At 43.4% G+C, this 72,089-nt stretch overlaps 3 protein-coding genes across 3 annotated transcripts; 2 read left to right on the plus strand and 1 right to left on the minus strand.

The window, feature by feature from the left end:
* The first annotated feature begins 44,897 nt into the window (after positions 1-44,897).
* Positions 44,898-49,274, plus strand: LOC124653712 (U3 small nucleolar ribonucleoprotein protein MPP10-like). The gene is made up of 12 exons (XM_047192778.1): positions 44,898-45,618; positions 45,918-45,985; positions 46,768-46,915; positions 46,994-47,134; positions 47,246-47,383; positions 47,539-47,607; positions 47,694-47,735; positions 47,838-47,906; positions 48,562-48,633; positions 48,716-48,769; positions 48,846-48,987; positions 49,190-49,274. Exons 1-12 carry the CDS (start codon positions 44,920-44,922, stop codon positions 49,237-49,239), a joined length of 1,692 nt encoding a protein of 563 aa, XP_047048734.1. The 5' UTR covers positions 44,898-44,919; the 3' UTR covers positions 49,240-49,274.
* A 1,087-nt stretch (positions 49,275-50,361) lies between these two features.
* On the plus strand, positions 50,362-53,815 carry LOC124653850 (dual specificity protein phosphatase 12-like). Its single transcript, XM_047192915.1, has 6 exons — positions 50,362-50,774; positions 52,235-52,287; positions 52,416-52,480; positions 52,560-52,638; positions 52,890-53,180; positions 53,291-53,815. Exons 1-6 carry the CDS (start codon positions 50,362-50,364, stop codon positions 53,443-53,445), a joined length of 1,056 nt encoding a protein of 351 aa, XP_047048871.1. The 3' UTR covers positions 53,446-53,815.
* Positions 53,816-57,287: 3,472 nt separating this feature from the next.
* LOC124652359 (calcium-dependent protein kinase 25-like) lies at positions 57,288-59,542 on the minus strand. Its single transcript, XM_047191383.1, has 6 exons — positions 58,543-59,542; positions 58,334-58,449; positions 58,066-58,233; positions 57,859-57,986; positions 57,520-57,619; positions 57,288-57,392 (listed from the first exon to the last, which is right to left on the minus strand). The coding sequence occupies exons 1-6, from the start codon at positions 59,540-59,542 to the stop codon at positions 57,288-57,290; spliced, it is 1,617 nt and encodes a 538-aa protein (XP_047047339.1).
* Between the last annotated feature and the right edge of the window lie 12,547 nt (positions 59,543-72,089).

The raw sequence follows: 72,089 nt of genomic DNA on the forward strand, positions 1-72,089 counted from the left end.
AGTAAACATGCAACGAAACGATAAATAAACGGAGATTCGATGCGTGGAAACAAGGCGTAGGGATCATACTTTCACTAGTGGACACTCTCAACAATGATCACATAATAAAACCACTCTAAACTCTCTTGTTGGATGACAAACACCATTAGTTGTGTAGGGCTACAAGAGCACCTCAATGCCGGAGTTAACAAGCTCCACAACATTCGATGTTCATATTTAAATAACCTTAGAGTGCATGATAGACCAACGCAACTTTACCGAGTACTAACATAGCATGTACACCGTCACCGACAGACTATGAAAGGGGGAATAGATTGCATCAATACCATCATAGTAATAGTTAACTTCATAATCTACAAGAGATCACAATCATAAACTATGCCAAGTACTACATGATGCACACACTGTCACCATTACATCATGGAGGAGGAATAGTCTACTTTAATAACATCACTAGAGTAGCACATAGATGATATTCAACTAGATCACAAAGAGAGAGATGAACCACATAGCTACAGCAGAACCCTCAGCCCCGGGGGTGAATTACTCCCTCCTCATCATAGAGACAGCGATGGCGGTGAAGATGGCGGTGGAGATGGCGGTGGAGATGGCGGTGGAGATGACTCCGGGGGCAATTCCCCGTCCCGGCAGGGTGCCGGAACAGAGACTTCTGTCCCCCGAATTGGAGTTTCGCGATGGCGGCGGCGTCCCTGCAGTCTTTTTGGAGTTTTCGTCAATCTGTGTCGAGTTTTTAGGTCTCGAGGGATAATATAGGCGAAGAGGCGGCGGCGGAAGGGCTGCGGTGGCTCCACACAATAGGGTGGGGTGACCACCCTCCAGGCCGCGCCGGCTTGTGGGGAGGAGGCCCCGGGCCTCCTTTGGCCTGGCCCTTCTGGCTCCGTGAGTCTTCCGGCGAAATAGAATATTCGTGATTTTTCTGGATTTTTCCGAGCACTTTGGTTTTTGGGCCTTTTCTGCAATAAACAGACATAATAAACAGAAACTGGCACTGTGGCATCTTGTTAATAGGTTAGTCCAACAAATGCTATAATATGATATAAAGTGCATATAAAACATGTGAGTATTGTCATAAAAGTAGCATGGAACATAAGAAATTATAGATACGTTTGGGACATATCAAGCATCCCCAAGCTTAGTTCCTACTCGCCCTCGAGTAGGTAAACGATAACAAAGATAATTTCTTAAGTGACATGCTATCATAATCTTGATCAATACTATTGTAAAGCATATGAGATGAATGAAGTGATTCAAAGCAATGGTAAAGACAATGAGTAAAAAATTGAATCATATAGCAAAGACTTTTCATGAATAGTACTTTCAAGACAAGCATCAATAAGACTTGCATAAGAGTTACTCATAAAGCAATAGATTCAAAGTAATGGTATTGAAGCAACACAAAGGAAGATATAAGTTTCAGCGGTTGCTTTCAACTTCAACATGTATATCTCAAAGATAATTGTCAACACAAAGTAATATAACAAGTGCAATAAGTAAACATGTAAGAATCAATGCACACAGTTGACACAAGTGTTTGCTTCCGAGATAGAAAGAATAGGCAAACTGACTCAACAATAAAGTAGAAGAAAGGCCCTTCGTAGAGGGAAGCATTGATTACTATATTTGTGCTAGAGCTTTTCATTTTGAAGACAAGAAACAATTTTGTCAACGGTAGTAATAAAGCATATGTGTTATGTATAAGATATCTTATAAGTTGCAAGCCTCATGCATAGTATACTAATAGTACTCGCACCTTGTCCTAATTAGCTTGGGTTAACACTGATTATCATTGCATAGCATATGTTTCAACCAAGTGTCACAAAGGGGTACCTCTATGCCGCTCGTACAAAGGTCTAAGGAGAAAGCTCGCATTGGATTTCTCACTTTTGATTATTCTCAACTTAGACATCCATACCGGGACAACATAGACAACAGATAATTGACTCCTCTTTAATGCATAAGCATTCAACAACAGTTAATATTCTCATAAGAGATTGAGGATTAGCTGTCCACACTGAAACTTCCACCATGAATCATGGCTTTAGTTAGCGGCCCAATGTTCTTCTCTAACAGTATGCATACTCAAACCATTTGATCGTGAGAACCGCCCTTACTCCAGAAAAGACGAACATGCATAGCAACTCACATGATATTCAACAAAGGTAAAAGAGTTGATGGCGTCCCCAGAAACATGGTTACCGCTCAACAAGCAACTTATTAAGAAATAAGACACATAAGTACATATTCTTCACCACAATAGTTTTTAAGCTATTTTTTCCCATGAGCTATATATTGCAAAGACAAAGAATAGAAATTTTAAAGGTAGCACTCAAGTAATTTACTTTGGAATGGCGGAGAAATACCATGTAGTAGGTAGGTATGGTGGACACAAATGGCATAGTTATTGGCTCAAGGATTTGGATGCACGAGAAGAATTCCTCTCAATACAAGGCTAGGCTAGCAAGGTTGTTTGAAGCAAACTCAAGTATAAAACGGTGCAGCAAGACTCACATATGAACATATTGTAAGCATTATAAGACTTTACATCGTCTCCTTGTTGTTCAAACACCTCAACCAGAAAATATCTAGACTCTAGAGAAACTAATCACGCAAACCAAATTTTAACAAGCTCTATGTAGTTCTTCATTAATAGGTGCAAAGTACATGATGCAAGAGCTTAAACATGATCTATATGAGCACAACAATTGCCAAGTATAAAATTATTCAAAACATTATACCAATTACCACATGCAGCATTTTCTGTTTCCAACCATATAACAATGAACGAAGCAGTTTCAACCTTCGCCATGAACATTAAAAGTAAAGCTAAGAACACATGTGTTCATATGAACGAGCGGAGCGTGTCCCTCTCCCACACAAGCATGAATTTATTCAGAGAATGAAAATAACAAAATGAAAATAAAAGCACACAGACGATCCAAGTAAAGCACATAAGATGTGACCGAATAAAAATATAGTTTCAATAGAAGAAACCTGATAAGTTGATGAAGAAGGGGATGCCTTGGGCATCCCCAAGCTTAGATGCTTGAGTCTTCTTGAAATATGCAGGGATGAACCACGGGCATCCCCAAGCTTAGACTTTTCACTCTTCTTGATCATATATCATCCTCCTCTCTTGACCCTTGAAAACTTCCTCCACACCAAACTCAAAACAAACTCATTAGAGGGTTAGCACATAATGAAAAATTCACATATTCAGAGGTGACACAATCATCCTTAACACTTCTGGACATTTCGCAAAGCTACTGGAAGTTAATGGAACAAAGAAATCCATCCAACACAAGCAAAAGAGGCAATGCGAAATAAAAGGCAGAATCTGTCAAAACAGAACAGTCCAGTAAAGACGAATTTTTAAGAGGCACCAGACTTGCTCAGATGAAAATGCCCAAATTGAATGAAAGTTGCGTACATATCCGAGGATCACTCACGTAAATTGGCAGATTTTTCTGAGTTACCTACGAGAGAACACTGCTCAAATTCGTGACAGACAAGAAATCTGTTTCACGCAAGTAATCCAAATCTAGTATCAACCTTACTATCAAAGACTTCACTTGGCACAACAATGCAATAAAATAAAGATAAGGAGAGGTTGCTACAGTAGTAACAACTTCCAAGACACAAATATAAAACAAAATTGCTGTAGTAAAATAAAAGCATGGGTTATCTCCCAAGAAGTGCTTTCTTTATAGTCATTAAGATGGGCTCAGCAATTTTAATGATGCACTCGCAAGAAACAAGAGTTGAAGTAAAAGAGAGCATCGAAGGCAAGTATGAAACAAATTTAAGCCTAACCCACTTCCTATGGGAAGGAATCCTGTACACAAATAAATTCATGAGGAGCAAAGTGACAAGCATAGGAAGATAAAACACGAGTAACTTCAAGATTCTCAACATAAAGAGGGGAAACTTAATATTATTAAGATGCATATAACCGTGTTCCCCTCTCTCATAATAACTTTCAGTAGCATCATTGATGAAATCCAAAATATACCCATCACTTAAAACATTCTTATCATGGTTCATATGCATAAAAGTATCATTAATTTTGGCATAAGAAGAGTTCTTCTCATTAATAGTAATTGGAGCAAGATTATTATCAAGAATTTGAACATGGTAAACAAGTTGCATACTAAGGGAATTGTTTTTAGCAATCCAATCATAACTATGACAAGTTTCATAAGGATAGTTATAACCTATATCATAGCATTCTTTATAATAATCATCAAAGAATGGAGGCATAGTGTCAGCATAAGAAATAGAATAGTTATCTTTCACAGTATGTTCATCTGTGACCATACCATCGTTGTTACTAGAAGGAGATGTATCAAACATATAATGATCAGTAGCAAAAGGATTTTCAAACACCTCATCCCCAAGCTTAGAGCTTTCTATATCATTATGGGAGGAAGCATGGATAGTACTGATACTATGGCAATTATTAACATCATCATTTTCAGAATTAGTTTCCCAGAGATTTCCAATATCAAAAGTAGTATGCTCTTCTAAATCATAATCACTAATATAGGTAAAGGGCATAGGAAGATCATTGTACTCAGATTCATTATCATAATAATCATTAGGAGCAACATACTTACGGTTACCTATCGTTATCTCATACACGCGGGGATATGTCGTTACCTCTTTCTTTTTATTTCCCTTCTTCTTCTTCTTCTTCGTTCCCTTCTTCTTCTTCTTTTCCTTCTCCTCGTCACCTTCTTTAGCAGGGAGAGGCTTGATGAGGGGCTCCTCCACATAACCTGATTTGTTTCCAGAAACAATAGAAGAAACTTGGGAGGATTCCTCCTTTTCATTAATAAGTTCAAAACACACAGCGGTCCTATCATATTTTGGCAAAGTGTCATATTCTAAAATATTTTGTATGTAAGTATTTGTATGGCCATTATCAATGCAATAAGAAAAACACCCACGCGGGACATCATCAATATCAAGATCACTCATATGTAACAAAGAGATTTTTCTCGATAACTCTTCACACCACAAAAATAGAGTAAGTTCATCATGCTGATTAGGAGTAATTTCATCATCACAATACAAATTTGCAGCACTCACGGGTTCGAATTATCATTGGAGGAGCATTGAAAATTAAAATGACCCACTATATGGCAATGTTCACAAATAAAAGGATAGCGGGCACAAACTTTTTTACCAAGATCATCTAGAGCCCTAGACCACTTTCTAGTTTTTTCATTCATATGGTGGATACAATATTCATCTTCGATTTGATTAATTCCACAGGGTCTATGCATTCCACAAAAATTAACATGCTTATAAGAAACAGAAGTTTGGGCATGTTCATTGCAATCATTAATAACGGTTTCAGCCTTCATGCAAGTGTCTTTAAAAGGTTCATGATACTTATCAAAATTCTTCCTAGGCAATTCAAAATGAGAGGCAAAAGCTTTATAAAGATTTGCAACAACTTGAGAGTCAAGACCATAAGTAGCACTCATACTTCGAATTTTATCAGTATCCATAAAAGTTTTAATGCATTCATAATCATAATTTATACCTGACTCTTTACCTTTGTTGTTCTCCCATCCTTCAGTGTTCTCCTGAATCCGATCAAGAAGGTCCCTTTTAAAATCTTCTTCATTGCGTGTAAATGATCCAGAACAAGTAGTATCCAACAAGGTTTTATCTTGAAAAGAAAGTCTTGCATAGAAATTATCAATGATGATATTACCAGGAAGCTCATGATTGGGGCATTTGAGCATTAAAGACTTCAATCTCCCCCATGCTTGGGCAATACTCTCTCCATCATGAGGCCAGAAATTATATATGCGATTCCGGTCTTTGTGAATTTCACTCGGAGGATAGAATTTAGAGTAAAATAGAGGCACACTATCCTTCCAATCAAGAGAATGCCCATCCTTCAGCAGTTTGTACCAATGCGCCGCTTTACCGGACAGACGACATAGAGAATAGTTTCTTCTTCACTTCATCCATAGAGATACCTGCACACTTGAATAACCCGCATAATTCATGCAAAAACAAGTAAATGATCTCCAGGATGGACAGTTCCATCCCCTTCATAGCGGTTATCCATAACACGTTCAATAATTTTCATAGGTATTTTATACGGAATACTTTCAGTAGGTGGATTTAAAATATCAGAATCATCATTAGAGTTATCGCATATGGGAGATAAAGTATTATCAGAGCAAAATATTTCTTCCAAAGCTGAGGAGCAAAAAAGATTATTTTTATATAAACTAGCTTCCCCAAGCTTAGACTTTTCCATAGCATTAGCAGTAATTGCATTCATACTAATAACATTGCTACTATCATGCAGATAAGGTTCCATAGGTTTTTTAATTTTTGCATCAAACAATTCATATCTTAACTCAAGAAATAGATTAAAAAGCTCATTGTTGTTTTCCATTATGCCTAACTAGTGAAAAATAAAAACAAGAAACAAAAAGATGCAATTGCAGGATCTAAAGGAAATAGCTTCGAGCACTCACACACCGGCAACAGTGCTAGGAAATAGCTTAGTAGTCGGAGGATGTGAATACCTTTTACCTTACCTCCCCGGCAACGGCGCCGTAAAAGTGCTTGATGTCTACGGGTGCTTCTATTCTTGTAGACAGTGTTGGGCCTCCAAGAGCGAGAGGTTTGTAGAACAGCAGCAAGTTTCCCTTAAGTGGATCACCCAAGGTTTATCGAACTCGGGGAGGAAGAGGTCAAAGATATCCCTCTCAAGCAACCCTCGCAATCACGATACAAGAAGTCTCTTGTGTCCCCAACACACCTATTACACTTGTCAGATGTATAGGTGCACTAGTTCGGCGAAGAAATAGTGAAATACAAGTAGTATGGATGTATATGAGTGGCAATAACAATCTGAATAAAATATGGCAGCGAGTAAACATGCAACAGAACAGTAAATAAACGGAGATTCGATGCGTGGAAACAAGGCGTAGGGATCATACTTTCACTAGTGGACACTCTCAACAATGATCACATAATAAAACCACTCTACACTCTCTTGTTGGATGACAAACACCATTAGTTGTGTAGGGCTACAAGAGCACCTCAATGCCGGAGTTAACAAGCTCCACAACATTCGATGTTCATATTTAAATAACCTTAGAGTGCATGATAGACCAACGCAACTTTACCGAGTACTAACATAGCATGCACACCGTCACCGACAGACTATGAAAGGGGGAATAGATTGCATCAATACCATCATAGTAATAGTTAACTTCATAATCTACAAGAGATCACAATCATAAACTACGCCAAGTACTACACGATGCACACACTCGTCACCATTACATCATGGAGGAGGAATAGTCTACTTTAATAACATCACTAGAGTAGCACATAGATGATATTCAACTAGATCACAAAGAGAGAGATGAACCACATAGCTACAGCAGAGCCCTCAGCCCCGGGGTGAATTACTCCCTCCTCATCATGGAGACAGCGATCGCGGTGAAGATGGCGGTGGAGATGGCGGTGGAGATGACTCCGGGGGCAATTCCCCGTCCCGGCAGGGTGCCGGAACAGAGACTTCTGTCCCCCGAATTGGAGTTTCGCGATGGCGGCGGCGTCCCTGGAGTCTTTTTGGAGTTTTCTTCAATCCATGTCGAGTTTTTAGGTCTCGAGGGATAATATAGGCGAAGAGGCGGCGTCGGAAGGTCTGCTGTGGCTCCACACAATAGGGTGGGGTGACCACCCTCCAGGCCGCGCCGGCTTGTGGGGAGGAGGCCCTGGGCCTCCTCCGGCCCGGCCCTTCCGGCTCCGTGAGTCTTCCGGCGAAATAGAATTTTCGTGATTTTTCCGGATTTTTCCGAGCACTTTGGTTTTTGGGCCTTTTCACGCAATAAACAGACATAATAAACAGAAACTGGCACTGTGGCATCTTGTTAATAGGTTAGTCCAATAAATGTCATAATATGATATAAAGTGCATATAAAACATGTGAGTATTGTCATAAAAGTAGCATGGAACATAAGAAATTATGGATACGTTTGGGACGTATCAGCAACGAAGAAATTTTTCTTCCAATATGATACTTTCTCGATAAAGGATAGATCGCAAATACGGTTTTGGGAGGATTCTTGGTTAGGAAATAGACCTCTTAGAGAATAATATCATGCGTTATATAGAATTGTTCGTCGCAAAAGTGATACCATTGTTGTAGTAATGGCGACCTCACCTCCGTCTGTGACGTTTAGACGAGATCAATGGTAAGGAAATCGGTAATCGTTAACTGCTCGGTCGGCTTGGTAGCAGCGATTAATCGGAATTCGGACGATTAACTGATTTAATTGGTCGGCTATTAATCGGGCAACCTACACAAATTAGCACTTAAAAACAGTTGATATAAGAGAAATAGTAGTATATGAGCATCTATATGTCTGGCCCTACTTCTCTAGAGCCTAAAATCCCAGAAAAACATGTACGCTTCTCCTCCGTGACCTAATCTTCAAGGTCATGAGCGAATCAGGATCCACTAGCCAAAGCCTCGTTCCTTCCTTCCACTTCTTCTCCTCTCACCTCTGAAGTTTACCTTGTCCCACCACTTACCTACGGTACGACCCCTCTTACACCTCAACCACCTAACCTATTGAAGGCGTCCTCGAGCTCTTGCACGAGCTCCTCGAGGTGGTCGAACTCCTGTATCTGGGCAACTACGAGTAACTAGTCTCAGAGGACAAAGAACTAGTTGGCGGCAGTGGAAACCGAGCTGCTGGAGGCTGCAATCAAGCGGGAGCTTCGCAAAACCTACTTTATTGGGTGATACGTCTCCAACGTATCTATAATTTCTGATGTTCCATGCTAGTTTTATGACAATACCTACATGTTTTCTCGCACTTTATAATGATTTCATGCATTTTCCGGAACTAACCTATTAACAAGATGCCGAAGTATCAGTTCCTGTTTTCTGTTGTTTTTGGTTCCAGAAAGGCTGTTCGGGCAATATTCTCGGAATTCGATGAAACAAAGACCAAATATCTTATTTTCCCCGGAAGGTTCCAGAACACCGAAGGAGAGTCGGAGGCGGGCAGCAGGGGGGCCACACCATATGGCAGCGCGGGTGGCCCCCTGGCCACGCCAGCCTATGGGGAGGGGGCCCCGTGGCCCCTCCGACTCCGCCTCTTCGCCTATAAAGTCCCTTGCGACCTCAAAACGCGATACGAATTGACGAAACTCCAGAAAGACTCCAGGGGCGCCGCCGCCATCGCGAAACTCCAATTCGGGGGACAGAATCTCTGTTCCGGCACGCCGCCGGGACGGGGAAGTGCCCCCGGAAGCCATCTCCATCAACGCCATCGCCTCCATCATGCTCCGTGAGTAGTTCCCCCATGGACTACGGGTTCTAGCTGTAGCTAGTTGGTACTCTCCCCCCCGTGTACTTCAATACAATGATATCATGAGCTGCCTTACATGATTGAGATTCATCTGATGTAATCGGTGTTGTGTTTGTTGGGATCCGATGAATTGTTACATTATGATTAGTCTATCTATAAAGTTTGTGAAGTTATTGTTGCTGCAATCTTGTTGTGTTTAATGCTTGTCACCAGGGGTCAAGTGGCATGATCTTAGATTTAAGCTCTATACTTATTGCTTAGATTGTATCTACAAGTTGTTTGCACATGTCTATGTCCGAAACCCGAGGCCCTAGAGTGACAGCAATTGGGATAACTGGAGGGGAAGGCTTAGGTATGAGTATACCTGGGCATATCTCGGGCCGGGCCGGGCTTCGGGCTGGGCCAACAAAAGCCCGACACCTAAATGCTAGGCCCGAGCCCGGCCCGGCCCGACGAAGTTCTACGTTTTCTTGGCCCGAGCCCGGCCCGTGTAGCAGCTCGACAGCCCGAGACCCGGCCCGATGGCCCGAAGGTGATGATTACCAAGCAAAATACGGGGAAAACATGCTCCTGCTGTTGCATACGATAGAAGAAATCCAAGCCAGTTTGTACAGATCCGTTTGAGCTCTATAGATACAAATAAGACAAACATCCACCTGACTTGTTCTCTGGAAACAAGGCAACTAACGATGAACTTAAGAAGGTACAGGAGGCAGCGATAAGATCCAGATCTCGCACAGAAAGATACAGATAACTAGTAGAGTAGAATAGACGAGGAGCATTGTAATATTCCAGTATTTGGGGTTACAAAAAAAATAGAGGAAATAGATATGTGCATTGCATTCATGCATAGAAAATCCGGGGAATTTTCGCGCTTTTGTTTAAAACTGTCAAAGTGATCGAGGTTTCTCTTGCACTGGTGGAATTAAGTTAGTCATCGATGTGGGTGCGACAAATTTCGACATGACCCTTGCAAATTCATGTGTTTTTGGGAGAACAAATTTGAATTCAAATCAAATATATGAATTCAAAAAGAAATTGAATTGAATTTGAATTCCAAACTATAATATGAAATACAATATGTAAAAGTTAACACATTTGATAACTCAAAATAGATAGATAATTTAAACCTTATTACAATTATGATAATTCAATCATTTACAAGCTCCAAATGAAATAGAAGATTACAAAAGTAATAAAGAGGAGATTCCTAAACTAAATCTTCATCTTCCAAATCTCTCCCAATCTTCTTATTCTTCATCTCCTGCAAAAGAAACAACAAAGACAAAAGAAGTGGTTTGTGGATATTAAAATGTTTGCCTCCACCATTGGGAGGCAATGTTACTATTGGTAACTAGCTAGAGGGAATCAAGAACTTGTTTTGATTCCCTAATGTTGATTAGAGGGAGTAAATTCAAATTAGGCAACAAGAGGCATTCCGAGCAAGTTGATCACTATTTCATCCGAGGCATCAACGAGGCATTGTTATCGATGGTCACTAATTATATCTTAAGCAACCAGGGACAAGAAGGCAACCACTGATTGATTTAATTCATTTTAAGGCAACAAAGCAACTATTTTAATCTCCCTCTAATCTAGCTAGAATCCTTAAGAAGCCCACATATGTGTTTAAGGTGGACCATCCTTGACATGGAGAAGTCAATATGATCCTAAGACTATTATTTTAAGCCACATATTAATTAAGCGAAGCCTAATTAAATCATGTAGACACTTGGTCTGTTAAGCTCACATGTAGCAGCCCATAAGAATTAACACTTGACAGCACCAAAATAAAGGCCAAGCATGGATAAAGATCAACCAGACATAGCTTGTGGAGGAGGAGAAGAAAGGGAACTTGTTCTCTTCCACTAGATAGGGAAACACACACACAGGTAGCACAGTCACACACACGCAGCTGTGTGTTGTCACTCACACAGCCAACCAACCAGCACTACTTAAACTGTGCATCAGCTGTACCAGTAGCCTAGCCGAACACACCAACTAGCCACACCACATATTTCTCAAAGCAGCCAAGGCAATACCAATATTTCCCTGAATTCACAATCACAGTAGCAGTTCTGTTGTACATCACTTGTACTTGGCAGACCCCACCAAGATAGCAATAGGTGCAAGATCAACAACTAGATCCATATAAAACAAATCTAGAAGCTTGGAGGAGCAGGCATCCACAAGAAGAATCTTCAGACCCAAAAGATAAAATACAAGCTACAGAAGTGCATCAGATAGACAACAATCAATAACTTCTATAGTTCCAGTAGTATCTGTTCTTAGCTTGCATGACCATCTTTGGAGAAATAAAAGGAAACCCCACAATGATCTCATCTAAACACCCTTCGACTAGGTTTTAACCTAGGAGGACTGAGAGATGGATTTTCTCTCAGATCTGCATAGAGATGCTATGCAAGAATCATCACAGAGAATTTTAAAGTCATCAATAGTATCTGTTCTTATTTTAAATTGGTGCCTCAGCCTGTGCATCATTGGCAGGGTTACAGGGTCAAGCCAGATCTGTTCTTATCCGTTTAAAACTATCAACCAAAAAGGACAGCCAGATCCACCAATAAAAACTAACCTTGCATAAATAAATCATTTCTAGTTGCTAATTGCAACTAGATCATATTCAAGAAACAAGCAAAGCACCACTTTGTGCACTCCGAGCACTACTTGTCCAAGATCATGCATACTCATAATAGATCATCACATAATCATTTACTCCAATAGCAAGATCATTTTCAGCCTGCTTATAAGCTCACAGCAACCATCAAGTAAATCATCAATCAACAATACATTTAACTTGTTGCATAAACTTAATCATGAGTTAAATGGAGCATCAAATTATCACAACAAGACAGTATGCCTGGATGAATACCTCGTCCAAACAGGGGCATCACAAATATATAGCAGCAAGTAGAGCAACTAGTTATTCACCCACAAGCTATAGAGAATTACTTAGGGTCCAGGAAATTACCAGAGCCAACCAAGTAGTACCATAGCAGCTAGTAGTTGCAGGTCCCATCTTAAGCATATAATATAACTCACTAGAATCAACACTTGGCTGACAAATTTACAAGTCATATAGCACCTGAATAGTACTCCCAAGCATATGCAATAATCAGGCCAAGCACACACAAGTTCCTGCCCAACAATTCATCGCTATAGAGAATAAAGAGAGAGAGGGAGAGAGGGGAATAGCTCACAGTGGTGCGGACGAATAGAGGAAGAGACCGGCGCCGGGGTTGCGCCCATGGCACCGTCCTGCCGGCGTCGAGGTCGGGGATGCAGTGGGAACAGCGACGACACCCCAGTACACCGACACCGGGGTTGCGTCCGCGGCACCGTCCAACCGATGTCGAGGATGAAGTAGACACAGCAGCAGCAGCACCCTCACCAGCAACACCTCCACATCACCATCACCACACCGTCACAGCAACATCCGACCAAGAGCCGAGGAGGTGGAGCCACAGGTGGTGCAGCAGCCGGAACTTGCCGGCAACCTAGTCACGGCTAGGGTTGTCGTGGGACACGCGTGCGGGACAAGGAAGAGACGAGGCGGCGGGCACTGACTGTGTGGTGGCAAGGCCACGCCGGCAAGCAGCGGTGTTGGGAGCGTCTGGCGGCAAATCAACCCGAGGGGGGCTGGGGTTGTTGTCGAGCACATGTGCGAGGCGCAAAGGAGGCGCAGGTGGGGAGTCACTGGAGGAAATTAGGCGGAGCAGCAGCGGCACGCCACGACGCCGGGGTTGGCCGACGGCTGGCCGGGCGGCGGAGGCGACAACAAGGGTTTCAGGGTGGGGAACGAACGGGAGAAGCCACGAGAATCAAATTGTCGAGGTGGAGTTGTAGATCACCTCAGGGCGAAGCAGAAACCCCTCTCGCCGGCGCCAGAATCGGCCGTCGACGACCGGAATAGGAGGCGACTAGGGTTAGTCTGGGGCACGAACCTCGTTGAAAGGGGCGTCTTGGCGAGGGAGATTCGGTGGAGTAGAAGGGCGGGCTGGTGGCGGAGCTGCGCCAGCAAGCGGCGGCGGTAAATATAGCCGGCAGCGGTCAGGGCGAATGCTGGCGGCGGCGGCATCGCCAAGAGGGGAACGAGGACGACCGTGTCCGTGTGTTCGACGAGAGAGTGAAGGAGAGGGGTTGGGTTGGGTCGAATTTGACCCGAGCCCGACCGATCGAGCTGGCCATTTGGGCCAGGCCAAGCCGGGTCCGGTTGGACCAGTTGGGCTCTAATTATTTAGCCCTTTTGTTTGAACAATTCTTTAAATAAATAAAGTGACATAAAAAGTCAAATAACAATAACTTCTAAATAAGAGGAAAATTGTGAACAAAACAAAACCAACAACAAATACTGTAAAATTTAAGTAATAATAATATGAATCTTTTCTCTAGATTTCAGAAGACCAATTCTAAATCCTAAATTGTTAAGACTTAAATACTAAAAATATAATTTTCTCGTTTCTATTTTTTTCCCATCAATAAATTAATAAATATCACTTTGCATTATAATTTCATATAATACAAACATTGTTGATCATGTTTAATCATATGGAAACCCTAGCTTCCCTATTTTATGTGTGAACCCTACATTGCTTCTAACCTAAACCCTAGGTTAGAACATGTGATCATGGTACCTACTTTCCAAAACATATCACCATAGTAGTAACTAAATACTTGTCTTGGACACATAAAATGTAGAAGACCTATCACTAACATATGGGTACCTCATGTGTTCATCTTCATGAGACCTAAATACTCAAGTGGGGTTAATCAAGTGAAAACCCTAGATCGTATTACCAAAGCCATCATTATTAATTATCCCTATTTAGCATCACACCATTGTGATGAACCCAAATAGCAACCATGCTTATTATCTTGCATTACCTAACCATACTCCACTAAACCCTATTAGTGTAAGATAACTATTTATCATCCTACTTAGGAGTCAACTATTTCTTACTTAGTAAATCCAATAGCAAACCCTAGACAACCTTAAACCTAATTAAGATACTTCTTATTATTTAAGAAGTATGTTCTTCAAAAGTTATTCTTTTGAAGATAACCAAGAGTAGCCAACAATCCTGCCTAATAGGGCCTATAGACAATAGCCATCTATCACCAATAAGATCCAACCAACCCAGATAGCACCCATGTGCAATTAATTGCTTAACTTGCTTATGCTTAAGTAAAACCAATCAAACCTAAATGTTGATGAATCCAACTATGTTGTGATCCATCTAATACTTACTCCAGAAATTAGTTGAAACCATAGTAAACCATAGAACTCCACAACCCTAATTATCATACATGTCCTTTATTAAAGAATATGTTCTTCAAAAGTTATTCTTTTGAATTATATGAAAATTAATCATTAACCATGCCATATAATACTAAAAATGACCACTGTTCTTTACTTGTTAACATTATGCCAATTTTCATTCTTTGTGTGCTCAATTGATTACTGTGCTTTATTATCTACCTGTTCATGATACCAAGTAATCACACCTGAATAAGAACCTTGCTTGTGAATCACTCTAAAAAAGTGCAACACACCCTAAATCAATCATTACCACCCACTAATCCTAAATCATCGGGGTTAGGACACGCTTAGAGCGATTGCATCTCATACTTATGCATTATTGCATCCCTGCCAATCTTTTAAACATCGTCCTTACCGGACGATGATGCTATTTCAGAATTTGGAGTTATCACGCATCGAAGACCTTGTCTGCATAATCTTGCAGCCAAGAAAGGCAAGTTCATCACTTGCTCATGTCATTTGAGTATTTTTATCAAATTACTTGCAAAGTATTATGGTTATCACTATTGCACAAAAATCAAAACCACTACTTTCATAACTATGAATATGACTATGTGGTGGGCAATGGAACCATGGATTGTGTTGATATGGTGGAGGTTCCATTGCACGGGTTTATATCCATCTAGGATTAAACAACAAATGTCGCCCGTGATTCTTGTGCCGTAATACCCGTGTTAACCATAAGATCCGGAGTGGGACGGAGTAGTCAAAAGTGTTTCCACCTCTCGTTCATCAACGGATGCGCTTTACCGTAGACACTTGTATCTGTCGGCGGCAAGCGGTAGGTCGGGGAAGCCTTAAGTCCTCACGGCACGGTCCGTAGACACTTGTCGTTCGAAGAACAAGCGGTAGGTTGGGGAAGCCTTAAGTCCCCACGGTATTGCGGTCTATGATGGGTTGCAGCCACCGGCGTAGGAGTGTATGGTAGAGCCCGAGCACTCGTTGTCGTGGTCGGGGTCCACCCCGAAATTACGGGAATAATGGGACCGACGTGGACCCAGGGTCGGCGCATGCAACAAAGGGTGGGTGTTCGAGGTAGCGGAGGAACATGATTGGCTAGACCTTATACCGGGCCTCACACCAAAGGAAGTGTGGACGGGAACATATGCCCGGTTGGCACCAAGGTTAAGATCTCTTATGGGTAAAGCAACACACCTCTGCGAGTGTAAAGAACCGTGACTCGTCACTCCATGTTCCGGGATATGGAAGCTGCGAACGCGGCCGGAAAGGAGCTCCATGAAGTTCTAGTAAACCGGTGAAGGCTGACGGACATAGTTCTTCCGAATAAAAGCAACCTTTTTAAGAAATGGTTATGAAAACCTGCATGGGTATTAGACTTTCCGGTCTAATGCCGTAGCTAGTGCATTAAACACCTCTTTCCTATAATGAACTTGTTGAGTACGCTCGTACTCATCCCACTCTTAAATCCCCGCTTAGATATGGAGCCATCGAATGAGGATCTACCGTGCAACTCGAAGACCGAGGAGTCTACAAATACTTCAAGGGGACAGGAACCTTCCGAAGAGTCAAACACCACAACTACCATGGAGAAAACCTAGATTAAGTAGTAGAAAGGAAACTAGCTTCCTAAACCTAGCTCCTATTTAGGTAGAATCTAGTCATAGCCTCTTTAGCTAGTCAAATACTCTATAAATAGAGTCCGTGATAAGATTAGATCACGAGTCGTTCTTCTGGAGTTATTTGCAGTTTTACCTCATTGTAAAGTAGGAGGTCGTGATGATCTTATGTAACGAAGTCGGTGTTGTAATTCTATAGACATGCCTTGGACCCGCATATGTTTTCGTTGTACCACTCTGAGCGATATAATACTCGTGGAACGGTGTTTCATTGGTGTTATATCAGACTTGCATACTACACCATGCAGTGGTATGCTGGGTCACCACAGTTGGTATCAGAGCAAATGCTTTGACCTTAGGATTAAAACCCTTTAAAGGAGACCTATAGGTTTGGTAGTGTCTATAGGAAGTTGTCTTAGGTGAACCAAATCTTTTTATGACTTGAGATGGATATTCACTTGAGAATAATCCTGACACACTTGAGTCAACATTTCTTACCTATCTTTCCTAAGTAAAATTAGCTAATCCCAGACATGTAGCACACCATTACATTCTTAAAACAATAGATGAGTAGATCACAGTTGGTATACAATACATGGTAGTCCAAAGAGAGGATACAACCATAAGGAAGATATCCTATTGGAAGATGTGTACCAACATATGTTATGATTAAGTAAGAGTTATCCAGACTGGTAATAGGAGCTATATCAATTGATGAAGATAATTAAGATATCATAATAGAAGATGTAGACCAAGTTAAGTAATGAGTAAGTAAAACTGTCTAGACATGTGAAACAATTGATAGTAAGTGACAACTATGAGTCATATGAGGTAGTATAGACCATGATGAGTCAATCATGGGAGATAAGGAAGAGAGATATGAATAAAATATGATTACTTACATGGTAGAGTTGTTAATCATATATGATTCACCTGAGAATCATTATGTGATGGACTAGAACATCATAAATACTTAGGAGGAGTACAATAATAAGTCAGGTGTTCACCAATAGTGCAAGAGTTGTTATCCAAAACCATGGGAAGTGTGCCAAGCACATCATGACCATAGTTTTATAATAGAATCACTTGGAAGTATAGGAGCTATATTCCAAGAGTTATGTGTTTAGAGTAGCCATGCTAGAACCTAGACATATCATGTGAGATAGTCCTCAACAAAATGGAAGTTAAGTAGTATTTCCAGAGAAAATTAGGTTAACCTTAACTATCCTAGACCACTTTGTGTCAAGTTTATCTCATTGCAAATGTGCAATTAAGGTAAAGGTTGAGACAAATAGTAGAATTCCCTATATTCGTGCTAAGTATCATGATATAAACCTATCTTTTGTGGTGTTATATATTACACATCAAAGCCTGATGTTTAGAGATGTCTTACTCAACTATTATATTCAGGCTTATGATGGTGTGTATTATATGCACAAAGCTGAATCTTCTTGGATTTTATTGGATTTTCATTGTTTGACTAGATCCATACATGAAGTTTGACTTTGGTATGCAAATGCATGTTGCTATATCAAGTTCTTACTTAATGCTATAGATCTAGAGGGTAATGGTATTCGTGTGAGGAAGTGACGAATTCTGAAGATTTCGAAGACAAGATGAAGGTTCATCAGAAAAAGGAAGTAAAGTTGTGGGATGTAACCACAATATTCTGAATGAAGTACAATCAAAAACTCATGCTTACCTCAACAGAGGAGTACTTTTGTACGAAAGAAGCATGAAGGTGAGAAATATAATGATTATGGTGAAGCTGAAGCAGATCCATAGTCAACATAGAAGAGGGAATGCATGGGAAATCACTTAGAATACTATAATCATAGTGTCGCCTAGTGGTTTTCTTGCAAAATAAACCCTGAATGAAGGAAGGTGATATATGAAATCATAGCAGTACATAAGAAGACCATAGTTGATATCGAAGACCACAATTGGTATAATATTTATACTCGCGAGATAAAGTAGAAGATGTCTCGTCCCAGTTGATCAGAACCTATAATAGAATCCATTTTTAGATATCAAATAGCCACAGTTGGTATAATAACCACAACTGGTATCAGTTGGTATTACAAATAGTCCACGATTTAATTATTTGTAACAAAAGTTTGTGAACAAATAAAACCTTATTAGCCAAATAATAATGACCTATAATCATTCAGTCGAAGGATTCTTGTTGGATATCCACAATTGAGTGGATACACCACAAGGATTCTTCACAAGACCTTAGAAGAATATAAACCATACGCTACACCTAGACCAATATTCTAACCATCAATCCAATGGTTGGAATAAAAGGAATTGAAGACCATAAGAAAACTCTAAGGGGTAGAGTAAAGATTGAGTTGGATGTACAATGACTCCATATTTTGAGCAGGATAGATGAAGAAGGTCTGAACTGAGAGGAAGTTTGATCTTATTTTCATAAGATTATTGAACAATACTTTCAGAAGAATGTCGGACCGAAGCCGAGATTTATACCTCGAGGAAGTAAGAAGTGGACTATAACTTGAGAAAGTGAGTAGTATTTACTCAGAAGTACGAAAGCTCAAGTAAGTCAAGCATAAAGAAGTTGGACGAAGAAAACACCATAGACCAAATACAGCTCAAGAAGGCCAAAGACTGAAGTAGATTGACCATACCAAAACTAAAGTGTATCTGAATGATTCCTTTCATGGAACCTAAATAACCCAAAATAGTTAGAGGTATCAACTATAAACCATGATTGGATGGACTAAATGAGTCTAATCCATTCTTAGGAAAATAAACCATCACGACCAATTCCATAGTTAGGATCTCATTAAGTATCATTACTGCAATTTTGGTAGTAAGGGGAGAACAAAGACCTATTTTATCAAATAGGAGATTGTTATCCAATTAGTCCTCAATTAAGACTGTCAGGACAAAAAGAAGTCCCAATCATTGAATATTCAATGAGAAAGGAAACAAGCTTATAATATTGGAGGAAATCATGGAAGTAAAGGAAGTAATAGTTGCTTGATGTCAAACAGTAATGGATTCCAGGAAGAATCTGGACAAGGGATATATTCAATTATATCCAGTGAGATCACTACGGAGTTCTAGAAAAGTTTAAGTCTGCATAAGTCAGAACCACACTTCGGAGACGTGAGAGAGTTCAAACTTCGAGGACGAAGTTTAGTTTAAGGGGTAGAGACTGTAATATCCCAGTATTTGGGGTTACAAAAAAAAAATAGAGGAAATAGATATGTGCATTGCATTCATGCATAGAAAATCCGGGGAATTTTCGCGCTTTTGTTTAAAATTGTCAAAGTGATCGAGGTTTCTCTTGCACTAGTGGAATTAAGTTAGTCATCGATGTGGGTGCGACAAATTTCGACATGACCCTTGCAAATTCATGTGTTTTTGGGAGAACAAATTTGAATTCAAATCAAATATATGAATTCATAAAGAAATTGAATTGAATTTGAATTCCAAACTATAATATGAAATACAATATGTAAAAGTTAACACATTTGATAACTCAAAATAGATAGATAATTTAAACCTTATTACAATTATGATAATTCAATCATTTACAAGCTCCAAATGAAATAGAAGATTACAAAAGTAATAAAGAGGAGATTCCTAAACTAAATCTTCATCTTCCAAATCTCTCCCAATCTTCTTATTCTTCATCTCCCGCAAAAGAAACAACAAAGACAAAAGAAGTGGTTTGTGGATATTAAAATGTTTGCCTCCACCATTGGGAGGCAATGTTACTATTGGTAACTAGCTAGAGGGAATCAAGAACTTGTTTTGATTCCCTAATGTTGATTAGAGGGAGTAAATTCAAATTAGGCAACAAGAGGCATTCCGAGCAAGTTGATCACTATTTCATCCGAGGCATCAACGAGGCATTGTTATCGATGGTCACTAATTATATCTTAAGCAACCAGGGACAAGAAGGCAACCACTGATTGATTTAATTCATTTTAAGGCAACAAAGCAACTATTTTAATCTCCCTCTAATCTAGCTAGAATCCTTAAGAAGCCCACATATGTGTTTAAGGTGGATCATCCTTGACATGGAGAAGTCAATATGATCCTAAGACTATTATTTTAAGCCACATATTAATTAAGCGAAGCCTAATTAAATCATGTAGACACTTGGTCTGTTAAGCTCACATGTAGCAGCCCATAAGAATTAACACTTGACAAGCACCAAAATAAAGGCCAAGCATGGATAAAGATCAACCAGACATAGCTTGTGGAGGAGGAGAAGAAAGGGAACTTGTTCTCTTCCACTAGATAGGGAAACACACACACAGGTAGCACAGTCACACACACGCAGCTGTGTGTTGTCACTCACACAGCCAACCAACCAGCGACTACTTAAACTGTGCATCAGCTGTACCAGTAGCCTAGCCGAACACACCAACTAGCCACACCACATATTTCTCAAAGCAGCCAAGGCAATACCAATATTTCCCTGAATTCACAATCACAGTAGCAGTTCTGTTGTACATCACTTGTACTTGGCAGAACCCACCAAGATAGCAATAGGTGCAAGATCAACAACTAGATCCATATAAAACAAATCTAGAAGCTTGGAGGAGCAGGCATCCACAAGAAGAATCTTCGGGCCCAAAAGATAAAATACAAGCTACAGAAGTGCATCAGGTAGACAACAATCAATAACTTCTATAGTTCCAGTAGTATCTGTTCTTAGCTTGCATGACCATCTTCGGAGAAATAAAAGGAAACCCCACAATGATCTCATCTAAACACCCTTCGACTAGGTTTTAACCTAGGAGGACTGAGAGATGGATTTTCTCTCAGATCTGCATAGAGATGCTATGCAAGAATCATCACAGAGAATTTTAAAGTCATCAATAGTATCTCGTTCTTATTTTAAATTGGTGCCTCAGCCTCGTGCATCATTGGCAGGGTTACGGTGGTCAAGCCATATCTCGTTCTTATCCGTTTAAAACTATCAACCAAAAAGGACAACCAGATCCACCAATAAAAACTAACCTTGCATAAATAAATCATTTCTAGTTGCTAATTGCAACTAGATCATATTCAAGAAACAAGCAAAGCACCACTTTGTGCACTCCAGCACTACTGTCCAAGATCATGCATACTCATAATAGATCATCACATAATCATTTACTCCAATAGCAAGATCATTTTCAGCCTGCTTATAAGCTCACAGCAACCATCAAGTAAATCATCAATCAACAATACATTTAACTTGTTGCATAAACTTAATCATGAGTTAAATGGAGCATCAAATTATCACAGCAAGACAGTATGCCTGGATGAATACCTCGTCCAAACCGGGGCATCACAAATATATAGCAGCAAGTAGAGCAACTAGTTATTCACCCACAAGCTATAGAGAATTACTTAGGGTCCAGGAAATTACCCAGGCCAACCAAGTAGTACCATAGCAGCTAGTAGTTGCGAGGTCCCATCTTAAGCATATAATATAACTCACTAGAATCAACACTTGGCCGACAAATTTACAAGTCATATAGCACCCGAATAGTACTCCCAAGCATATGCAATAATCAGAGCCAAGCACACACAAGTTCCTGCCCAACAATTCATCGCTATAGAGAATAAAGAGAGAGAGGGAGAGAGGGGAATAGCTCACAGTGGTGCGGACGAATAGAGGAAGAGACCGGCGCCGGGGTTGCGCCCATGGCACCGTCTTGCCGGCGTCGAGGTCGGGGATGCAGTGGGAACAGCGACGACACCCCAGTACACCGACACCGGGGTTGCGTCCGCGGCACCGTCCAACCGATGTCGAGGATGAAGTAGACACAGCAGCAGCAGCACCCTCACCAGCAACACCTCCACATCACCATCACCACACCGTCACAGCAACATCCGACCAAGAGCCGAGGAGGTGGAGCCACAGGTGGTGCAGCAGCCGGAACTTGCCAGCAACCTAGTCACGGCTAGGGTTGTCGTGGGACACGCGTGCGGGACAAGGAAGAGACGAGGCGGCGGGCACTGACTGTGTGGTGGCAAGGCCACGCCGGCAAGCAGCGGTGTTGGGAGCGTCCGGCGGCAAATCAACCCGAGGGGGGCTGGGGTTGTTGTCGAGCACATGTGCGAGGCGCAAAGGAGGCGCAGGTGGGGAGTCACTGGAGGAAATTAGGCGGAGCAGCAGCGGCACGCCACGACGCCGGGGTTGGCCGACGGCTGGCCGGGCGGCGGAGGCGACAACAAGGGTTTCAGGGTGGGGAACGAACGGGAGAAGCCACGAGAATCAAATAGTCGAGGTGGAGTTGTAGATCACCTCGGGGCGAGCGAAACCCCTCTCGCCGGCGCCAGAATCGGCCGTCGACGACCGGAATAGGAGGCGACTAGGGTTAGTCTGGGGCACGAACCTCGTTGAAAGGGGCGTCTTGGCGAGGGAGATTCGGTGGAGTAGAAGGGCGGGCTGGTGGCGGAGCTGCGCCAGCAAGCGGCGGCGGTAAATATAGCCGGCAGCGGTCAGGGCGAATGCTGGCGGCGGCGGCATCGCCAAGAGGGGAACGAGGACGACCGTGTCCGTGTGTTCGACGAGAGAGTGAAGGAGAGGGGTTGGGTTGGGTCGAATTTGACCCGAGCCCGACCGATCGAGCTGGCCATTTGGGCTGGGCCAACTCGGGTCCGGTTGGACCAGCTTGGGCTCTAATTATTTAGCCCTTTTGTTTGAACAATTCTTTAAATAAATAAAGTGACATAAAAAGTCAAATAACAATAACTTCTAAATAAGAGGAAAATTGTGAACAAAACAAAACCAGCAACAAATACTGTAAAATTTAAGTAATAATAATATGAATCTTTTCTCTAGATTTCAGAAGACCAATTCTAAATCCTAAATTGTTAAGACTTAAATACTAAAAATATAATTTTCTCGTTTCTATTTTTTTCCCATCAATAAATTAATAAATATCACTTTGCATTATAATTTCATATAATACAAACATTGTTTATCATGTTTAATCATATGGAAACCCTAGCTTCCCTATTTTATGTGTGAACCCTACATTGCTTCTAACCTAAACCCTAGGTTAGAACATGTGATCATGGTACCTACTTTCCAAAACATATCACCATAGTAGTAACTAAATACTTGTCTTGGACACATAAAATGTAGAAGACCTATCACTAACATATGGGTACCTCATGTGTTCATCTTCATGAGACCTAAATACTCAAGTGGGGTTAATCAAGTGAAAACCCTAGATCGTATTACCAAAGCCATCATTATTAATTATCCCTATTTAGCATCACACCATTGTGATGAACCCAAATAGCAACCATGCTTATTATCTTGCATTACCTAACCATACTCCACTAAACCCTATTAGTGTAAGATAACTATTTATCATCCTACTTAGGAGTCAACTATTTCTTACTTAGTAAATCCAATAGCAAACCCTAGACAACCTTAAACCTAATTAAGATACTTCTTATTATTTAAGAAGTATGTTCTTCAAAAGTTATTCTTTTGAAGATAACCAAGAGTAGCCAACAATCCCGCCTAATAGGGCCTATAGACAATAGCCATCTATCACCAATAAGATCCAACCAACCCGAGATAGCACCCATGTGCAATTAATTGCTTAACTTGCTTATGCTTAAGTAAAACCAATCAAACCTAAATGTTGATGAATCCAACTATGTTGTGATCCATCTAATACTTACTCCGTAAATTAGTTGAAACCATAGTAAACCATAGAACTCCACAACCCTAATTATCATACATGTCCTTTATTAAAGAATATGTTCTTCAAAAGTTATTCTTTTGAATTATATGAAAATTAATCATTAACCATGCCATATAATACTAAAACTGACCACTGTTCTTTACTTGTTAACATTATGCCAATTTTCATTCTTTGTGTGCTCAATTGATTATCGTGCTTTATTATCTACCTGTTCATGATACCAAGTAATCACACCTCGAATAAGAACCTTGCTTGTGAATCACTCTAAAAAAGTGCAACACACCCTAAATCAATCATTACCACCCACTAATCCTAAATCATCGGGGTTAGGACACGCTTAGAGCGATTGCATCTCATACTTATGCATTATTGCATCCTCGCTAATCTTTTAAACATCGTCCTTACCGGACGATGATGCTATTTCGGAATTTGGAGTTATCACGCATCGAAGACCTTGTCCGCATAATCTTGCAGCCAAGAAAGGCAAGTTCATCACTTGCTCATGTCATTTGAGTATTTTTATCAAATTACTTGCAAAGTATTATGGTTATCACTATTGCACAAAAATCAAAACCACTACTTTCATAACTATGAATATGACTATGTGGTGGGCAATGGAACCATGGATTGTGTTGATATGGTGGAGGTTCCATTGCACGGGTTTATATCCATCTAGGATTAAACAACAAATGTCGCCGAGTGATTCTTGTGCCGTAATACCCGTGTTAACCATAAGATCCGGAGTGGGACGGAGTAGTCAAAAGTGTTTCCACCTCTCGTTCATCAACGGATGCGCTTTACCAGTAGACACTTGTATCTGTCGGCGGCAAGCGGTAGGCCAGGGAAGCCTTAAGTCCCCACGGCACAGATCCGTAGACACTTGTCGTTCGAAGAACAAGCGGTAGGTTGGGGAAGCCTTAAGTCCCCACGGTATTGCGGTCTATGATGGGTTGCAGCCACCGGCGTAGGAGTGTATGGTAGAGCCCAGCACTCGTTGTCGTGGTCGGGGTCCACCCTGAAATTACGGGAATAATGGGACCGACGTGGACCCAGGGTCGGCGCATGCAACAAAGGGTGGGTGTTCGAGGTAGCGGAGGAACATGATTGGCTAGACCTTATACGGGGCCTCACACCAAAGGAAGTGTGGACGGGAACATATGCCCGGTTGGCACCAAGGTTAAGATCTCTTATGGGTAAAGCAACACACCTCTCGCAGAGTGTAAAGAACCGTGACCTGTCACTCCCTGTTCCGGGATATGGAACTGCGAACGCGGCCGGAAAGGAGCTCCATGAAGTTCTAGTAAACCGGTGAAGGTCGACGGACATAGTTCTTCCGAATAAAAGCAACCTTTTTAAGAAATGGTTATGAAAACCTCGCATGGGTATTAGACTTTCTGGTCTAATGCCGTAGCTAGTGCATTAAACACCTCTTTCCTATAATGAACTTGTTGAGTACGCTCGTACTCATCCCACTCTTAAATCCCCTGCTTAGATATGGAGCCATCGAATGAGGATCTACCGTGCAACTCGAAGACCGAGGAGTCTACAAATACTTCAAGGGGACAGAGAACCTTCCGGAAGAGTCAAACACCACAACTACCATGGAGAAAACCTAGATTAAGTAGTAGAAAGGAAACTAGCTTCCTAAACCTAGCTCCTATTTAGGTAGAATCTAGTCATAGCCTCTTTAGCTAGTCAAATACTCTATAAATAGAGTCCGTGATAAGATTAGATCACGAGTCGTTCTTCTGGAGTTATTTGCGGTTTTACCTCATTGTAAAGTAGGAGGTCTGTGATGATCTTATGTAACAGAGTCGGTGTTGTAATTCTATAGACATGCCTTGGACCCGCATATGTTTCTGTTGTACCACTCTGAGCGATATAATACTCGTGGAACGGTGTTTCATTGGTGTTATATCAGACTTGCATACTACACCATGCAGTGGTATGCTGGGTCACCACAAGCATTTGGATAACGCTTCTTCTACGCAGCCGCACTGGGTGCCTTGACGCTGCTTCAATGGACTTGGAGGAAGAACGCGGAGAAATCTGCACAGCCACGCACGGCCGGACGGCGGCGGCTCTGTATAGGCAGACGACGATAGGCATACACGGGCGGACGAATCCGGCGGCCGACGAGCACACGGGAGGGAGATGTGTCGAGGGGAGGTTGAAGTCTTCCGCGCCGCCGCCTGCTGGGAGAGCTGGGAAAGGGGATTAGTGTGGTTAGGGTTGTAAGGAGGGGTGAACGCAGCGGGGCAGGTTTTCTATGGCGGCTGAGATAGGTGGGATCTGCTGGACAAGGCATCCTAGATCTGCACAAAATGTGGAGCGGTCGGGCCGGGACGGGCTAAATTCGGGCTGTAAATGAGGCCGGAGCCCGGCCCGATTGTTGCTGCGGGCTGCATATTGAGGCCCAGGCCCGGCCCATGGTACAAGCTATACCAAGCCCGACCCAGGATTTTCGGGCCGGGCCCGGGCCGGGCCGTCGGGCCGGGCTGCCCATGGCCAGATATGGGTATGAGGATCACATGTTTTCACGGAGTGTTAATGCTTTGCTCCGGTGCTCTATTAAAAGGAGTACCTTAATTTCCAGTAGATTCCCTAGAGGCCCGGCTGCCACCGGCTGGTAGGACAAAAGATGTTATGCAGGTTTCTCATTGCGAGCACGTATGACTATATATGGAAAACATGCCTACATGATTAATAATCTTGATGTTACTGTCTTAATGCTATTTCAATCCTATCAATTGCCCAAGCTGTAATTTGTTCACCCAACACTTGTTATTGGAGAGTTACCACTAGTGTAGATAGCTGGGAACCCCGGTCCATCTCTCATCATCATATACTCGTTCTACATGTCATTGGAAGTAGTATCAACTATTTTCTGGTGCCATTGCATTTGTGTTACTATTACTGTTGCTGTGTTACTGTTACTACTGCTCTCATATTACTGCTGCTTTCACATCACCCCTGTTACTAGTGCTTTTCCAGGTGCAGCTGAATTGACAACTCAGTTGTTAAGGCTTATAAGTATTCTTTACCTCCCCTTGTGTCGAATCAATAAATTTGGGTTTTACTTCCCTCGAAGACCTGTTGCGATCCCCTATACTTGTGGTTTATCAAGACTATTTTACGGCGCCGTTACCGGGGAGGCATAGCTCTACTCATAAGTTCACCCAGGGAGTACACTCTACCTCTCTCTCTGTTTTATTTTATTTTGTTTTGCTTAGTTTACTTTTGTCTAGTTTATTTGTGCTTAGTTTATTTCTGTCTAGTATTATTTTGCTTAGTTTACTTTTGTCTAGTTTGTTTTTGTTTTGTTTTACTTTTCTCATATACCCAAAAATCCATAAAAATTTGAAAAACCGAAAAATTAAAAACTGCTATTATGGGAGATCCTACAACCTATTTGGAGCTTATAGTATTATATAATAATTATAGAGAATCAAGAACGGGTAAAGTTATGAGTGCTGTGATAGAAAAATTGAATGCAATTGCTAAAATCTTGCTTAAACGCCATGATATAAACTGTTGCTCTAAACAGGATACTAAACATCTTAAATTTCAATGTGGCTTTAGTGAGGAAGTTTTAATTAAGAACTATAATTGGAATAGCTATATTCATTTTGGGTTCGAAGAGGTAGAACAATTTGTCTTATTTATGGCAGCCTCTGAGATAGAATCATTCATGTCTAAAAATTATGAAACTTGTGTTGTTTGTAAGGACCTCAAAGATTATGTCTCTTCTATCCTTAATTTTTGCATAGAAAGTTACAGCGATAATCCTTATATCATTGATTATAAAGAGAGACTCATTAATGCACAAGAATGCACTCACAATTTGCAGGAACCAGTGGAAGAAGAAATTGATGAACCCGAAAGCTCATTGGATGAAAAAGAGGACGAGATTGATGAACCCGAAAGCTCATTGGATGAAAAAGAAGAGGAGAGTGATGAACAAAAGGAGGAAGAATGGATTAGCTACCCATGCCAACCTTCTAATGAGAGTAACTCTTTATCTCTTACACTATTTGATTGTCCTCCATGCTTACCAAAAGAGGATGAATGTTATGTTCCTGTGGATTCTCTTGAAATATTCCCTATGAGTAAAACTTGTGAGAATAATTATGCTCCTGTTATCTATGATAATCCATGCTACTTTGATAAATTTTATAATAATGCTTTGTTTGTGCCTGATGTCGAAATGCATGGTACTAAAGAGTTTTGCTTGCCAAATGTTTATGATAAATCTCTAGATGATGGTCCTATGTTACTTGATAATATTAATTGTACTACTAATGAAAATGGGATTGGAGAGGTCTTGACTTTATCTAGGAGTCCCATATCTTGTGAGATTGATCACTCATCTTGTTATATTATTGATAAAAGTGGATTTGAAAGTTTTAGTCCCACTATTTTTGAGCTTGATAAAAATTATGTGTTTGTAAATCATGAAAAGCATGCTTCATGTGATAGTTATGTTGTTGAGTTTGTTCATGAAGCTACTGAAAATTATTATGAGAGAGGAAAATATGGTTGTAGAAATTTGCATGGTACTAAAACACCTCTCTATATGCTGAAACTTTTGAAGTTACTCTTGTTTTATCTTCCAATGCTTGTCACTTTGTTCTTCATGAATTTATGTGTGTACAAGATTCCTATGCATAGGAAGTGGATTAAACTTAAATGTGTTTTGAACTTGCTTTTTGATGCTCTCCTTTGCTTCAACTCTTATTCCTTGCGAGTGCATCATTAAAATTGCTGAGCCCATCTTAATGGCTATAAAGAAAGCACTTCTTGGGAGATAACCCATGTCTTTATTTTGCTACTGTTTTGTTGTGTCTTGGAAGTTGTTACTACTGTAGCAACCTCTCCTTATCTTTATTTTATTGCAATGTTGTGCCAAGTAAAGTCTCTAATAGAAGGTTGATACTAGATTTGGATTTACGCGCGAGAAACAGATTTCTATCTGTCACGAATTTGAGTAGGTCTCTCTGTAGGAAAATCAGAAAAATCTGCCAATTTACATGCGTGTTCCTCAGATATGTACGCAACTTTCATTAGTTTTGAGTTTTCTGATTTGAGCAACGGAAGTACCTCTTAAAAATTCGTCTTTACTAGTTGTTCTGTTTTAACAGATTCTGTCTCTGTTTTTTGCATTGTCTCTTGTGGACTTTAAGTGAGGCTTTCTAGACGTGGGGAGCTGTAGCTAATGTTTTATTGAGTTCTTGCAATGTGTCACTACAGGACTAAAGTGGATTAAAGTTTTTTGAGTACTAACCCCTCTAATGAAGTTTATGAGAAGTTTGGTGTGAAGCAAGTTTTCAAGGGTCAAGAAAGGAGGATGATATATGATCAAGAAGATTGAAAAGTCTAAGCTTGGGGATGCCCCCGTGGTTCATCCCTGCATATTTCAAGAAGACTCAAGCGTCTAAGCTTGGGGATGCCCAAGGCATCCCCTTCTTCATCAACAACTTATCAGGTCACCTCTAGTGAAACTATATTTTTATTCGGTCACATCTTATGTTCTTTACTTGGAGCGTCTGTGTGTTTTTATTTTTGTTTTTGTTTGAATAAGATCGGATCCTAACAATCCTTGTGTGGGAGAGAGACACGCTCCGCTTTTTCATATGAACACTGGTGTTCTTCGTTTTACTTTTAAGGTTCATGACAAAAGTTGGAAGCTATTGCACTTATTGTTATTTGGTTGGAAACAGAAAATGCCTCATATTGTCTTGAACAATTTGATACTTGACAATTGTTTTGATCTCTCAAGTAGATAATGATTAAGCTTGCACCATGTAGTTTAAACCTATTAGTGGAGAACTACCGTAAGCTTGTTGAAATTGGTTTGCATGATTGGTCTCCCTAAGGTCTAGATATTTTCTGGTAAAAGTGTTTGAGCAACAAGGAAGACAGTGTAGAGTCTTATAATGCTTGCAATATGTTCTTATGTAAGTTTTGTTGTACCGGTTCATACTTGTGTTTGCTTCAAACAACCTTGATAGCCACAGCCTTGTACTGAGAGGAAATGCTTCTCGTGCATCCAAAACCTTGAGCCAAAACCTATGCCATGTGTGTCCACCATACCTACCTACTATGTGGTATTTTCTGCCATTCCAAGTAAATATTTCATGTGCTACCTTTAAACAATTCAAAACTTTATTATCTCTTATTTGTGTCAATGTTTTATAGCTCATGAGGAAATATGTGGTGTTTTATCTTTCAATCTTGTTGGGCAGCTTTCACCAATGGACTAGTGACTTCATCCGCTTATCCAATAATTTTGCAAAAAGAGCTGGCAACGGGGTTCCCAGCCCCAATTAATTAACTTTCATTAATAATTCTCTTCACATGTTTTGCCCTGATTCATCAGTAAGCAACTTAATTTTGCAAATAGACATTCCTTCATGGTATGTGAATGTTGGAAGGCACCCGAGGATTCGGTTAGCCATGGCTTGTGTAAGCAAAAGGTTGGGAGGAGTGTCATCCATAAATAAAACTAAAGTACATGTGTAAACAAAAGAGAAGAGGGATGATCTATCTTGCTGGTAGAGATAACGTCCTTCATGGGAGCCACTCTTTGAAGGTCTGTTTGATGAGGGGGTTAGAGTGCCCACTACCATTCGTTGACAACAACAAACACCTCTCAAAACTTTACTTTTATGCTCTCTATATGATTTCAAAACTTGAAAAGCTCTAGCACATGATTTAATCCCTGCTTCCCTCTGCGAAGGGCCTTTCTTTTACTTTATGTTGAGTCAGTTTACCTATTTCTTTCCATCTTAGAAGCAAACACTTGTGTCAACTGTGCATTGATTCTTACATACTTGCTTATTTGCATTCATCATATTACTTTGTGTTGACAATTATCCATGAGATATGCATGTTGAAAGTTGAAAGCAACTGCTGAAACTTAAATCTTCCTCTCGTGTTGCTTCAATGCCTTTACTTTGAATTTATTGCTTTATGAGTTAACTCCTATGCAAGACTTTTTGATGCTTGTCTTGAAAGTACTATTCATGAAAAGTTTTGCTATATGTTATCTATTTGTTAGCAAACTATAGATCGTTGCCTTGAGTCACTTCATTCATCTCATATGCTTTACAACAGTATGATCAAGATTATGTAAGTAGCATGTCACTACAGAAATTATTCTTTTTATCGTTTACCTACTCGAGGGCGAGTAGGAACTAAGCTTGGGGATGCTTGATACGTCTCCAACGTATCTATAATTTCTGATGTTCCATGCTAGTTTTATGACAATACCTACATGTTTTGCTCGCACTTTATAATGATTTCATGCATTTTCCGGAACTAACCTATTAACAAGATGCCGAAGTGTCAGTTCCTGTTTTCTGTTGTTTTTGGTTCTAGAAAGGCTGTTCGGGCAATATTCTCGGAATTCGACGAAACAAAGACCAAATATCTTATTTTCCCCGGGAGGTTCCAGAACACCGAAGGAGAGTCGGAGGCGGGCAGCAGGGGGCCCACACCATATGGCGGCGCGGGTGGCCCCCTGGCTGCGCCAGCCTATGGGGAGGGGGCCCGTGGCCCCTCCGACTCTGCCTCTTCGCCTATAAAGTCCCTTGCGACCTAAAAACGCGATACGAATTGACGAAACCCCAGAAAGACTCCAGGGGCGCCGCCGCCATCGTGAAACTCCAATTCGGGGGACATAATCTGTAGGATAACGTTGCATAGAAAACAAAAATTTTCCTACCGCGAACACGCAATCCAAGCCAAGATGCAATCTAGAAGACGGTAGCAACGAGGGGGTATCGAGTCTCACCCTTGAAGAGATTCCAAAGCCTACAAGATGAGGCTCTTGTTGCTGCGGTAGACGTTCACTTGCCGCTTGCAAAAGCGCGTAGAAGATCTTGATCACGATCGGTTCCGGCGCCACGAACGGGCAGCACCTCCGTACTCGGTCACACGTTCGGTTGTTGATGAAGACGACGTCCACCTCCCCGTTCCGGCGGGCAGCGGAAGTAGTAGCTCCTCTTGAATCCGACAGGCACGACGGCGTGGTGTCGGTGGCGGTGTAGAAGTCCGGCGGAGCTTCGCTAAGCAAACCGGGCAATATGAAGTGGAGGAGCAAAGCTAGGGTTTGGGAGGGGTGGCCGGCCACTCAAAGGGGCGGTCAAGCTATGGTCTTAGGGGTGGCCGGCCCCTCCCTTGGCCCCTCATTATATAGGTGGATCCCAAGTGTTGGTGTCCAAGTCTTCGAATAAGACCCGAAACCAAAACCTTCCATAGGAGGGGGCAAACCTAGCCCAACTAGGACTCCCACCCAAAGGTGGGATTCCCACCTCCCATGTGGGGGTGGCCGGCCCCCTATGGTGGAGTCCACTTGGGACTCCACCCCCACTAGGGCTGGCCGGCCATGGAGGTGGAGTCCCTTGTGGACTCCACCTTCCTTGGTGGTTTCTTCCGGACTTTTCTAGAACCTTCTAGAACCTTCCATAGAACCTTCCGCGACATTTTATTCACATAAAATGACATCCTATATATGAATCTTATTCTCCGGACCATTCGGAACTCCTCGTGATGTCCGGGATCACATCCGGGACTCCGAACAAATATTCCAACTTCATTCCATATTCAAGAACTACCATTTCAACATCCAACTTTAAGTGTGTCACCCTACGGTTCGAGAACTATGCGGACATGGTTGAGTACTTACTCCGACCAATAACCAATAGCGGGATCCGGAGATCCATAATGGCTCCCACATATTCAACGATGACTTTAGTGATCGAATGAACCATTCACAAACATTACCAATTCCCTTTGTCTCGCGATATTTTACTTGTCCGAGGTTTGATCTTCGGTATCACTCTATACCTTGTTCAACCTCGTCTCCCGACAAGTACTCTTTACTCGTACCGTGGTATGTGGTCTCTTATGAACTCATTCATATGCTTGCAAGACATTAGACAACATTCCACCGAGAGGGCCCGAGTATATCTATCCGTCATCGGGATGGACAAATCCCACTGTTGATCCATATGCCTCAACTCATACTTTCCGGATACTTAATCCCACCTTTATAACCACCCATTTACGCAGTGGTGTTTGGTGTAATCAAAGTACCTTTCCGGTATAAGTGATTTACATGATCTCATGGTCATAAGGACTAGGTAACTATGTATTGAAAGCTTATAGCAAATAACTTAATGACGAGATCTTATGCTACGCTTAATTGGGTGTGCCCATTACATCATTCATATAATGATATAACCTTGTTATTAATAACATCCAATGTTCATGATTATGAAACTAATCATCCATTAATCAACAAGCTAGTTTAAGAGGCATACTAGGGACTTCTTGTTGTCTACATATCACACATGTACTAATGTTTCGGTTAATACAATTATAGCATGACATATAAACATTTATCATAAACATAGAGATATAAATAATAACTACTTTTATTATTGCCTCTAGGGCATATCTCCTTCGAGTCTCCCACTTGCACTAGAGTCAATAATCTAGATTACATTGTAATATACCTAACACCCATGGCATTTTGGTGTTGGTCATGCTTTGCCCTAGGGAGAGCTTTAGTCAACGGATCTGCTACATTCGGATCGGTGTGTACTTTGCAAATCTTTACTTCTCCATCTTCGATGTACTCGCGAATCGAGTGGTAACGCAGCTTGATATGCTTCAGCCTCTTGTGTGACCTTGGCTCTTGTGCATTGGCGATGGCACCCATGTTATCACGATAAATGATTAATGGGTCCAATGCACTAGGAACCACACCGAGCTCTACAATGAACCTCTTCATCCATACCGCTTCGATGAAGCCTGCGAAGCCGCTATGTACTACGATTCCGTTGAAGACTTCGCCACCGTGCATCGCTTCGAGCTTGCCCGGCTCACTGCAGCACCATTCAATATAAACACGTACCCGGATTGTGACTTAGAGTCATCGGGATCGGTGTTCCAACTTGCATCGGTGTAACCATTTACAACGAGCTCTTGGTCACCTCCATAACAAAGAAACATATCCTTAGTTCTTTTCAAGTACTTTAGGATATTCTTGACCGCTGTCCGGTGTTCCATTCCTGGATCACTTTGATATCTGCTAGTCAAACTAACGAGCATGTGCTATATCCGGTCTAGTACATAGCATGGCATACATGATAGATCCTACTGCCGAGGCATAGGGGATATTACTCATCCTTTCTCTTTCTTCCGCCGTAGCCGGTCCTTGAGTCTTACTCAAGACCTTGCACAGTAACATAGGTAAGAACCCTTTCTTACTTTCGTCCATTCTAAATTTCTTTAGAATCTTGTCCGAGATATGTACTCGCGATAGCCCTATTAGGCGTCTTGATCTATCTCTATAAATCTTGATGCCTAATATATACGATGCTTCACCAAGGTCTTTCATTGAAAAACTATTATTCAAATAACCTTTTACACTCGCTTAATAGTTCTATATCATTCCCAATTAATAATATGTCATCTACATATAATATCGGGAATGCTACGGAGCTCCCACTCACTTTCTTGTAAATACGGAGCCTCTCCATGACACCTGTATAAACCCAAAGTCTTTGATCACCTTATCAAAGCGTCGGTTCCAACTTCTTGATGCTTGCTTCGATCCATAGATTGAACGCTGAAGTTTGCATACTTTGTCGGCATTTTTAGGATCGACAAAACCTTTGGGTTGTACCATATACAACTCTTCCTCAATGTCTCCATTAAGGAACGCCGTTTTGACATCCATCTCGCCAAATCTCATAATCGAAAAATGCAGCTATTGCTAACAAAATCCTCACAGATTTTAGCTTCGCTACAGGTGAGAAAGTCTCATCGTAGTCAACTCCTTGAATTTGTCGGAAACCCTTTGCGACAAGTCGAGCTTTATAGACAGTAATATTACCATCGGCATCTGTTTTTCTTTTGAAGATCCATTTATTCTCGACGGCCTTTCGGCTATCGGGTAAGTCTACCAAAGTCCATACTTTGTTATCATACATGGATCCCATTTCGGATTTCATGGCTTCTTGCCATTTGTTGGAATCTGGGCTCATCATTGCTTCTTCATACGTCGCAGGGTCCTCATCATTGTTATCCACAATCATGACATTTAGACAAGGATCATACCAATCAGGAGTGGCACGTTCCCTTGTCGATCCGCGAGGTTCGGTAGTTTCCTCGTTCGAAGTTTCATGATCATTATCATTAGCTTCCTCTCGTTGCCGGTGTAGGCGGTACAGGTACAACTTCCGGTCATTGCGCTACTCGATCAACGAGTATAGATTCATTAATCTCATCGAGTTCTACTTTTCTTCCAAGTCACTTCTTTAGTGAGAAATTCTTTCTCAAGAAAGGTTCCGTTCTTTGCAACAAATATTTTGCCTTCGGATTTGTGATAGAAAGTATACCCTATAGTTTCCTTAGGGTATCCTATGAAGACGCATTTCTCCGCTTTGGGTTCTAGCTTGTCCGGTTGTAACTTCTTTACATAGGCTTCGCAACCCCAAACTTTCAGGAACGACGACTTAGGTTTCTTATTAAACCATAATTCATACGGTGTCGTTTCTACGGATTTTGATGGTGCTCTATTTAAAGTGAATGCGGCTGTCTCTAATGCATAACTCCAAAATGATAATGGCAAATCGGTAAGAGACATCATAGAACGAACCATATCTAAGAGAGTTCGATTACGACGTTCGGATACACCGTTTCGTTGTGGTGTTCCCGGCGGTGTCAATTGTGAAAGTATTCCGCATTTCTTTAAATGCATGCCAAACTCATAACTCGGATATTCACCTCCACGATCGGATCGTAGAAATTTTATCTTCTTGTTACGTTGATTTTCTACTTCACTTTGAAATTCCTTAAACTTCTCGAAAGTTTTGGATTTATGTTTCATGAAATAGATATACCCATATCTACTCGGATCATCTCGTGAAGGTTAGAACATAACGATAACCACCGCGCGATGCTACACTCATTGGTCCGCACACATCGGTATGTATGATTTCCAATAAGTCGGTAGCTCGCTCCATCATACCGGAAAATGGAGTCTTAGTCATTTTTCCCATTAGACATGCTTCGCATCTATCAAGTGACTCAAAGTCAAGTGATTCAAGTAATCCATCGAGTATGGAGTTTCTTCATGCGCTTCACTCCAATATGACCAAGACGACGAGTGCCACATATAAGTAGAATTATCATTCAATTTAATTCGCTTAGCATCGATGTTATGTATATGCGTATCACTACTATCGAGATCTAACGAAATAAGCCATTCTTTTGTGGTGCTTGACCATAAAAGATATTATTCATAAAAATAGAACAACCATTATTCTCGGACTTGAATGAATAACCGTCTTGCATTAAACAAGATCCAGATATAATGTTCATGCTCAACGCGGGTACAAAATAACAATTATTTAGGCTTAAAACTAATCCCGAAGGTAGATGTAGAGGAAGTGTGCCGACAACGATCACATCGACTTTGGATCCATTTCCAACGCGCATTGTCACTTCATCTTTCGGTAGTCTTCGTTTATTCTTTAGTTCCTGTTTCGAGTTACAAATATGAGCAACCGAACCAGTATCAAATACCCAGGTACTAGAACGAGAACCGATGAGATAAACATCTATAACATGTATATCGGATATACCTTCTTTCTTCTTCTTGACAAGGCCGCTCTTCGGATCAGCCGGATACTTGGAGCAATTACGCTTCCGAGTGTCCCTTCTCCTTGCGATAATAGCACTCGAGCATCGGGCTTAGGGCCGTTCTTAGGTTTCATAGGAGGCGTGGCAGCTTTCTTGCCACCCTTCTTGAATTTTCCCTTAGACTTGCCCTGTTTCTTGAAACTAGTGGTCTTGTTGACCATCAACACTTGGTGCTCTTTCTTGATCTCAATCTCGGCAGCTTTTAGCATGCCAAAAAGTTCGAGTAACTCCTTGTTCATGTTACTGCATATTGTAGTTCATCACAAAGTTCTTGTAACTTGGTGGCGGTGATTGAAGGACACGATTAATCCCCGATCCGTTAGGAATCACTATTCCCAAGTCACCGAGTTTCTTCGCATGCCCGGTCATGGCGAGCATGTGCTCACTAATGGAGCTGCCTTCTTCCATCATACAGACTGAAGAAATGTTTCGATGCTTCATAGCATTCCACGGCCGCATGAGTCTCGAAAATAGTCTTTAACTCTTTCATCAACTCATGAGGATCGTGGTGCTCAAAACGTTTTTGAAGATCGGATTCCGGATCGCACGGGATGGCACACCGAACTTGAGAGTACCGAGTTTTCCGAGTCTCGTAAACAGCTTTTACTTCATCGGTTTCGGTTTCGCGGGAGGGTCACCTAGCGGTGCATCAAGCACATATTGCAGATTTCCGCCGGAGAGGAAGATCCTCACATGACCGGAACCGGTCGGTGAAGTTGCTACCGTTGCTTTTAAGCTTTTCTTTCTCTAGGAACTGGTTAAAATTGATTGGGGACGCCATCTCTACAACATATATTTGCAATAGTTTAGACTAAGTTTATGACAAATTGAGTTCAAATTTTAATTCAATATAATTAAAAAATCTAGGTGAACTCCCACTCAAAACAATATCCCTCGCATTGTCTTAGTGATCACACGAACCAAATCCACCACACCATAGTCCGATCATCACGAGACAAGGTGTAATTTCAATGGCGAACACTCAAAGTGTTCATCATATCAATCATATGATTCATGCTCTACCTTTCGGTATCACGTGTTCCGAGACCATGTCCGTACATGCTAGGCTCGTCAAGGCCACCTTAGTATCCGCATGTGCAAAGCGGCTTGCACCCGTTGTATGCACTTGTTGATTCTATCACACCCGATCATCACGAGATGCTTCGAAAAGACAAGTCTTGGCAACGGTGCTACTAAGGATGAACACTTTATTATCTTGAGATTTTTGTGAGGGATCATCTTATAATGCTACCGTCGCGATCTAAGCAAAATAAGATGCATAAAAGGATTAACATCACATGCAGTTCATATGTGATATGATATGGCCCTTTTGTCTTTGCGCCTTTGATCTTCATCTCCAAAGCACGGACATGATCTCCATCATCTTCGGGCATGATCTCCATCATCGTCGGCGAAGCACCAAGGTCAATGGCGCCGTCTTCATGATTGTCCTCCATGTAGCAACTATTACAACTACTTTGAAATACTACTCAACATGAAATTTAAAGACAACCATAAGGCTCCTGCCGGTTGCCACAATACAATAATGATCATCTCATACATATTCATCATCACATTATGGCCATATCACATCACCAAACCCTGCAAAAACAAGTTAGACGCTCTCTAATTTGGTTTGCATATTTTACGTGGTTTAGGGTTTTCGATATAGATCTAATCTACCTACGAACATGAACCACAACGTTGATACTAATGTTGTCAATAGAAGAGTAAATTGAATCTTTACTATAGTGGGAGAGACAGACACCCGCAAAGCCTCTTATGCAATACAAGTTGCATGTCGAACGAGGAACAAGTCTCATGAACGCGGTCATGTAAAGTTAGTCCGAGCCGCTTCATCCCACTATGCCATAAAGATGCAAAGTACTCAACTAAAGATAACAAGAGCATCAACGCCCACAAACCATTGTGTTCTACTCGTGCAACCATCTATGCATAGACACGGCTCGATACCACTCGTAGGATAACGTTGCATAGAAAACAAAAATTTTCCTACCGCGAACACGCAATCCAAGCCAAGATGCAATCTAGAAGACGGTAGCAACGAGGGGGTATCGAGTCTCACCCTTGAAGAGATTCCAAAGCCTACAAGATGAGGCTCTTGTTGCTGCGGTAGACGTTCACTTGCCGCTTGCAAAAGCGCGTAGAAGATCTTGATCACGATCGGTTCCGGCGCCACGAACGGGCAGCACCTCCGTACTCGGTCACACGTTCGGTTGTTGATGAAGACGACGTCCACCTCCCCGTTCCAGCGGGCAGCGGAAGTAGTAGCTCCTCTTGAATCCGACGGCACGACGGCGTGGTGTCGGTGGCGGTGTAGAAGTCCGGCGGAGCTTCGCTAAGCAAACCGGGCAATATGAAGTGGAGGAGCAAAGCTAGGGTTTGGGAGGGGGTGGCCGGCCACTCAAAGGGGGCGGTCAAGCTATGGTCTTAGGGGTGGCCGGCCCCCTCCCTTGGCCCCTCATTATATAGGTGGATCCCAAGTGTTGGTGTCCAAGTCTTCGAATAAGACCCGAAACCAAAACCTTCCATAGGAGGGGCAAACCTAGCCCAACTAGGACTCCCACCCAAAGGTGGGATTCCCACCTCCCATGTGGGGGGTGGCCGGCCCCCTATGGTGGAGTCCACTTGGGACTCCACCCCCACTAGGGCTGGCCGGCCATGGAGGTGGAGTCCCTTGTGGACTCCACCTTCCTTGGTGGTTTCTTCCGGACTTTTCTAGAACCTTCTAGAACCTTCCATAGAACCTTCCGCGACATTTTATTCACATAAAATGACATCCTATATATGAATCTTATTCTCCGGACCATTCCGGAACTCCTCGTGATGTCCGGGATCACATCCGGGACTCCGAACAAATATTCCAACTTCATTCCATATTCAAGAACTACCATTTCAACATCCAACTTTAAGTGTGTCACCCTACGGTTCGAGAACTATGCGGACATGGTTGAGTACTTACTCCGACCAATAACCAATAGCGGGATCCGGAGATCCATAATGGCTCCCACATATTCAACGATGACTTTAGTGATCGAATGAACCATTCACAAACATTACCAATTCCCTTTGTCTCGCGATATTTTACTTGTCCGAGGTTTGATCTTCGGTATCACTCTATACCTTGTTCAACCTCGTCTCCCGACAAGTACTCTTTACTCGTACCGTGGTATGTGGTCTCTTATGAACTCATTCATATGCTTGCAAGACATTAGACAACATTCCACCGAGAGGGCCCGAGTATATCTATCCGTCATCGGGATGGACAAATCCCACTTGTTGATCCATATGCCTCAACTCATACTTTCCGGATACTTAATCCCACCTTTATAACCACCCATTTACGCGAGTGGTGTTTGGTGTAATCAAAGTACCTTTCCGGTATAAGTGATTTACATGATCTCATGGTCATAAGGACTAGGTAACTATGTATTGAAAGCTTATAGCAAATAACTTAATGACGAGATCTTATGCTACGCTTAATTGGGTGTGCCCATTACATCATTCATATAATGATATAACCTTGTTATTAATAACATCCAATGTTCATGATTATGAAACTAATCATCCATTAATCAACAAGCTAGTTTAAGAGGCATACTAGGGACTTCTTGTTGTCTACATATCACACATGTACTAATGTTTCGGTTAATACAATTATAGCATGACATATAAACATTTATCATAAACATAGAGATATAAATAATAACTACTTTTATTATTGCCTCTAGGGCATATCTCCTTCATAATCTCTGTTCCGGCACGCCGCCGGGACGGGGAAGTGCCCCCGGAAGCCATCTCCATCAACGCCATCGCCTCCATCATGCTCCGTGAGTAGTTCCCCCATGGACTACGGGTTCTAGCTGTAGCTAGTTGGTACTCTCTCCCCCATGTACTTCAATACAATGATCTCATGAGCTGCCTTACATGATTGAGATTCATCTGATGTAATCGGTGTTGTGTTTGTTGGGATCCGATGAATTGTTACATTATGATTAGTCTATCTATAAAGTTTGTGAAGTTATTGTTGCTGCAATTTTGTTGTGTTTAATGCTTGTCACTACAGCCCGAGTGGCATGATCTTAGATTTAAGCTCTATACTTTTTGCTTAGATTGTATCTACAAGTTGTTTGCACATGTCTATGTCCGGAACCCGAGGCCCCAGAGTGACAGCAAGCGGGATAAGCCGGAGGGGAAGGCTTAGGTATGAGGATCACATGTTTTCACGGAGTGTTAATGCTTTGCTCCGGTGCTCTATTAAAAGGAGTACCTTAATTTCCAGTAGATTCCCTAGAGGCCCGGCTGCCACCAGCTGGTAGGACAAAAGATGTTATGCAAGTTTCTCATTGCGAGCACGTATGACTATATATGGAAAACATGCCTACATGATTAATAATCTTGATGTTTTGTCTTAATGCTATTTCAATCCTATCAATTGCCCAACTGTAATTTGTTCACCCAACACTTGTTATTGGAGAGTTACCACTAGTGTAGATAGCTGGGAACCCCGGTCCATCTCTCATCATCATATACTCGTTCTACATGTCATTGGAAGTAGTATCAACTATTTTCACGGTGCCATTGCATTTGTGTTACTATTACTCGCTGTCGTGTTACTGTTACTACTTGCTCTCATATTACTCGCTGCTTTCACATCACCCTCGTTACTAGTGCTTTTCTAGGTGCAGCTGAATTGACAACTCAGTTGTTAAGGCTTATAAGTATTCTTTACCTCCCCTTGTGTCGAATCAATAAATTTGGGTTTTACTTCCCTCGAAGACTGTTGCGATCCCCTATACTTGTGGGTTATCATTGGGGAGGGATGGCGCTTATACTAGCGATATGCATTGAAATTTTTGTAACTTTTTTGACCAAGTGTAGTAGTTAATCGGAAACATACCTAGTAATCGGACTTTTGATATGATTAATCGGGTTAAAGGATTAACACAAGCGATTAATGGTAATCGACACGGTCGGGGTCCTAGTAGCGAATTAATCGGCCTAGTAATCGGTGAATCGCCCAGTTTTTGAACAGTGGACGAGATTTACTGGGTCCGAGATTAGTTACGTGGAATGCCTTACTTCTTCGTTTGGAATCCATTCACCTTTCAGATGGCCCCAGCGAATTTCGTTGGAACTTACATTCCAATGGGAAATTCTCTGTAAGTTCTTTATACAATGCGATTATCCAGCTTCATATACCAGTCGATAATAACAAGAAAATTTGGAAGACGAAAATACCACTTAAAACTAAGATTTTTTGTTGGCAAGGATTATGCTAACCAAAGTTAATCTTGTTAAGCGTAATTGGCATGGAAGTAGACGGTGTGTGTTTTGTCACCATGATGAGACAATCAAACACTTATTCTTCCAATATCGCTTTGCCAGGTCTACATGATCATGTATCCAAGTAGCTTATGATCTGTATCCTCTGACTATTGTAGCCAATATCTTTGGGAATTGGCTTCATGATATTGATCACAGGTTTAGAACGCTTATTAGGATGGGGGCACTTGCCATTGTATGGTCGCTTTGGCTATGTAGAAATGACAAAAAATTTAATGATAAGAAGTGCGTTCGTGGTCTGCACAATAAAATGTGGCGAACCGCTACCTATTTATGGAGGTCTGTACACGGCTGAAAGCTCCGGCAAGGGATACTTTTACCAACATTGGTGGCCGCATAATCTACGGATTGGGCCACCAATGGTTACTTAGGAAGAAGTGCGTCTAGCTCACTTGGTTAGGGAAGTGGATGTACAACCTAGCCATCCAGGTTCAAGTTTTGAGGGATGCGAATTTGGATTCTTATTATTTAAAAACAAAATCACTGTAGGGGCTTCCCCTACCGTATTCCTTTCACAAAAATGGTTACTTAGGCGTCAACACAGTTGCTCATAATTGATATGTACTACGCCTTTTTTTGTTTTAAAACTTGTGGTTCTTCAGACTTGTGAACGGTTGTATGCATCTTGGTTATGTAGAGGCCGGGTGTAATTGCTTGTTTCGAGTAATAAAGGGCCCATTATAAAAAAATATCATATATTTTTCAACATTTTGAAATATGTTTAAAAGCCATTTTAAAAATCAGGAGAATATGCTACCGTGAGCAAAAACACCGTGCCCCAAACTTCACTATACAAAAACACGGGAAAAATTCCACCCCCCAAAAAAAATATACTGGATGTACATCTGTGCATGGTGTCCACGCAAAAAGGAAGATGTGAGGTGTAGTGTGTGTGTGTGTGTGGGGAGTGTTTATCGTGTACACGACAATGCATATGATGTGATCAAGGGCATGGGCCCATTTGGTAGACCGTACCCTTTTTTGAGGCTCTATGGTGCAGGTGCCATGCCCTATCCGAAACACGACTTAGGCCACGCTATCCAGCTCGTTTGCTAGCTTGTGAAGCTTCTTTCTGACCTAGTGAAGAGATAAGCCTAAGGCTATTTGTTTGCATACGAGCGCGATTTTACTCTCACCTCTAGTCCATATGGTTACCTCTCACATGAAGATCTTATAGTGCGTAGTTAGATGCATATTTACTTGGTATGAATTATGACCACCAAAATGAAAAACTTACAACACGAAAATTGTGTTAAACGACAAGGTGAGGCTACGTGTGAAAGGAAATTTCAAACATGTGACTTTGTGTGATCAATTTGACAAATTTTGTCTAAAACAAGTTTAAACTTGAACAAAAAATTGAGAAGTTCCAATTAACAAAAGTCGGAACCGATTGCGGGAATGGAATCACACCGTCGATCAACATATTTTTCATGTATACCTCATGATAAAATGGTTGACAGAAGATGATGAAGAGATAAGTAAGATAAGATGTTGACCAACACAAGCTACTAGCGAGTTGGATCTCTATTCTTTTTACCCGTCCACCAGTGAAAAAACATACAACATTATAGTTGTGTGAAATGGTGAGGTGACGCCACTTTTCAAAAGAGATTTCAAATGATCGACCGTGTGTGACCAATTTGATTAAATACGCTAAAAAAGCTCCGAACTTGAACATGAATTGGATTTGCGATTAATGAAAATCGAAACCGATTGTCGAAATGGAATAATATCAAGAGCGAGCTTCTTTTTCATGTAAAAATTATTTTTAATCAAAATATGGTTATGTTGATTAGAATGGAGTATGCAAAGAAAATTAAAAAATGTGAGCGGAAGCAACCCAAGTACTCCATGTATAAGGTTGCATCCCTAATGGTGATTTAAGGAGGTTTTCTCATTAAAATGGTTGATTCGGCCGTTTCGTTCCTCTGGACCTGGACAAAGGTGATTTAAGAAGCTTGTGGGTCACAACACAGAGGGAGGTGAGTCAACCTAAAATTAGAGAGAATTTTTATTGGCATATACATTTCCGTGGTTTGATATATAGCTATATACAGTTGATTGACTTTACAAAAGTATAAAATTGTGTCGCGAAGAAGAAAAAGTTTGAAGACCTAGAAGATTTTCTGATTTATTTTAGACTTTACTTTGTAATAGTTGCAAACAACTCATGTTTATATGCCATATATACTATTTTCTACTACGGAGTACTATAATTTGTATATAGTATTGATTGTCAGTTTGTCACAAAAAGAATCAATAGATGACACGTGAATATTTTATTTCTGTTCATGAAAACTAGAATTTTATAATTTATAATGTACATACAAGTAACTTACATGCAATTTACAATGGATATACATTTACTTTACATGTAATTACATTGTTAGTGGTTAGTAATTTTACTCGTACTTTACATGTAAATACAAATGTAAATATATTGTAATATGCGTAAAAGTAAGAGACTAAACAAAAAAAAGGCAAGTGACCCAATCAATTTACCACACGTGCAATGGACAGAAAATTCTGAGTGTTGACGAAACAAAGAACACTCGGTTGTCAAATAGCAAAAGTGTATAGTATTGATTGTCACAAAAAGAAGCAGCTCAATTTCTGCCAAGATCTAGCTGGGGTGCGATGTAACAAACACTCCCTGAATAGACATTTCCATTGAAGTTCAGGACCAAACCGTAACAACCCATCATAGCCGCGTGCTGCTCAACTCGTTAAACCCTAAAACCCAAAGCTGCTCCTCTCCTTCCTCTTCCTTCCCCTGCTTCGCCTCCAGTCCTCCACACACCAATCAACCAAATTCGCCGCCAGCCACCGCGGCCATGGCGATGGATTTGGACGCGCCGCTCGCCGCGGAGAAGGGCGAGGTGGCGCTGCAGCAGCTGCGGGACGCCGACCCGGCCGTCTACCTCTCCCCGTCCGCCGACCTAGCCGCCGCCGCCCGGGCGGCCCTCAAGCACCTCCACTCCTCGCTCGCCGTTGCCTCCCCCGTGCAGCCGCCGCCGCCGCTCCCAAACCTCCTCGCGGGCCCCAACTTCGACGCCGAGCAGATTTGGTCCCAGAGCGAGCTGCTCTCCGGCCCCCTTCTCCCCCACCTCCACCGCCAGCTCCGCCGCCTCGAGCAGCAGCCGCCTTCGCATCCGTCGCCGGCTCCTCCGCCGTCCAAGTCCGCTAAAGCGGAGGAGGAACCGTCGGACGAATCGGAGGAGGATGGAGAGGGCGACGAATCGGAGGATTTGGACGAGGATGAGATGGAGGGCACGGACGATGAGTTGGATTCTGGGGAGGGGGAGGAGGAAGAAAATGAGGAAGTGAAAGGTAGGGCCGGTAATGGGGTGGAGGACAAGTTCCTAAAGGTAAAGGAGCTTGAAGATTTTCTAGCGAATGCGGAGGAACAGGAGTATGGTGGTTCCAAGGGAGGAGAGAAAAAGAAGGAAACCGTGGACTGGATGGAGGACGAGAGTGATGAGGACATGGGCGAAGGTGGCGATGATGGAGAAGAAGACGATGACGATTTGGATGTAAGGATTTTATACTCACACTCTCTCTTGCATACATCTAATGCTTTGTTAGCTCTGATGATAGAATGTATGATATAGAACCATAATACTATGAGTAATTAGAACCCAAAATTTCTGCTGGATATGCAATAGAAATGACTCAACAGCTTGAGCTAGGGACGGCCGATTTCAGCTGTACGGCCTGAACGAATGGGCTCATTTTGACAGTTTGGGTGTTAGATACCATACTTTTATTGATGAAGCATGTTGATCAAAATTTCCTTCTTCTTTAACCTGGGTGTTGATGCTGTTAACTGTAGTTGGAAGATTTTGACGACGACGATGATGATGATGAAGAGGATGGAGGAAAATCTGGTGGAGATATAAAGTAAGCATTTGATGCTAATATCAAGTATGCTATTATGGATTTAAGTTGATTGCAAAAATGCAAATCAGATTTCATTATGCGCTCCTGTATCAGTTAATTTTTGCGAGATGTTATTGGTAGCAATGCAGGATTTTTAAATCGTTGGAACAATGCTTCACAACTCTTTTCCAATTTATAACACGTAGCAAATAAATTGACACATGAGAAGTTAGGAGGGTGGATATTTCAGATTTTTATGCATTTTTTTAAAGATTCACACTGTTCAAATTTACTAGATATCACTAATCAGACCGTCCTTGAGGTAAATGGAAGGGGAGTAGGAGCTAGTTCATTTCACTGACATAGGGAAAGAAATGGAATCTTAATTGGATTAGCAAAGTAAACAATGAAAAAAGGGTCCCCTTTTATGTAATTTATTGATAAGCTGATGAGAGGAAAAGAAACTAGCCTATGAAAGTGTGTTTTGAAGCTTGGAAAATCCAAAAGGAATCTCACATATACATGTCAGAGCACACTATATTTCAAAATTCTGTGAAAAACTGACTTGATATGCGGTCTGCAATAAAACGACCAGAACCAGGGGCTAAAAAAAGCTTTTTGTGCTCTATTTTTTTGAGCAGATTTTTTTCCAAAACATTTGGAAGCATGGTAATTAGTTTTTTTATGATCGAAACTTCATGCTATCCCTACAATCTTCCCTAGGTTGGAGAATATTGTTATGTTATGTATTTTCAGTATCATGAAATTGATGTTACTTTAACCAGCTAAGAGCGTCTTTTCAGGTATGAGGATTTTTTTGAGGAAAGCCACAAGCAACAAGGCAAGAAGAGAAATAGTTCCACAAAGAAAGTCCACTTCAAGGATGAATTACAAGAAATGGAAGGGGATGACATTGCGAATGATGATGTAAACGATGTTCCAACATTAGAGGTACCCATTTCAGTTGAAATAAATATTGCACATATAGCCATAACTTGTCTATCAACACGTTTTTTTCCTATTATGCAGGATGAACAGGGTCTTTCAACTCATGAGAATGATGAACAGGGACTTTCAACTCATGAGAAGGAGCGCCTGAAGATGCGTGCTAAAATAGAGCAAATGGAGAAAGCTAGTCTTGATCCCTGTGCATGGACCATGAAGGGAGAGGTAACCTATAGCATGTTTTGTATATAATATATATTTCTGACTTGCAAGATGGTCATAATAATAATTAATTACCATTTCATTCCAGAAAAGTTAACTGTGTTCCTTTTGTAGGTTACTGCTTCCAGCAGGCCCAAAAATAGTGCCATTGAAGTGGAGCTTGATTTTGAACATAATGTGAGACCTGCTCCGGTAATCACAGAGGAAGTCACAGCTTCTCTAGAGGAGATGATAAAGAAAAGAATTGCAGAGGTAATATGTTAATGGGCATGTCCTAAGTTTTGCAACAGGATTAACAGTAGTATACCAGAGAATAAGTAGAGAGAATTCTGAGTTCTTTGGACGTCTCATTTTGTATATGTGGCACCGTTAGTAATATTGAGATATCTTCACTTTTTTCCTAACAGGATAATTTTGATGATGTTGAAATGCCTTCAATCTTGCCATCTAAAGCTCCAAAGAAGCAAAAGGAGATGGTATGGTTTTGATTCTTTGCAATAACTTGAATTCATTCATGATAATAATAAGACATTGCATTCTCACCATTAATATATTTCAACAGGATGAAAACAAGAGCACGAAGGGTCTTGCTGAACTTTATGCGGTCTGCACTATCTGACTATGACATATTTATTTTTAATTCAAATGGGCTGCTAGGATGAGTGTAAGTACAATTCATCTGCTACTGATCTTTTTAATGTTACAGGATGATTATGCACAAAAAGCTGGCCTTGCACCTGCCACACTTTCTATTTCAGATGAACTGAAGAAAGAGGTGAGTAATCATATGTTCTTACTAAAATCCGATGGAAGTTGAATTTACATATAATGATTATAGTCATTTTCTGCTTTTGATTGTAATTCGTGTGCAACATCTCATGGAGCATTTCTGTTGAGTTGAAAAGAAGATTTCAGTTAAAGAGCTAATTTTATAATGTCTTGAAATGCATGCCAAATATTCTTATGTCCATTGAAATTAGCAAGTTCTTGCATTCCTTGCTTGACGCAGTCGCTGCACTGTCTCTATATTCACCGTTGCTTTCTTATGGTACACAAGATGCTTGTCATATTATGAAAAATAATTTAAATACAGGTGCTCTGTGATGGTTTATTGCCTCTTGGACATGCAATGGAGTTGAACTTTTGCTATTGGATTTTTTGTTGGTAGAAGCAGACTTCATTTTCTTTAGTAAATAAGTGTACTTCCCGCAACTGTGTTTCAGTAAGCATGCATATTGGATAGGTGATAGGCCACACATGATAATCAACATTTGTCAAATTCTGTGGAGGGGTCCTTTACTACATTGGCCAGACTTGTTGTTATGCTTCTGTTTGTTGCCATCATTCCAGAATGGTACATGCATATTTTTATGTCTATATGATGATATCACAAGCTACCGATCATGCCTAACTTTCTATTTCAAACTCAGGCAAATGATTTATTTAAGAGGATATGCTTGAAGTTGGATGCACTCTCTCATTTCCACTTTGCCCCGAAGCCGGTATGCAATGGCTCTTTATTTGACAACATTGTGTACTTAACATCTGCAATTTTTGGCATGAAGACACGCTTTGTCTTTTCAGGTCATTGAGGATATGTCTATACAAGCAAACGTACCTGCTCTAGCAATGGAAGAGGTACCAGATTCATTCTTTTTTTCCCATGAAGTTACTCAATTCGAATATTTTATTTAACTGCTTCTATGTCTTGCAGGTCGCACCTGTAGCTGTTTCAGATGCGGCGATGCTTGCTCCTGAAGAAGTTTTTGAAGGAAAAGGCGATATTAAAGAAGACACAGAGCTCACACAAGCTGAGCGCAAAAGAAGAAGAGCTAACAAGAAAAGGAGATATGCAGGTATTTTCTTTACTAGTTTTTTCAGGTTTTGCTCACGCTACCTGCTTTTTAAAAATCTATCCAAGAAGCAATGAGTTACACTAGATCAGTCCATGGGTTTCAAACTTTCAATTAAATGTTGGAAGATTTTGAATTATGCGATCTTACACATGGAATGAAAACTTTTCGGCAACATGACACAACCTGCTGTTTCGCCATGCAGAAACACACAAGGACAGGCCAGCCAAGTTGCAGAAAAACTCAGATATGTAGGAAGCTGCCTTGCCTGCTATTGCAAACATTTGGAGTTGGAGAGAGGTCCAGCCCAGCACGACAGTGCAGATACTCTGTTTTCGCCAGAGCAATACCTTTGTTGCAGTTTGATGCCGGGCCTGCAATTTTGAAGCTTCGTTGTATTGTAGCCATTTGTTGAGCTTTCATGCAGTGTAAAAGCAGTAATGTTCTTGATCAACAAGTCATTTTTTCTCAAATTTTCGTAGTATTTCATAGGTGTGTGTGTTTATGTTTTAGAACGTGTAGGTGTTGGGGGACTGGGGGGTGGACGCTTTGAGGAATGAAATGCAAGTGGCCATAAGGAAAACTGTTATACACATACACTACAGTTACCCCTCGTATGTTGCTGATGGAATGATGAGCCAAGACGTAGCTGTTGTGTTGCCTGTTATATCCTTGTGGAAAAGATCAGTTAATCTCGTCAAGTATACATGTTCAACGTATTGTGCAAAATTTGAAATCCAATTCAGTCCAAAACTAGAAAGATAGGCAAGTTGACTGTTGGGTGGCCATCATTGTTAGCTCTAGATTTCTGCCTATTGTGTGTCAATCCGTGGAAAGTATCTGAATTGGAATCATTGTGTCATAGTATGTACACAATGTTCTTATATTACTAGTTCAAATTCAAACCATTGGATAGTTAGTAATTTGATGAGTATGTTTTGTACTCCTCTGTCCTAAATAGGATGTCTTAACTTTATCTAGATTTACATCTATCTAGACGTGTTTTAGTGTATCTAGACAAATCTAGACGGAGGGAGTATTTCAAGATTTACATTGGATGCCCTGGTTGCCCTGTGCTCTTGCTTTGTTCGTCCATTTTGTTGCACCGGGTCCGGTTGTTTGAAAGGCAACACAATCAAACGAAGTTCTCAAACGGAACTGCAGCCTAGCTCGTTTTCGTCGCCGTCAGGTTGACTCACAGTCACAGTTGAGGTGTAATATCAGTTTCAAAAGCTATTCTGTACTCTGAAACCACGCGGGAGCTCAGCAAAAATCACCAAACCTTCCGCTCCGTCCTCCCCCCACTACTCTAGGGTTTCTTCTACCTCCCCGCCGCCCATGGCCGCCACCTCCCGCGACGCCCCGGCCCCGCCCGCCATGCCGGACCTCGTCCGCGACCACCTCTACTTCGGCGGCATCAACGACGCCATCGCGGCCCTCACGGGCCCCCTCCCGGACGGCACCGACATCACCCACGTCCTCTCCGTCGTCAGCTCCGCCTCCATCTCCTTCCTCACCGACTACCGCCCGGGCCTCTCGCTCCCGGCCGAGGAGGTCCGCCGCGTGGTCGCCGGGGAGGACGGGGCGCCCTCGTCGGTGGCACCAGGGCGGCTGATGCGGGTGGTGGAGAGGACCGGGGAAGGCCTGAGGGTCACGCGGATGGCCGTGCCGCTCAAGGACACGGAGGAGGAGAACCTGCTCGACCACCTCCAGCCCTGCCTCGATTTCATCGACCAGGGGAGGAAGGAGGGCAGTGTGCTCGTGCACTGCTTCGCGGGGGTCTCCAGGAGGTACGCTTGCTCATGGTTCCAAATTCCAATCGCTTTCGTAGTGCTGTAAACCTGAAAATTTCTACCTAATCAAGGCGAAGTAATCACGGAGTTGTATCTCTTTTGAGCTTTGGCATGGTTTTAGTAGCTGTGCACTAAGCCAATAACTGCGTTTTCTGCCAAATTGAGATTTGAGAGAGGCCGGTATTAAACTAATAGGTATGTATGGGAGGCTGTTGAATGTTCTGTTAACTTTGTTAAGCTAGCAAGCAAAGACCATGCCTGTCAATGCAACACCCGTAGAGGCTGCCAAATTGGAGCAGCCCTGCCAGGCACAATGAAATATTAAATCTTAACGGCAGAGTCTGTGAGCAGTCGGGGACATTTTGTATGCTCTAGGTTGCACTGCCTCCATTTTTCTCTGGTAGAAACTAAAATTCTAGTTGCCGGAGTGGAAGTTGTCGTACCAATCTTGGATCCACATGCTTTTTGAGTTAAGAATGAGGGAGTAGTGTTCTGTTGTTCTGGCGAGGAAAGGGTGAATGCGAAACAACTTATTTCGAGTCTCACATCAGTGTTGTGGGGGTGGTGCTTCACCATGTTCTACGCTGAACCGAATTGAAAATTCATGGCAGAAATTAGTATTTATTGAGACCTGAGGTGCCGATCTGGGCTAGCCTGGTTGTGTGTGTGTGGGAAGTTTCAATAAGCAAAACAGTCCTATGCTACTTGCTCACATCTAACACATTGGCAAGTTAGACAGGGAGTAGTGGCAGATGGAGGAGTTTTGGTATGTGCTTGGCAACTGTGGCTACCATGACCTGGGTTACTTTTAGTTTGCCGATACATTGGTTATTATGAGCTACCTGTTTTACCCTAGCAACGAGGTAGCCATGGACATAGTTCTCAAAAAAGAGAAGGTAGCCATGGACATGATTTTGCGAGATGATACTGGCTCTTTTCAACTCGCCAAAGCAAGATGGCAACAACATGTCTCTTGAGCAACATGTGATGGACTGGAGTGCTATCTCTTCTCAGGCTCACACTGATATGACTTCCATCCAATTATATTGGAGATGAACAAGATAAACAAAAGTTTCTTGTAGATTAAACTCTGCTTCTTGCGAAGGTTTGCTAATTCTATTTTAACTGGTGCACGTGCTTTGATGTAATTCTGGATTTTTATTGGCTTCTTTCGTCATTGATTATAGTCTCACTACTACATGTTAATGAGAAGTTGCATGGACATTATGATTTTGAGCTCAAGCCTATTGGCTACCGTAAGAAAACGGTACGAAATTTGACAGCGGTTCTGGCTAACCAATTATATAGGGTGCATTGCAAATTCCCCATATAACTTTCTATTTGATGCATTGATTGAGAAACATCAGAAATGTGAAGTATATTCACTAATAATGATGCCATTCATGTTCACTGTAACACTCACCCGGAGTTCTGAATATCATTCTATCATTTTGCAGTGCTACTATCATCACGGCATATCTTATGAGAACAGAGCAGAAATCTCTAGAAGGTTTGAGTATTTCCGTTTTAAACAGAATCTGTAATGTACTAATATTTTTGTTTGTATGTTGCTTGGTTTATTTGATCCTTTTTTAGTAAACTCTCATGTGGAGTTTTCTGTTTTTCTTTTTCTTCCAGAAGCACTAGAGTCTTTGAAGGAAATTAATGAGTCTGTTTGCCCAAACGACGGCTTTCTTGATCAGGTAAGCTTTCATTATGATCTGTTTGCACCATATTGCCCTTACATTTCTTTTACTGAGTTGAATCTTTTATAATCTGCAGTTAAAATTGTTTGAAGAAATGGGTTTTAAGGTTGATACTTCAAGTCCATTATACAGGCGCTTCCGCTTAAAATTGTTAGGTTGGTCATTTTCCATCTTGTATCCTGGTGTGGTGCTTAATATCTGATATATACTGTCAAAGTTGGGATCAAACATTCATTTAGGAAATGAAGATAGAAAAAATTATATTTTATCAGGTTCCATGCCCTGTAATATCATTCCAGCATCAGTTTTTCTGTTCCATGTCGTTGAAGCTGATTCAGTTGCCCTACTTTTCACCCCAGTGTCATTACTCAATCTTAGTTATACTTTCATCAAATGCTTCCCACAGGTCAGTCCTACAAAATTGGAGAGAAAATAGGAAACCATGTATTTGAAGACGATCCTGGTGTTGCTCGACATCCTAATCCTAGCCAGGAACTGTCCAATAAGGAGACCCGTAAAACAGGGTACCGCTGCAAGAAATGCAGGAGGATCATTGCTGCAGAGGAAAACGTTATCAGCCACACGCCTGGTGAGGGAAATTCTAGCTTTGAGTGGCACGACAAAAGGAAAGGCACATACAACAAGGAACAAGATTGCTCTTCGCTGTATGTCGAGCCTCTCAAGTGGATGACTCCAGGTAAGCCACTCTCGTAAATTCATCCCTTTCAGTAACCTATTTGCATAATGATGTGGTTCATAGCTTATCACCAATCTGTTCATTATCTGCTTTTGTTCGTGATCGAGCAGTAGAAGATGGTGCTTTGGAGGGGAAACTGTCGTGCATCCACTGCGGAGCACGCCTAGGGTACTTCAACTGGTCAGGGATTCAGTGCAACTGCGGCAGCTGGATCACCCCTGCCTTCCAAATTTCCAAGAGTAAAGTTGATATAAGCACCATCTAGATCTTTTCCAGAGGCTGGCAGATTTTAAAAGTTTGGGAGGTTCAGGTGGTGTAAATACCTATCATCAGATCCATTTTACGCAAGATCTCAAAAGAAGCTATAGGTGGACCAGCTACATGTATTCTTTAACGGTTTAGCGTGTAGTCATTTGCAAGTCTTGGTTCTGATGGCACAAACTGTAATATGAGACAGTAAACTGCGAATATACGTTTGCAGCTCTGCTTACGGAATAGGTTTGACACAAAATAGTTTACCAACTGAAGATTACGCCTAATTGTTTACTTTCTGAAAATACAAGATGAAATGTGGTACATGAACTGGCAGGTAACATGTATTGCCTTGCCTAACTTTTCTTGGATTTGCCAAGGCAGTTTTGTGGTTGCTGTGATTGATGAGTTGAATTGTGAAATATTGTAGGTTTACTAGTTTGTGGAAGCATCTTGAAATAAAACGAGATGATTCCAATTATCCCTGAGAGAAAATAATTGCTTTTGAACGCGGTAACTCGGAGCTCACCGGTATGCTGTTGCGTCCTCTCGCATTGCGTAGTCTGGGTGTTAGGGCATCTCCAACAACGGGGCGACCCATCCCGCGCCCGTGCGTCTGGATGGATCCAGCCGGATAAAAATGCGGCCCAACGCGGGGACGCACCGTAAAAGCGGACGGCCGCGGCGTTCGGAACGACGCAAACCCCAAATCTGGGCCGGGTTTGCGTGGCTGCGGATAGCACGCGGCGTCCTCGCGTGTCCGCCTGGTCCGCGTGGCTGGCCCAGCTGTCGGTACCTAGTCCTATTAAATGTGGACTGGGAGAGGGGGACTGTCCCTATCCAGTCCCCAATCTCCACTCGGCCACACGCACGCGCGGGCTCGAGCTTCCGCGCCGCCATGGTCCCGAAGCGCGAGTTTCTCCTGTCCGCGAACGACCACGAGGCCGGCAGCAGCCGGCCAGTCGCGCCGGCGGCGTTCGCGATGGGGCCGCCGGCTATCCCCGGACGCAACCGGATCTACGTCACCGTTGCGGTGGCGCAGATGTTCTGGAACGCCGGCGTCCTAATGCCGTGGGGGGACGTGCACCTCCCCCACGGCTGGCACCTGAGCCCAGATCGGGTTCTGGTGCCGCCCACGGCCGGCGTCCGGCCGCGCCCGCGTCGCGGAGATCTAGAGGCGCCACGCGCAGCTGCCGGCGGATCTCTAGGAGGACCCCGCGTACGGCGACGCAAGTCCCAACTAGGACTTGTGGTTCGAGGTGGAGCACGATGCGCGCCGGCACACGTCCTTCACGTCGGCGACGGCGCGGCCTCGCGCGCAGCCGCGCACACCTGCAAGGCGGGCTGGCCGCCGGTCCGGCGGCCTGTACATCGACGAGCCCCAGCCCCAGCCCCAGCAGCAGCTCCTGCCGCAGACCCAGCAGCAGGAGGACGAGGACGACCCGGAGCTGCAGGCGGCGCTCGCGGCGTCCCGCGAGCAGTGCGACCTCGACGAGCTGGCCAAATGGCCGCACCTCGTCGAGACGCTGCGCGCCTCCGCGCTGGCGGAGAAGGCCAGGAAGGCCCAGGAGAACGCCCGTGCGGAGGCGTGGGCCTTCCTCGAGATGGCGCGCCAGCAGGAGGAGGACACGCGCCAGGCGGCGCTCCGGGAGGAGGAGGAGCGCCGTGCCGCGCTCCTGGCGGAGGAGGAGCGCTGGGCCGCGCTCCGGACGGAGGAGGAGGGGCAGCTCCGCAAGGAGTCCGCGCGGAGGGCACGGCTGCGCAGGCCGGCGAGCCCGCCGAACCGGCACTCCGCCTGGGAAAGGGCGCAGTGGTCGTCCTGGCCGGAGTCCCCGGCGCCCTCCGGCGTTTCGAGCCGGAACAGCGCTTCGCCGCCGGGGGGCGTCGTCGTCATCGACGCCGCCGACGACGAGTACTACTGGGGGTAGTACTGCCGGCGGCCACCGCGTGCTCGCAAACCCTGGCTAGGGTTTGCTTTTTTTTTAGTTTAAAGCCCCTTTTGTGTAAAAATTGCCCAAAATAGGGCTAAGTTTAACTAACAACTAGTTTAAATTTATTTTTTGTTGTTTTCCTTTTTCATTTTCATTTTTGTTTTTTTATTACATATGCGCTGCGTCCGCGCGTTGGGCGCATCGCGCGACCCAAACGGACACGCGGACGCGGGGCTCCGTCCGCGCGTCCGCTCGGCCACCCAAACGGCCCAAACGGACGCTCGGTTGGAGATGCGCTTAGAATGCCACAACGCGGCATGTCTGTTGCTGTTCACTAGGGACCGAAGGGGCCCTAGACCGAAGGCTACACAATGGCAACGCCTTATCCTCCCACAGTTGTTGGCTTGCTGCTTGCCGAGTATACCAATGCATTTCTTGCTTACAGTCGTTGTTGCATCGAACGCACACCGCCACACTAGCTTGTGTACGGGGTGCCTGCTCCCAGTATTGTCTGAGATAAAAAAAAACTAACACTGCCCCCGCATTACCTAATTGCAAAATGAGTATTTGTTTCACTAGAATCATGTTCTAGCTTCGCTGTCTGCTGTTTCTCACAAGGCTTACTTGAAGACTTCTTGCCAAACTGGGCCAGGGCAATGCTTTTGGCTTGAGAAACTTTGGAAAATCTGCAGGCACATGTGTTCCATGATAGAACCTTATTTGCTGAAGAAGGCCCCTTACATTTCCACCCATTTATTATCAGGATTGCAACACATATGGTTGTATTTGTACTCTTATGATCTTACAGGACCATCATCCCTATTTTACTCTCGATATATTTTATACAGTTCTGAAGGTTTTTCTATGCTATGTAATTTCATGGTCAACTTTGCAGAGTGATGGACATTAAGGACTGAACATCGATGGTTCTTTTCACACTGCAAACCGAACTTTCCTAGGTAAACATGTACTTTTCCTAATCCCGCATTCATGCATCCCGTGTCAAATAACATAAATATTGCATTCTGTTGAGTACTCGGAGTAGAACCTACTCCCTCCAGTCGTAAATAATTGACACGCAGTTGTGAGAACATCTAGCAATGCTCACTTGTAGCCTCGCGTCAATTAAATGCGACCCGAGGTAGTATCTGTTTTCATGTGATGTACTCTCTTCATCTAACGGTTTGCTGCCACCGATGAGTTACTCCTCTAACAAACTGGAGCAGTGACATTTCTTTGATTTCATATTCTATATTGTTTGAGTTTGTGCAGCTATTTGCCTATTTACTAGTTTTGTCACACCCTCAGCCCTTCGCTGAATCTGGATGCTGCTATCCCACAAGTTATGTGATAAGAATTCACTTGCGAAGACGACTTAGGTAAGTAGCTAGGATTGATGGAATTGTTCCCTGAAGCTACGTTCTGAGTATTCGGCTAGTATATTCATCTGGGTGTTGCGTGCAACCTGATTCCGTCTTTTGAGGATGGAGTAGCTGTTATCTTCTAAACTGGAGATCCCACTTCTCTGTTTTCATGTTCCTGCATGTAACTTTGTCAGTCTTTCTCAAATCCTGGTGTTTAAAATTAAATCGAACCATCTATTTGGTTCAGGCCTTCAGTACTAATCAGGTTTGCTTCAAATGATATAAATCAAACCTTTTGTACATAGCCATATTATTTCGTTTCATCTTGTCAACACTTACTCAAGCATATGTAACCACCGATCTATAGGCCTGCTCGTCATGTAGGATGCCAAAACATACGTTGTTTCGAACACTAGATCCCCCCCCCCCCCCCCCCCCTGAATCCTATGTGAATGAACTGCTTTCTGTACGAACCTTTGAAAATGGATTGATAAAAAAAGAAGCATGTACATCACAGTTACAGCTCTGTACTCTGTTGGTATACACACTGTTGTAATATTTCACTCTAGGACTAAGTCTCTCCTCTTCTTTGGGTTCGATGGCTCCGCGCCACCTGTTCCTTTCCTCATCATCGCCACGAACTCTGAATAATCTATCCTCCCGTCCTGCATGAGCCAGTCAGGAAAATTTCAGGTTATTTCAATGCATTTACCATCCATTGTAATTGTTATGTGTTACTCTATGCATCTGAGTTACTGTATGCACTGAATCTACAGAGCCATTCTTCCTTACATTGTCGGCATCGGCTTCAGAGATGACTTCTTTGAACTCCTCAGCGTCATACAGCTTTTGCTCCTGCAAGGCTTGCTCCAGCTCCTCTTTCGTAATGTACCTGCAAGATATATATAAATTAAACATGCGTGCGACATAGCCTCTGGAAATCCCGAATTCAGTCCGCTGGCTCAGTCTTCCGGAGGTGCTCATAGGGGTAGGGTGTGCGTGTGTGCGTTCATAGGGGTGAGTGTATGCGCGTGTATGTGAGCGTCTACGTTTGTACTGTGTTTCTCAAAAAAAAAAAAAAAAAAAAATGCCTGACATGTACTGGTTATCCATTTCCGGTGCTGAACTTACCCACTGTTGTCCTTGTCAAAGTACTGGAATGCAGTGTAGAGGTGCTCCTCCCTGTCCATTCTGTTCATGTGCACCGTTGCGGTGACGAACTCCTCGTAGTCGATCAACCCATTGCCATCGGCATCGGCCTGGAAATCAAGCGAGAGATTTTTTTAATTCATGTCGATTGTAGAATATGTTGGTTGTGTTATCTGAATTAAGACTCACAGCTTTCATCAGTTGCTGAATTTCATTGTCTGAGAGCTTGGTGCCCTGCTTGGCCAGCCCGTTCTTGAGCTCTTCGAGCGTGATCGTGCCGCTGTTGTCCTTGTCAATGTTCTTGAACATCTCCTTGAGCCCCTTGATCTCTTCCTCTGACAGGCACCCGGCTATGACCTGCAGCAAGTCCAGAATAAAGTTATCAGACTTAATTCCTGTTGTTCAATTTCAGTAGTGCAACAGCTGGATCTGAGGAAACATATGTGAATGTGCCTACCCTCAGCGCGGCTTTCTTGAACTGGTTCATGGCCACGAATTGCTTCATCCTGTCGAGAACGACGTTGTCCAGCGGCGTATCGGGTGCTTCTCCGTCTTCCTTGATCCATGGGTGATCTGAGGCCCAAATATTTTTTAGGTCATCCATCGTCTTGGTCATGTACGACAGTACAAGATTTCACACGAAGCAAGCAGATTTGGAGAGCTTACTGAGGACTTGGATGGCCGTAAGCCTCTCCTTGGGATTGATATGGAGCATCTTCCTGACGAGATCCTTGGCCCCGTCGGAGATGTTGGGCCAGGGATCGCTGACAAAGTCAATCTCGCCCCGGAGGATGGCGGTGAAGATGGCGTTCTCGTTCTCCGCCCAGAAGGGAGGGACGCCGGAGAGGAAGATGTAGAGCATGACGCCCATGCTCCAGACGTCAGCCTCGTGCCCGTACTTGCGCTTGAGAACCTCCGGCGCGATGTAGTAGGCGCTGCCGACGATGTCCTTGAACACATCGCCTTCCTTGAAGAAGACGGAGAGGCCGAAGTCGGTGGCCTTGATCGGCGACGACTCGTCCCTGTTGAGCATGAGGAAGTTCTCCGGCTTGAGGTCCCGGTGCATCACCCCCATGGAGTGGAAGGTCTGCACGGTGCCGACGACGGAGCGGAGCAGCGACGCCGCGGCGCGCTCCGTGTAGTGGCCCTTGGCGATGATCCGGTCGAAGAGCTCCCCGCCGGCGCAGAGCTCCATGACGAGGTGCACGTTGTGCTTGTCCTCGTAGGCGCCGCGGAGGTCCACGATGTTGGGCTGGCCGGAGAGGTGGTGCATGATCTCCACCTCGCGACGGACGTCCTCCACGTCCTCCTTCCCCGACAGCTTCCGCTTCGCGATCGTCTTGCACGCCAGCTTCTCCCCCGTCCCCGTGTTGGTGCACAGGTAGGTGACGCCGAACTGGCCGCGCCCGAGCTCCTCGCCGATGGTGTACGTCGCGCGCACGTCCTCCATGGGCCGCCCCAGCACCTCGCCCACGGGGACCGACGGCGCCTTGGCACTGGCGTTGGCATCGGCAGCCGCATTGGTGCCGGCAGGAGTGGCCGCCGGGGCGTCGTTGGTTGACGCGTTGTCCCCGCGCGGCGACTTTGGTGGCGCCGGTGGGCCAGCCTCCTCCGCCGCGTCGGCGGCGGCAGCCTGCCCGGCTCCGGTTGTGCAGCATTGGCCCATGGCTGCGGGGAATGCGCGCTGGCCGCTCCGAGGGAGGAGAGGCAGGCACAGACATGCAGGGAGAGCACGCACGCACGTACACACATGCACGCAGCAAAGTTTGGGGATGGGTTTCGTTATCTTCGCCACACAAAAAATGGTTTTGAGCTTGGAAGGCTGAGAGCGAATGGCGGGAAGGAATGGCACTTGCTTATTTCGATCAGTCACATTGACACCATTAAGGATCTATTGCTTTCAGTTTTGCTGGCACTGAATGAGCAACATTGCGTCTCATATTCGGAATAAATTTCAAAAAATATATGACTAAGTGTTCCTCCGACCTAGGATTCTCTACCGTACGTGCATGTCTAGCATTCTCTCTCCTACCATTTTTTTTTGAGAAAAAGGCAATCGACTCTGCTATTAGATTAGATAGAAAAAAGATGTTTATGTATAAAAACGACGCGGAGAACGCAAGGTTCACAGTGCCCTTAGGACCCGCACACCCCACTCACACCGCAACCTATAGCTAATGGCCTCTAGGATTCTGGGTGTGGGCGATGTGACACTGTTGAAGACGCGCCTGTTTCTTTCCTTCCAAACTTCCCAAATGGAGTAGATGATTGCTCCGCTTGCCTACCTTCGCTTCTCCTTAGGTATGCTGGAGATCGTCGCGTCCCACCAGTCGTTGAGGGTCATGCCTCCGGCGGGAGGCGGCAATCCCAGCTGACCATTCCAGGCGAAGATCTTCTCCCACACCGTCGTGGAGTAGTGGCAATCAAGCGTGAGGTGTTGCACCATCTCAGGATGGACTTGCAGATCGGATCATATGAGGCAATCCTCGGATTTTCAAGTTATTAGCGGTGAGGATATTGTCGTGTAGTGCCATCCAAGCGAAGAACCTGCACTTTCGCTCTGAATGTCCCTTCCAGGATTTTGCTGACCGAAAGGGGGCGACGGAGCCCACGAACTGGCATATGTAAGCTGAGGTTGCGGAGTAGATCACCGACTCCGTCCATTGCCACCTGATGGAGTCCAGCCTAGGCAGCAGGGTGACGTACGTCCTGGAGTAAGTGACATAGACATCCCGAATGGACCTGCCGAAGAAGGTACCCGGAAATTACTGAAGGCCCATGACCCGAAGATTACAAAGCCCGGAAGCCCAATAAAGCGTCGATATGGGAGATAGATTAGGAATAAGGAGATTTGTAATTGTACGAGACGAACTCAAAGAGTCTCTCGATGTTTGTAACTTGTACGATACGAAAGCCTCGGCTCCACCTCCTATATAAGGTGGAGCTGAGGGAGAAAGAAAGGATCGATTCATTGTCAACACAAACCCTAGTTTTTAGCAGTCGAGCACCTTTCCGGCTGAAACCTGCGAGATCTACTTGCCCTCTACTTTCCGCGAAACCCTAGTCTACAACTTGTAGGCATTGACAAGTTAATACCTTGTCAATTGGCGCCTTCTGTGGGGATTGGAGGCGACAAGGAGCTGATCTCGATGGCATCGACAACATCTTCAACATCATCGGTAGCAAGCAACGCGATGGACGGAGGTAAACAGATCAAAACTGGTCTCGTTAATTTTGTTCCTCACCCTCCCGCCCGTGTGGATGCATATGCCCATCTGGAGGAGCCAATGGAGATGACGTTCGGGAGCTTCCACTTCCGTGTCGGGAAAGAAGGATCGCATACGTTGGGCCTACACCTCGCGAGAAATTCCAACTTCCGCAAGCAGCTTGGGACAGAGCATCAAGAACCATGAATGGCACAGAGCTGATGACCACCACAGCCACAATGGAAGAGGTGCAAGCATATCAATATAGATTCGCACGTGCTGGACGAGAGCTTGAAAAACAAAGAGTGATACTTGAGCAAAGGAAAGCTCCAGCCTCTGCGTCGAGTAGACGAAGAGCTGAGTTAAGTCGACAATCAGGAACTTCGGGAGATAACCATAGAGCAGCACGTGCTAGAGGAAGATCTCGACTGGCGCATGTACCCGAGAATGAACGGGAGCATCTGATCCAGAACCTCGACCATGTGCTTTATGTCGATAGATACAAGAGGGAACATCATCCCCAAAACACCGGAAGTTGGTTACATGGCGACTCAAGCCTTCATATTAGCATCTAGGCCACCTCCTGGGGATCCAAGGGAAACACCGTATCAAATGGCCATGGTGGGAGTCGGAGCCATGGGAACAGCGTTTGCAAGCTCAAGCACACCACCTCAAAGTGCCCCAACGCGAAACAGTCCTCGACCTGTCACGATAGCGCGAGACCCTCCACGAGAAGGTGATGCGAGAGACACAACGACACAAGCACGAGTCGATAGAGCACGTCAAGAGAGAAGAGAACGTCGGTATTCACCAAAAGTAGATGAAGAAGATATGTGTGGGCTCCCTTGCTTCACTCGACGAGTTCGCAAAACTCGGGTTCCTTCTGGGTTCAAATTACCCGATAACTACAAAAAGTTTGATGGTTTGCAAGATCCCGAGGACTGGTTAATCGACTACCTGGAGACAGTGAAGTTGACGGGTGGAACTAGAACAACTGCCATGCAGAGCATCCAGGTTCACCTCAGCGGAGCCGCAAGATCGTGGATAAAGAAGTTACCAGAAGGATCCATCGACAACTGGGAGACTTTCGAAGATTTGTTCGTGAAAAATTTCCGGTCCACGTGCAAGAAACCCGCGTCAATAGAGCAACTAAGGGCTTGCAGACAGAAGTATGACGAACCAATGAGAATGTATATCCAGCGATGGAGCATCATAAAAAATTCGGCAGAAAACATATCTGACGAAAGAGCAATAGATGCACTTGTTGCGGGGATCCAAAGAATAGACTTAACCAAGGATTTGGGAAGGTCCAACCCGAAAACTATAGCAGGACTCATGGAGATAGCGAATCGCTGGGCAGATGGCGAAGATGTTATTCAAAACAAAAGACATAGGTCACCTGAGGAAGACCGCAACAGAAACAACAACCAAAATAGGCCATGTTTTTCTCGACAGTTCTCAGATTATGATGGTCCCAACCAAGTAGCGACTGGCTTCCGAGGAAACAGTGGAGGAAATCATCGGGATGATTATCGGAGGAGCAATGAGCAACGCAATGATCATAGGGACGCGCCAAGCTCTAGCAGGCAAAATAATCGGCCAAGATTCCAGAGGCCATATAATATATAATCGCCCGAAGATCTTCTGAACGGGCCATGCCAGATGCACTTTTATCTCGACAATGAAGGAAAAAGACGGTCAGGCCATCTTTAGAAGGATTGTCGAACTTTCCAGGCTTTGCATAGATATGCAGAACACACTAATTCCCAGGAAACAAATAGGGGGCACCCCGCAGGGCCAAGGAGTGAGATTCATGTTCCACCTCCACCCGCAATTACTTACGAAAATCGACATCAGTTGTAATTGGCGGCAACCCCAACAAACAATGACCCTTACATTGTCACAACGGGAGCAGTGTCGATGATTCAGAAAGGCAGACCCTCGAACAGGGCCCAAAAAGTGATTTCGCGACAAGTTTACATGGCAAAGAAGATGCCTCCACCAACGATCGAGTATGTGAATTGGTCGTCACAGGACATCGGGTTCACTCAAGCGGACCATCCGCCTCAAGTTCCACGACTAGGACAATCAGCAATGATTTTACCAGCGGTGATCGCAGGATTCGATGTATCGCGTCTGTTCATAGATGGAGGGAGCAGCTTAAACCTCATGTACGCAGATACATTGAGAAAGATGAATATATCTCTGGAAAATTTAACACCAACAGACACGCGCTTCCACAGTATCACACCTTAGAAGCCGAGTTATCCACTGGGAAGATCTTACTCGATGTTCAGTTCGAAACTCGAGATAATTACAGAAGAGAGAAGCTGGAGTTCGAAGTCATAGATTTTCCATCACAGTATCACACTCTACTGGGACGACCCGGTTATGCTAGATTCATGGCGGTGCCACACTATACATATTTGTTATGGAGAATTCCTGGACCCAATGGCCCAATCACAGTAAAGGGGAGCGTTGCTTTGGCAGATAAATGCGACAAAGATTTCCACAAGATGTCAGAAACCTTCGGGATGCAGGCGGAGTATGCAGCGTCAAGACTAACAACTGATTATGATGTGCTGCCTGAGGGAGGAAGGCTGCTTAAGGAGCAAACTTTCGACACCTCGAAGAACTCTAAGGAAGTACATATTCACCTGACAGATCCCAAGAAGACGACAGCTATCGCCACAAACATGGATAGCGCATAGGAAAGCGCGCTCGTTGAGTTCCTTCGTGAGCGCTGGAAAGTCTTCGCATGGTGTCCAGCCGACATGCCAGGAGTACCCAGGGAACTTGCCGAGCACCCCCTCAATCTAGATCCAAGAGCTAGACCAATTCGACAACCTTTGCGGCGTTTCTCCGAACCAAACCGCAAAGCTATGGTATCAGAGATTAATCGACTCAGAGAATCAAATTTCATCAAGGAATTACATACCGAGGCCACATGGGTCGCTAACCCAATATTGGTCCCGAAGAAAAACACTGATGTCCTTCACATGTGCGTCGACTTCACATGTTTCAATAAACATTGTCCAAAGGATCACTTTCCCCTCCCGAGGATCGATCAAATTATCGACTCCACAGCGGGATGCGAACGTGTTTCCTTCCTGGACGCGTAATCTGGTTACAACCAGATCCGCTTAAAAAAAGAAGATGAAGTCAAAACAACTTTCATAACACCGTATGGCATGTTTTGTTACAGAACAATTCCCTTCGGGTTGAAAAATGCGGGAGCCACATATCAAAGGATGATGCAGAAGTGTCTAGCCACGCAGATTCGCAGAAACGTCCAAGTATATATCGATGATGTCGTCATAACATCAAAGCAAGGATCATCCCCGATTGATGATCTCAGAGAAACCTTTGACAACCTCGACAAATTTCGCCTCAAGCTAAACCCAACGAAGTGCTCCTTTGGTGTTCCTGCGGGAGAACTCCTCGGTTACTTGGTGTCAGCTAGAAAATACAGGCTATCGTGACGATGAGGAAGCCAACGAAGCTCAAGGAGATACAACAGCTGACATGCCGTGTCGCAGCTTTGAGCAGGTTTGTCGCCAGATTAGGAGAAAAAGCGCTGCCTTTCTACGCGCCCGTCAAACAAGGAGAAAAGTTCAAGTGGAACGAAGAAGCAGACAAAGCTTTCGAGCATCTCAAGCATACAATCTCGACACCCCCAATATTTGTGGCTCCGAAGGACAAAGAACCTCTCCTGTTATATATCGCGGCCACACCTCAGGTGGTTAGCACAGTCCTCGTAGTGGAACGAGAAGAAGTAAGAAAGATCCATGGAGTTCAGCGTCCAGTATACTTTATCAGCGAGGTACTATCACCATCAAAACAGCGATACCCGCAGTATCAGAAACTCACATATGGAGTATTCACAACAGTAAGAAAACTACGACACTATTTTTCGGCACACCCGATAATAGTGGTCAATGAAGCGCCTCTATCGAACATCTTAAATAATCCAGAAGCCACAGGACGTGTCTCCCTTTGGTGAATTGAACTTTCCTCTCGGGACATCACATATGAGAAAAGAAAGGCGATTAAATCGCAGATTCTGCCAGACTTCGTCGCATAATGGATGGAATTGCAAAATACGGGACCCCCAGATTTGTCGAGTACCTGGCACCTGAACTTCGACGGGTCCAAGATGTTGGAAGGAGCTAGAGCAGGCGTAATACTCGTATCACCTCAAGGCGACAAAATGAAATATATATTGCGGATGACGTTCCCTAACACGTCCAATAATGAGGCAGAATACGAGGCGCTCATACACGGGATGAAGATGGCAAAGGCGTGCGGCGCCACTCGGTTAAAAATCTTCGGTGATTCCCAGTTGGTGGCTCAACAGGTGATGAACAAGTGTGATGCAGTCAATGATAGCATGATAGCATACAAAGAGGTGTATAATGAACTCGAAAAACTCTTTGATGACTGCGAAGTTAATCACATCAACATACTCAGCAATGATGAAGCTGACATTTTGGCAAACATCGGGTCGCAATGTGTGCCAATACCACCTGGCGTATTCTGGGAGGAAATAAGTGAAAGATCAACCAAGGCAAAGAAAGCACCGAAGCAACCGACGAAAAAGGAGAAGGCCAAGAAGGACTCGGGGGCTCCAGCAGACCCAGAAACAAATACATCGGAAGATGAGGAGGAACCAGAGGAAGTTATGATGATACATGTTCCTTGGATGCAGATTTAGGTATCATACATTACAAGGAAAGAGATACCCGAAGATCCGGTAGAAGCACGGCGAGTCATCCGACGATCTAAGGCTTTCACCGTAATCAAAGGAGAACTGTACAAACGGAGCATCTCAAGGGTATTACAGAGGTGCGTCACACCCGAGGAAGGAAGAGTTATATTGAAGGATGTACACGAAGGAATATGCGGCCACCACGCAAGCAGCCGAGCAATAGCAGCCAAAGTTTTCAGGGCAGGTTTTTATTGGCTAACAACAATAGAAGATTCGAAAGACATAGTACGCACCTGCAATGCGTGACAGAGATTTGCGGCAAAACCTCATTCCCCGGCAGCAGAGCTGTTGCCGATACCATTAGCTTAGCCGTTCGCACAATGGGGGCTCGACATGGTGGGAAAATTACACAAGTCCTGGTCAGAAGGACACGTATATTTGCTCGTGGCTGTCGATAAGTTCACCAAGTGGATCGAAGCAGTACCAGTAACTTCGGCAGATGCATCATCGGCGGTGAGCTTTATCAAGGGCATAGTTTTTCGATTTGGCGTCCCTAACAGCATAGTTACGGACAATGGCAGTAATTTTACCTCCCGAGAATTCAAGGAATACTGCGTAGAGCTAGGAATCAAACTACACTTCGCATCGGTGGCGCACCCGCAAACCAATGGCCAAGTCGAAAAAGCAAACAATATTATCTGCAATGGCATCAAGAAGTGGTTGTTAACACCACTGGAGAATGCTCGACACACCTGGATTGACGAGTTGCCTAGCGTGCTATGGAGCATACGAACAACACCCAATACATCGATGCAAGAAACTCCGTTCTTTTTGGTCCACGGAGCTGAGGCGGTACTCCCGATAGAAATAGAGCATAACTCTCTGAGAGTTGCAGAGTATGATGAAGAAACTTCGAGAAAGGCGTTGGAAGATGATGTCGACGCACTCAATGAAGAAAGGGATGAAGTTTTATCAAGAGTAAACACGTTCCAGCAGCGTAGTCGACGTTTGCGACCCATGTCTTTCCAAGTTGGCGACCTAGTTCTTCGACTCACTCAGGACAGCCATAAAAATTTGAGTCTCCATGGATAGGACCATACATCGTCACCGAAGTAATTCCAGGAGGAGCATACAGATTGAAGGACAAGAAGACAGGGAAGGAAGAATCAAACCCATGGAACGTGGCGCAGCTCCGACGTTTCTACGCTTAGAAGCCAAAATAGTATCAAATATGTAAGCACACAATGTACTGAAAAGCTCGCAAGTTTTCAGACGCACTCTTTTCCTTTTAGGGCACCGAGTGGGACTGAAAGGTTTTTAATGAGGTGGGCTTGCGATGCTGCAATATAGTAAAAATAGTGGTGATATACATTTTTTTCGCCAGGCCCGGGGGCTCAAACCCGAAGAATTCACAATATATACTCGGCTCTCACAAAATATAGCTCGAAACTATTTGCCTTGGTTAAAAAAACCTCGCGAATAATAAACATAGATACGCCACCGAAACACTCGGGGGCTAGAAGAAAACAAAAAAAAAACATACAAACTTGCTCTGACTATACATGAGTCTCGCAATAATGTTTACAACACATATGACTCGCCATATACAGACTTTACACTCTGGCTTAGAATTGAGCAAAATAGAAGGAAAAGAAGATAAACATCTATAAAAAATCATCTATGGTCACTTTTTCACCCTCAGCAGGAGCATCCAGGGCATCCGCATAATGATTTTCGTGGAAGAAAGCATCATCCACCCTTAGAAGCTCTTCAGCCATCTTATCAGCAATGGGTGTCACCGCATTGTTAAGCTTGTTGACATTTTTTCTTCTGCCTTAACTTGGACTAGCAGACGTCGATAACATTATTGAGATCCAGTTTCGGGTGACAAATTTTCAACTAGATCAAAGCAAACCTGGCGCTGGCCAGCAGCTGAGCTTTCACAAAGTCATGGATCTGATGTACGCTCTTGAACTTTTTCATCAAATCAAGAAGAGTTGCGGGTCGAGGATTCCGAGGAAATATAGCGTTGTACACCATGGCCAAAGTAATAATGCAGAAGTCAAGAAACTCCCGGACTTGAGCGACACGATCCTGGAACCGAACAATTTGTCGAGTACGGTCCTCGCTTGCCCAGAAGTCACTACCACTTTGTGTAGCAAGCCGGAGAAGGACCTCAACTCGCGCATCAACGCGCTGATCCTGAGTACCAGCATCAAGATAGTCAAAGAGCAGAGACCAATAATCAAAAATCAGTAACAGGTGCTAGGCGAAGAAACTGGGTCACCAAAGATAGGGCAGGCTTTACCTCTCAAATCGTCGGCTTCATCACAGAACCCAATAAACTGGGCTCCAAGGTTGATGAGATGCTTCATCAGAGGCTGTAAAGAGTAAATGACGGGAAGCAAGTTCAGAAGAGGCAAAACTCGTCAAACGGTCAAAGACACCAACGACAAGAGAAAAATAGATGAGTAATACAAAACAGCGAGTCACGAAAAAGAAGACTTACATTGTCCAAAGAAGGAGTCGAGGAACTCCCCGCAACAATCTCACGACTATCGCCAGCGCCAACCCTTGCTCTCTTCAGCGAAGGGGCTTGGGGACTGGTCATAGGAGTCGCCGTTTCCACATTCTGTTGAGGGGGAGGCGAAGATTCCGCAGCAGTGCGGTGCTCTTCAGAAAGGACCATGGTATTGGACGTGCTCATCGGAGCCGTACCATGAACCGCGGGTTCTTCCTTTTCTTCTTCCTCTTGGGAGTTGTCAATATAGAAAAATAAGCATTCCGAAGAAACAAGAAGTTAGATAAAACTTGAAAACAAAGGGACTTACGAGCTAACGGCGCCAGCATCATCGTAGGGGTCAAAGGCACCCTCGTCTTCAGGCGAAGTTTCTTCGGCAGCCGAGTTAGTAGGCTTGGAGGTGCCGGAATCTTCGACATCATCTCTCTTCCTCTTGCGCCCAAGAGAAACGGCGAGAGGAGGAGAGAGGGAGCGGCCAGAGTCAGAATGTTCCGACTCAGTCTCTTTTTCGGAGGACGCCGCGGATTTTTGAGAACCCGCGACTTCACTCTCAGGATGAGAGGTTTCTTGCGAGTCGTTGGTGACAACGGCTCGCTCATCTACCTCTCCACCTTCAGGGAGTGGGGAAGAGAAAAGAGAATTGGGTGGTTCTGTGCAACATTGAGTAAAGGCAGGAAAGTAAGAACACGAGAAAATGCAACATCAGTCGATAAACATAGACAGTTTAAACCAAAGGAGACACTTACTTCGGGAAGAGCGTGGGAGGCGCTGTATGGCTCCACGCGGCAAGAGTATGGAACCTCGTGTTTCTTGCTCAAGGACGAAAAACGTCGGATGAGTTTCTCCAAGTCTTTCTGATGTCTACGCACGCTTCTATTCCTGTAGACAGTGTTGGGCCTCGAAGAGCAGAGGTTTGTAGAACAACAGCAAGTTTCCCTTAAGTGAATCACCCAAGGTTTATCGAACTCAGGGAGGTAGAGGTCAGAGATATCCCTCTCAAGCAATCCTGCAATTAAGATACAAGAAGTCTCTTGTGTCCCCAACACACCTAATACACTTGTCAGATGTATAGGTGCACTAGTTCGGCGAAGAGATAGTGAAATACAGGTGGTATAGATGGTGGTAATATTGCAGGAAGTAAAGATGCAGTAAAACAGTAAACAAGCGGTGCCATAAAATAGCTTGCTGGCGCGGGAAGCAATTCTCTGTGGTGTAACTTTTCTATTCGGAAACAAGGCCTAGGGATCCTACTTTCACTAGTGGACACTCTGAACAATGATCACATAAATAAATAACTTCTCTTCCTTTGTGCTACATACACTCTTTTGTTGGATGACAAACACCATTCATTGTGTAGGGCTACAAGAGCTCCCTCAAGCCGGAGTTAACAAGCGCCAATTCGGTGTTCATATTTAAGTAACCTCTAGAGCATAATAGACCGTTGCAATTTAGACCGAGTACTAACATAGCATACACACTGCCACCTTTAAGCTATGAAAGGGGGAATAGATCACATCAATACTATCATAGTAATAGTTAACTCCATAATCTACAAGAGATTACAATCATAACCTACGCCAAGTACTACATGATGCACACACCGTCACCTTTACATCATGAAGGAGGAATAGACTACTTTAATAACATCACTAGAGTAGCACATAGATTAATAGTGATACAAAGCTCATCATATGGATCTCAATCGTGCAAGGCAGTTCATGAGATCATTGTATTGAGGTACATGAGAGAGAGATTAACCACATAGCTACCGGTAGAGCCCTTAGCCTCAAGGGAGAACTACTTCCTCCTCATCATGGGAGACAACAACGGCGATGAAGATGGCGGTGATGTCGATGGAGATGCCTTCCGGGGGCAATTCCCCGTCCCGGCGGCATGCCGGAACTGAGACTTCTGTCCCCCGAACTTGGCTTCGCGATGGCGGCGGCTGCGTAACTTTTCTCGACCCGTGGCTTATTCTTTTAGGGTTTTCGCGATGGAGGCTTTATATAGGCGAAAGGGCAGCCTCGAGGGAGTCCTGGTGGAGCCACACCATAGGGGGGGCGCCCCCCCTTGGACGCGCCGCAGGTGGGGTGGGGCCCCCAGGGCTCCCCTCTAGTCCCTCTCTGGCTCTCTGGAAGCTTCCGTGAAATATAAGACCCTGGGCGTTGATTTCGTCCAATTCCGAGAATATTTCCTTTGTAGGATTTCTGAAACCAAAAACAGTAGAAAACAGGAACTGGCACTTCGGCATCTCGTTAATAGGTTAGTTCCGGAAAATGCATCAAAACGATATAAAGTGTGAAAAAACATGTAGGTATTGTCATAAAACTAGCATGGAACATAAGAAATTATAGATACGTTGGAGACGTATCAAGCATCCCCAAGCTTAGTTCCTACTCGCCCTCGAGTAGGTAAACGATAACAAGGATAATTTCTTAAGTGACATGCTACCAACATGATCTTGATCAATACTATTGTAAAGCATATGAGATGAATGAAGTGATTCAAAGCAATGGTAAAAACAATGACTAAACAACTGAATCATATAGCAAAGACTTTTCATGAATAGTACTTTCAAGACAAGCATCAATAAGTCTTGCACAAGAGTTAACTCATAAAGCAATAGATTCAAAGTAGAAGGCATTGAAGCAACACAAAGGATGATTAAGTTTCAGCAATTGCTTTCAACTTGTAACATGTATATCTCATGGATAGTTGTCAACATAAAGCAATATAACAAGTGCAATAAGTAAACATGTAAGAATCAATGCACACAGTTGACACAAGTGTTTGCTTCTAAGATAGAAAGAAGTAGGTAAACTGACTCAACATAAAGTAAAAGAAAGGCCCTTCGCAGAGGGAAGCAAGGATTAAATCATGTGCTAGAGCTTTTCAAGTTTTGAAATCATATAGAGAGCATAAAAGTAAAGTTTTGAGAGGTGTTTGTTGTTGTCAACGAATGGTAATGGGTACTCTAACTACCTTATTAACCAGACTTTCAAGAGCGGCTCCCATGAAGGACGTTATCTCTACCAGCAAGGTAGATCATCCCTCTTCTCTTTTGTTTACACATGTACTTTAGTTTCATTATTGATGACACTCCTCCCAACCTTTTGCTTACACAAGCCATGGCTAACCGAATCCCCGGGTGCCTTCCAACATTCACATACCATGGAGGAGTATCTATTTTCAAAATTAAGTTGCTTACTGATAGATCAGGGCAAAGCATGTGAAGAGAATTATTAATGCAAGTTACTTAATTGGGGCTGGGCACCCCATTGCCAGCTCTTTTTGCAAAATTATTGGATAAGCGGATATGCCACTAGTCCATTGGTGAAAGTCTGTCAAAAGTAAATGACAAGGTTGAAAGATAAACACCACATACTTCCTCATGAGCTATAAAACATTGACACAAATAAGAGATAATAGCTTTTGAATTATTTAAAGGTAGCACATGAAGTATTTACTTGGAATGGTAGAAAATACCACATAGTAGGTAGATATGGTGGACACAAATGGCATAGGTTTTGGCTCAAGGATTTGGATGCACGAGAAGTATTCCCTCTCAGTACAAGGTTTTGGCTAGCAAGGTTGTTTGAAGCAAACACAAGTATGAACCGGTACAGCAAAACTTACTTAAGAACATATTGCAAGCATTATAAGACTCTACACTGTCTTCCTTGTTGTTCAAACACTTTTACCAGAAAATATCTAGACCTTAGAGAGATCAATCATGCAATCCAAATTTCAACAAGCTCTACGGTAGTTCTCCACTAAT

The sequence above is a fragment of the Lolium rigidum genome, chromosome 5 (assembly GCF_022539505.1).
Source record: "Lolium rigidum isolate FL_2022 chromosome 5, APGP_CSIRO_Lrig_0.1, whole genome shotgun sequence".
NCBI lineage: Eukaryota > Viridiplantae > Streptophyta > Magnoliopsida > Poales > Poaceae > Lolium > Lolium rigidum.

Bases quoted from the DNA above. Each gene is read 5' to 3' on its own strand.
- LOC124653712 (XM_047192778.1), top strand. From the start codon at position 44,920: ATGGCGATGGATTTGGACGCGCCGCTCGCCGCGGAGAAGGGCGAGGTG. The intron at 47,135-47,245 runs GTAACCTATAGC...TTCCTTTTGTAG, and splicing joins CATGGACCATGAAGGGAGAG to GTTACTGCTTCCAGCAGGCC. The intron at 47,736-47,837 runs GTCTGCACTATC...TTAATGTTACAG, and splicing joins GTCTTGCTGAACTTTATGCG to GATGATTATGCACAAAAAGC.
- LOC124653850 (XM_047192915.1), top strand. From the start codon at position 50,362: ATGCCGGACCTCGTCCGCGACCACCTCTACTTCGGCGGCATCAACGAC. The intron at 52,639-52,889 runs GTTGGTCATTTT...TGCTTCCCACAG, and splicing joins CTTCCGCTTAAAATTGTTAG to GTCAGTCCTACAAAATTGGA. The intron at 53,181-53,290 runs GTAAGCCACTCT...GTGATCGAGCAG, and splicing joins TCTCAAGTGGATGACTCCAG to TAGAAGATGGTGCTTTGGAG.
- LOC124652359 (XM_047191383.1), bottom strand. From the start codon at position 59,542: ATGGGCCAATGCTGCACAACCGGAGCCGGGCAGGCTGCCGCCGCCGAC. The intron at 57,987-58,065 runs GTGAGTCTTAAT...CTTGATTTCCAG, and splicing joins TTCAGCAACTGATGAAAGCT to GCCGATGCCGATGGCAATGG. The intron at 57,393-57,519 runs GTAAGGAAGAAT...TGGCTCATGCAG, and splicing joins CTGAAGCCGATGCCGACAAT to GACGGGAGGATAGATTATTC.